We start from the raw sequence: 72,089 nt of genomic DNA, 5'->3' as shown, positions 1-72,089 counted from the left end.
CTCTGCGTTATGGGCCATTTGGGCAATACTTTTGCCCTTTTATAGTATAGAGCAAGTTTGAGAAATTGTATTTTTGGTTTTTAATGTGGTTTATTGGACACTTTGCCTCTCTCATGGATAGAAATGTAGGTTGCTCGGCATAGATTGTAATTTTTTCCTTTTATTCTCTCTCTTGAGCATCTCAGGTATTTAGAATTTTATCCATACAAAGCCAAACTCAGACAAAGCATGTATCATCTAATAATCTCTTCTTCTTTTTTAGAATACCCAACTCTTGCTTACTTTAAATTCAGTCCCAGCATATGAGTATTAGTGTCTAAAGTTTATTATAGTTTTGGGTGCTTTGGGTATAAGAGGTTTAACGTATAGCAAAACATATGATTAAGTGCTTATAAAATGGAACTTTGATGTTAGAATATTGATTTATAATTACTTTATTGTGCTACATTACTGCCAAAAAAATAATGATATTAAATTTTAGGTTCATTCATAATTCTTAATCTGAGGGCTTTTGCTTACTGTACATATGCTTTACTTGATTGCCTATATAATACTTTTCAAATTATAAAAATTCTATTGAGTTGATACAACAAGAGTTGATATAACATTCAGTACTTAGCTTTGAATTGAACATTTGAATTTTCCTCACAGTCGAACATTTTTGTGGTCTTGGTGAACATCTACAAGGCAAAAGTTTTTCTTTTTTTCTCCCACTGTAACCTTTAATGCATTTAGATTTCAATATAATGTAGTTTTTTCTGTTTCCATGTTCAATGACATTATCTTACATGCCCAGTATCAACCAATGTTTGATCATGTTCCTTATGTCCGTAGTTTTTTGTATGTTTCTACATAAGGGAATTCTCATTGTTACTTTTCAAATTTGTAGATTCAGTTACCACGTTGATGAATGACTCAAATTTAGAAATACTTCTTTGTAGGCAGCTTGGCAGGTGCGTGGGTTATAAGAGAAGATGAAATTGATTCGACAGCCTTTGACAACGCAATGAAGAGATATTAGGTCGTCGATTCTGTTACCTGTTTAAAGATTGCTTGCATGAACTTAAAATTTTGACATTTTTTTACAATATATAATTCTGATCATCACTTGCCATGTAAATATGTTACAAGAGCACAATAAACAAATATCTATATTACTACCCTGTATTAACTTTCAATTTGACAAATATATGCATTAATTAATAATGTACACCATAATTTCTCACTCATTATGATAGGAAATCAACACTAAACCATCAACAACATTAGCGGAGACTATCAAAGTGAAACAGCTGAAGTATCATGCACCAGACATTTGGTGCACACAGTACACATATGCATTTGAACAACCTCCCATCAGTGGGTTAACAGCTTTCAACATGTGCTCACATTTCATTCTAATAATACAAATCATGTATTTTTGAAAAGCTGTTTGGGCAGCAGTTGTAAGCAAGCTAGCCTGTATAACTAGGATATTCTTTCTTTCAAATACTTTGCCACATCTATGTTTGTGGAGATTTAGAAGTGAGACGTCCATTTTTGCCTACAATTTAGAAAACCCGCTGCAACGCGCGGGCACTCACTCTAGTTTACTATATATTAGACGTGCTATATGTCGGTAATGTTCACAAGGATCTTGTAGGAGAGCCCATATTTTCCGAATTATTAACGTGAATGCCACTGAGCAATTTATTGACGCAAATGCCTCCAGTTTAGTCTCCAGAATAAACAGAAGTGGTGGGCTTAATTAGAGGGTTATATGAGGGGTTGCACAACCCAGTAACAGGTGTTGCTCGACACCTAACCTCAAGACCCAGACACTTTGCTCTCTTCATTTGCTCTGCTTTGTGAGAATCTGTAATTCAGCACAGTGGCTTGGTGAGTAGTGCATGTCCTTCAATTTAGCTTTTAGTTTCTAGGTTCTTGAAATATTTTTTCCGAACTATTCTCTGCCTTTTGTTACGACCGTTTCTCTTCTTCTTCTTCTTCATTGTGAGTTGGTGATGGGTTTCCTTCCTGTAAGTTGTTTCTATGCTTTGGGAGTTTGAGTTATTGAGCTTGCGCCTGGAATGATGTGGGGAGCTCAAATTAGAATGATATGGGTTTCATGCTTTTTAATTTTGCTTCTGTTTATTGATTCGTTTTACTTCTTTCTACTCTAACAGGTTCAATTTGGTTTATCTTTTGGGATATTCAGGTATGCTTGAAGCCTTCTTCTGGCTCCATTTCAATTTCGGTTATCGTGCATGAACTTATTTCTGTATTTGGAGAATCGACTTCCATTGATTTGGTTGTTTCGCAATACCCACAGATCAACTTTTTGGTGCAAAGTTGTTGTTGATGTAAATTTCTTAATGTTTTTGTTTGATGGTTTCTTATCCTCATCATATGTTGTGCAAGTTAGAACAACCATGAGTTCAACAATCTACCCATGAATATATAGTAAAGTCATATGTCTAAAGCTCATGTACTGTAATATCTTGGTTTAATTCTGGTCTTACTTTGATTTTTTGTGTTGTCAATGTACGTTTTTGGTTAAATGGGTTCATGAATTGATATTCATTTTCACTGTCAAAGTATGATATAAATTTGCTTAGTTGTTCGGACAAATTAATGAAATGATAAAGATTAAATTGATAACCTTCATCAATGTGACAAATACAAGTGAGATAGATTACCATTTGGTTTTTCAATATTTTGATCTAATTTCATTATATATTTATTAATGATTCTTCAACAGTTTGTTCTTCGCGGAAGAATACATAATTATGTGCAACGAAGACAGAGGGAGATAAAAGAGTTACTAGCCAATCTGTGGATACAAGCCTGGAAGCAGGATAGATAATAGTTAAAAGTTGACCACTTAACCTTCATTGCAACTATTTTCTTTTGTAAATTGTGTTTAAAGAAAAAATGAATTGACCTTCAGTGCTCTTTGTTCCCTATAAAAAGAGAAAAAAACATAGCATATATGTACAATGCGAGCTGATTTACTTTGATTGCTACTTTGTGCAACTTCACCTCTATTTCAAGTCTCAAGTCAGTTAGCTATGGCAAAGAGGCAACAATTATGGGTATGGTTGTCAGATGTGTGCATGTATGGTTGTCCTGGATTCAAGTTTTGGTATTTTTATGTCCTTTTGCCTTGATTGTCACTATGGGTATGGTTGTCGGTCGTGCGTGGGTATGGTTATACTGGGTTCAAGTTTTGTTGTCTTTTTGCTTTTTTCAGCAATGTGTTAAATATTTCAGACTTTATGTAATTGTTTTCTTTCTCCCTTATGCTTGCTTTTGTTTTGTTAGGACTCCAAATACGGGATAACCAAAAGCGGCAATGGCTTATTAACAATGGATTCGCAAGTCTGAGACACGGCTTCTGCTGACATGCTATGTTGGCAGACTTGACATTCTTCAATCGACTGTTCAAGTTGGGAGTTATTTTTTTCTTTATAAATGGTCATGATCTGGTACTGAATTAGTTTCATACTGAGGTTATCTTTCATCTTTTAATGATTACGTAACTCAAATGTGGATAGGGTTTAAATTTTATCAAGTTCAAGTAGGATGATCACCACAATGTAAGGTGGAAAGAAAGCAAACACAAAGCAAAGAATTTTAAATGGGATATATCAATCACCAATTAATGGTCGATTGTTTTGATAAGTTGAATAAGTGAAATTGATTTTCTCTGTTATTTTTTCTTCCCCTTTTTCTCCGTTCTTTTATCTTAGCAGCTTTTTCTTTGGTATATTCTACTTGAGCCTTACACAGGCATTCCTGCAAAATGGTAATAGTATAAGTACTTCAGATCCTATTCTAATGTGTATGACACGTTGATAGTAATACCAAACGTAGTTACTTGAGTCGACTGTTTTTTTTTGTTTGGTGTTACAGGTAAATTACAAAGGTGTAAACCCCAAAATTGCCAACTTAGACATCCAAAAAAGACAGTCAGCGTATGCTTTCTCAATTTTCAAGTCATGATGGTGGCACTGGTTGACATGGTTGGCTTTTTGGGGTTAAGTTAATCTCAAATGCATCTGTGTGTGTTACATTATAGTGATAGATATTAGGTTATGTTAAATAGGTAGTGTTTATTGTGTTATTCTCTACTTTGAAACCTCCTGATATGTAATGTTTTAGTTTCGATAACAGGTCTAAGACTGTGAACAAGCTCTTACTGTATGAAGGTCAGTGAACTTTCATTTGTAATGACTTATGTAATGTGTGTATATATATATATATATATATAGTCTTGCACCTGTTTATAAATGACTATGAGCTCTTATAAAATTTATATGCAAGTGCTTCTGATGTAGTTTTGCCATTTTAGAGTTAGATATACAGAGAATGCATAGTCCAATTACTATGGCACTGAAGCAAAAGGAGGAAACCTACCAGCTCCAAGAATCAGGTCCAACAAAATCTTCGGTTTGAGGCCTTAAGGTTAAGTGTTTTTCCTTTTGTTGGTTTGTATTTGGGGATTGAGTTTGGTAATCTGCTAGATTTGGTCTCCCATATATGAATTGGGTTTGAGTTCCTATTGTAATCCTTCTGATTTGGAATAAATTTAGGTCAAGCAGGATCGGGTTTGTCTTCATGAAGGAAGGATGAGATTCTACGTTTCGGGTTATAGGTATGGCTATTGCTGAATCCTTTTTCTTTTCTTTTTAGAGGTGTTGTCTGTTGCATTTACAATGATGATCATATTGTTTTTTTTTTTATGAAATGATGATCATATTGTTTAATGTTTACTATTTGCTGCATGATTAAATGATGATCATATTTACGGTTTGGTTAACCACATCATCCTTGGCAAACAAAATGAAAAATGAGAATATGTAATATTATCATCATTATAAATGCAACATACACCACCTACAATAGATTTTGTAACATAAGTACTAAGCAATATGACAAACAGAGAAAAATCTTGATTGAAATGTAACATCAATTAAGATTTTTACATTTGGCTATAAAGATACAAATACAAAATTGAATCCTAAGATTGTTATTCATATAATTGTTTTCAGATCTCTACACACATCATTCTAATTATAGCTGGAAATGCTTTTCTTTCTTGACCAATAATTCATGCTTCCAGATACAAATTGGAGGTTTTGAGTTGTGGATCATACTGATTCAGTCACATTCACGGCAATAGGAAGGGGATCTGGTAGTTTGTTTGGAATATCATGTGAAAAATTGGTGAATGAAGGAGGACAAGAAAATAAGAATTCAGCTCCACCAGCAATTTCTTACACAGATCTTCTAGGTAGGACCAAGGTATTTCATGTGGGGTATTGCGTAAGGAATGATTATGTCAGAAACCCCCCAGAGTTGCCAACGCCAGAGAAACCTGCTTCCAAAAGAAGACTGAGGATGTCATAACCTAAATGGCTAAAATTCTGCCAATAAACTAAGAATGTATCATCCTTTAATTGACAAATAACTCAATTTGTGACTATAGTGGATTTTAACAGAACATGGAACCAAAGCTTTGATTCAGTGCAAGTTGGCATTCTACTGGATTCTCCCTATAACTTAATTTCTATTCATATCATCTCTTTGTATTTTTAATATTTCAGTTTCCAATTGACACCTCTATTTCATTGTGGCTTAACGAAATTGTACTTTATGCATGTTAATTTTTATCAACCATGTTATCAAAATAACTAAGTTTCTACAGTCGTATCAGTTCATAGTTAGCCAAAGAATAAAACTCAAACTTATTAGTTGTCTAAACCGTAGTCAAACATGTTAATAGTTTATTTGCATCTATGGATATCCAAAATTTACTTTGTACAATGCTCATGGTGTATTGCATTTTTCCAAGAGGCACTCTTATCATACCTTAAAATTTAGGGCTTGATTGTATGAGAGTTGTTACTTAGGTTTAACAACTTTTAACATAGCAATTATCTATTGATTATAGTGTGTTTAGTCTATTTTAATAGTCAATTTTAGGCTGTTATGGAGCTTCCTACATTCTTGCAAGGTAAAATTATGAATTTAGTGAGTAAATGCTACCAGAAGCGAGTTGCATCCCTCATGCCAACCTAAGGTTATTGTGAGCAACATGAATAGGCATATCCTTACATGATCAAGTTTCTCATTTTTGTTAACTTAGTTTTAAAATCCTATCGCAATATCAACACTCATGCTTATATTTTTCTATTTATGCAGGTATTTTATTATATAGTAGAAGTTGTCAAATGATTTTGAGCTTTGGAATGCAATTGTGTATAAGATTGCAGAGAAAGGACTAGGTAACATATGAAAGTTTGTATCTCACGCTTCTTTCATATCTTAAATGTAATAAACAATGGTATATGATGGATCAAACAACTTCCATTTCACGACTGAAAATGCTTCTTCACCTCTTCCCTACTCCAGTTCATCTCAAATTTACTCCATAATTTTCTTTTTTCATTCACAAAGCCGCAGTAAAGCGCGGCCCAACTGATTAGTTATCAATCAACATAGCAACAAAGGAACTGTTAAGAAACCTGAAAATCTTTGCCTTCAGTTTTCATTTTCCTGTAAGCTAGATAGGAGAAATGAGTTAACAATTGGAAGAGATACGTAAAAAGGACAATACAATGATCTACAAGACCTTTTCCTTTTTTGCGCTTCTTTCACTATATGTTTTTCTACCTTCCTCCTTCCTCTTCATATGGTTCTACATACATCAATACTTCCAAAATAAAAGGGAAAATGAATAATAATGTTGTATTTACTTGCATATACTTTTTTGTCTCTTTTTTTTGTGTAGGATGAAGTCTTGGTTTGAGAGAAAGAAGAACGCAAGGAGTAACACAGAAAGTAGGACTTGGGGTAGTAGTTATCAACAAACAAGGATGAAATCAAATGTTGAATCCATTTATTTTTTCATGACACGACCCGCCCCCAAAATAGTCTAATATCTAGGGCGAGTCGTGCGGGGACTACTATCAAAGGAGACATACTAAAATTTCGGCATAGTCTCCCTTGAAAGTAGCTAATCTTACTTGCACAAAGCGACACTTCTAATAATAATAACAAATCAAACTCAGCACCTGGAGTCATCTTCTCCCCCAGTCAAAATGGCTCCCACATCATTTAGAACAAATTCAAGCATCAACATATTAATTTAGATTAAACATCTTTATAAGAGGCTAGCCCCGCTAGACATAATAAAATAGATAATCAATAAGTACGGTTCCCAATCGTATAAAAATAAATCAACTGAAATCTATTTCGACATGTCTCACATGTCGCAAAATAACGAAATAAATAATTCAATTAATAATTATTTCCCGGAAATCCCATTTCCGGTACTGATGCAAAATAATATAGGGTTTCAGAAATCTCATTTCCGAATAAACCCAAGCCAGAAATATAAACATCTACTTACAAACAAATATAAGATCACCACACTTTGTGAATCACGCATGCACTCTCACTCTCTGAATGTATGTATATTTGTGGTCCACTAGTACTTCCATTCTCTTCTAGTGACCCAGTAGCATTTGTAATAATGTCGGTTCATCCCCTCTCATCTGGTATCATACTCATGTGAGACCACAAGTTCATCCCCTCTCTTCTAGTGTCCCACCACATCACCATCAGCTAGTTCATCCCCTCTCTTCTAGTTTTATAATCCTTTGAGACCACTAGTTCATCCACTTTCTTCTAGTGTCCCAATACATCACTATCAGCTAGTTCATCCCCTTTCCTAGCTTTATAATCCTTTGAGACCACTAGTTCATCCACTCTCTTCTAGTGTCTCAATACATCACTATCAGCTAGTTCATCCCCTCTCTCCTAGCTTTATAATCCTTTGAGACCACTAGTTCATCCACTCTCTTCTAGTGTCCCAATACATTCATATCAGCTAGTTCATCCTCTCTCTTCTAGCTTCTTGACAATAACAACTATTACTAATTGTCGATACATCTCCTTTCTTTCAGTTCCAACAAATGGACTAGCCTCGCTAGTCAAAATAGCATCTCAATATATAGCATCACAAACATCATATCATAATAATCTGGAAGTCTCATTTCTGAATATATATGTTGTGCCTATACCTCGTTGATTCTAATGGAATGACCGAATTGATAGGACTTACCTATACCTCGTTGATTCTAATTCAATGACCGAGTTGATAGGCCTTAATAGAGAACAAGAAAATAACCCACATAACGCTCCAGTCAATTAATATCACAACCCTACCAACGATAATCTAGGTCAACAACCTCATACAATAACCAAATTAAAAATTATGATGTCGATAAGTTCGTATCGACAAATGCTACTCAATTGAGCAACTCACAGCTCCAAAAAACATCGCACACGCCGCCACAATGGCTGCACGTGGGCCCCACGTGCCGCCTCCTTAAACCACTCCAAAACAACTCGACGCCAACATCAAAGTTGTAAATCACATGAAAGTACACATTTTTCATACCTACACCAAAGTCCAATTAGGTCGGGAAGTGGCCGGAAAACTCCCTTGATATTCGGAACAGTGCACCAAAATCAAAATCACGATGCAAGCCACAACGCAACCTAACTTCGATCGATTTGGACCCAAAGGGAAGGATGACACAGGTTTGTAACAGCCCGTGCTCCGGGTCGCCGAAAACGCTCGTTCGGGCCATCGATTTTCTGCCGATTCCTTGCGGCCCTTGCTGCTCTTCACACGGTGTTCGGTGAGGTGCAACACTGGTGCAAATCGACGAAGAACGGAGAGACGGTTCGAACGGGACCGGTGGCGCCCCAATCGGTTGCCGGACGGCAGAGATCGGCGGCGAAGAAGATTTCTGGGTTTTTTGGGTAACAGTACTCGACCCGAGAATTTTCTGATTCCCCCCCCTTTTTTTCTATAGTTCCTCTATTTATACTATTTTCCAAAAATGCCCAAATACTTTTTTTTGATTAGAAACTTTTTCGTATGAACTCTGATTTAGGCGTGACGTGCTTTCTCGAAAAACTTACGCATTGAAAAGTTAACATTTAGAGTCGATACACTTATTACGGCTCTCGATAAAAGGTAAAAGTAAAATCATGAGGAAGGGTAGAAGGTTTGGGGCGTATCATTTATGGAGTTTACTACTAGCCATCAATCTGTTTTGCCTTTCATTTAATTAACTGATGTAAGAATCTCATGTATGAGTTATTGATCTTTCTTTGTTACCAATACATAAGTTCTCCTATTTGTGTTGTGTTTCTATTTTGCTCGACTTTGAAGCAAAGTTCAGTGAGTTACTTATTTCTAAATAGTTCATAATTTTAAAAAATTGTGTCTTAAGAAATTTTGTACTGTCAATTGTGACTTGCTATAATGTTCAAATGCATAATTAGCAAATTATCGTCAACACATAACCTTTGTGATTGCAGTAGGAAAAAGATTTAACATCTTATTCTTTAATGTTTGGTTCTTGCTACATGCTAAAGAGATACCTGAATGACAAATAATCAATGTGTTTTACATACTTACCACAAACTTGTCTGCTAATCATTCCCTTTGGAGTCGAGCAATAACCATAATCAAGAGACTCACAATGGAGAGAGAAGCAGCGACGATCTAACGTCTTCTTCAAACATGTTCATGCTCTCGACCTTTGGATCTTATGCCTCTCTCAAGGTTGGAACACATCGTACACAAGTGATTGGGATTTCTCAATAAGCTCCATAACTTTTGCTTTTGTCATCTCAAGTGACAATTCAAGTAGCGAAGTCGAGTACATCAACTGGTATTATTGCCAAAAAAGATCAGAGGCTCTTGAAGCTTCTTGATCAACTTGTTAGTAATAGCATCCCAAATTCGCAATTCCAATAATTGCGAAAATGATTTCTCTTGCCATAACCATTTTATTACAATTAACAAGTTATAATGCAATTAACAAGTTAGAAAGCTAGATTAGCATCATTGACCATCAAGGCACCAGAGACAAACCTAGCTGTTAAGGACATACCAACTTTTCCATAGTAATTTTCTAAGCGAAGGAGATATATCAACATTTTTGGATACAATTAAGAGGCAAATAAACTAAATTGTTAAAGTAACCAAACATCAGTTATCATCCTAAGAATTTACGGTTTTCCACTTTTTGGAAAAAGTTTTATAAGTGATGTCATACCCTGGGACAATTTCTGGTCCTGAAATGCAATAGTAATCGTCGTAGTCCTAAATTAGTATCAATCGATATGAGATCATACACATCGACAACACAAACTTATGACTACAAGGCTATGGGAATAAATAAATCATAGTAAATTAGGATAAAAGAAAATGAAGCTCAATTTACTGAATAAATATGAATAAGCGGAAGGTAGCAAATAGTTCAAAGGTGCATAACATCGATATCAATAAAATATGACATCACAAGTGATTTGGGCCAACCAATAGGAAAGCAAATGAATACTACTAAACATAGCATGCAAATGACTCAAATATTGTACTAGGGACGGAGATCGAGAAATAAGGGAATCACACCGGGAGTTGGCTCCTCAATATCTGAAGTAGACCACGAGCGATGCAACGCCACTAGCACCTAGTACAAGTTCTCGCAAACCGGCTGTTAGGTGCCTGAAAAGTAGGGGTGAGCACTCGTCCTCGCTAACCCGAAGTGGGTAAGTCGACCCAACCGTAGTTAGGTTTGAAAACCATATATATACGTACGTATATATACATATATTGAGTGTTAACGTAAAAATGTAATAAGTGTCAAACTGAGACATTAACATGTCTCCCGACAAAGTAGGACAAATCAATAAATCAGCAGCTGTGAAATATGAGAAATCAGCTCAATGTATAAAATGCGTAGTCGGGGTACAAACATGACCGACTTCACGGTTCATCAAACAGATGAACTAAGAGCTAAACAGCTCTAAAATATGAACTACAGTGTCAGACAATTGATAGGAGCACAAAGTGTGACATTAATGTGATTGTGCCCTATTCTTATTCTTTGTTACTTCTTATTTAGTATGTTTTAGAGTCATTTTGTTAGAATAAGTGTCTAGGTAGAGCTTAACTTGGATATGAGTGAATTGATGATGAAATCATGCTAAGTGTTAAGAATACTTGTTGATATATGATTCCTTGTTCGAGTAGGATTCATCATTTCATATTTCTTTGTTTCTAACGTACTCATTCTTATTAGGAAAGACAAATCCATGTTGGAGAATGAAAGCAATCCTAGTTGTCAAGGAATAAGTAGAGGCCGTGCGGCATTGATGGTTTTCTATTGAAAGTTGGATTTTAAAACTAAGTTGGAGATGAATTTCCAAGGTGTATATGAAGATATTTTCGTGCATATAAATCATAATTATTAAAGATAATAAGATATGCACTTAAAAAGCCCAATCCATGCAAGAATCAGAAAACTGTCAAGATTCGTAGTCCAACTTTGACGGGCTCCTTTGGACAACGCAGATCGAATTAGAAGACGTATGAAAGTACCTAGGAGCTTTTAAACAATAAACACAGTTGTAGAATCAGAAGATTAATTCACAGTGTTTAAACCTCAATGAGGGAAAACACACTGTGATTGGTAATTGAATTAACTTGAAGGTACAAAGAACAATAAGTTTACTGTTCTATTACACAATCAGATGAACACACCAAGCAACAATGAAACACTGCTGCAGTTCACACTATCTAAATTCTATTTCACAATTAAGATGAGTGAACTATCTACTCTAACACAGTAGAATTTGATGAGCAACTCTATAACACAGTTGCAACCTTTATCAAGAGACAAGAACTCTTTATCACAGTTCTTGATTTTCTTTACAGGTATTTTTGTTGGACTTCTCAGCACTCTAGGCTATATTGTTCTTCACAAAAACACTCAAGCAACAATGTATGCAGGATGTGATTGTTTCAGAATTTTCTGTGATGTGTTCTCCAGCCGAGGAATTCTGCACACCGATTATCAAACTCAGATATATATACATGAACCAAATCAACCAGTTAACATATTACCAAGATTTAAGCCGGCAGAACAGGAGGCATGTTTTCAGAAAAAAGTATCAGCAAAACCAGAATACCTGGAAGCATGTTTTCTGAAAACATTCCACTGTCAAAATACCTCGAGCTCCCCCATAATTATAGGCTCAATGAATTTGATCAATTAAGAACATAGTTTAGTTTGAAAGACAGAAGGATCTCACAATTTTCAAGTTTTGCACTATTCCTGAGTTGACTAGGAAAGCCAATATCTTCATTCTCCCCCATTGGCATTCATATTCAACTTATTGAAGCATAATCTGCAAAACTCAACATATATGCATATAACCATGAATTCATTGAGTTGAAAAATAAAGGGATCAGTTTCCATCCTTTCCCTTCCCTAAACAACAAGACGAAATTTTTAAATGATCATACCAAGGTATTTTGTGCTTATGCACTTCCCCATTGAATATGACTGCCGATTACGTCAGCTTCTCATGGATCAGTAGCCGGAGCAGCGGTGGTTGTATGAACTGCAGGAGGAGTAGAGTCCACTGTCCCATTTGGAAGCAGCAGGCGAAGAAGAGCTTGAATAGTGATCATTTGCTCCTGCAATTGCACCTGAACTTGAATGAAGGTGTCAAGACGATCCAAGATAGATGTGACAGAGGTGCGCATATTTTCCTCCAGAAGCATGAGATACGTGCCAAATTCTTCCATGGTATTTTGCTCAGGAGGTACTTGAGGACGCCAGGGTTCTCCCTCAAATCGGCAAGGAGGAATCATACCTATATATCCTTCCATGTTTGGTGGAGGAGGAACACGAGGTTCCACTGGGGGGATCTGAATGCCAGGAGGAAAGATAGGGAGAGAATATGTTCCATGCTGAGAAGAGGAAGGAGAGGAGGACCGACGACGCTTAGAGCGGTTAGATGATTCACTGAGGGACAGGTGAGTATGTTCCATTTTTCTTACTCTCTTGAGACCTGCACAAACAGAATCAAGACCTAGAATGAAGTTAAGGTTAATGAGTAAGAGTGGAAGAGGTGGAGTCCTTTTTAAACTGAACGTTAGAGCAACTGAAGCGGCACGGTATCCTATGGTCCAAGAAGCGGAACCGTCAGGATTGATCCATTGAATCGTCATCTTTTGACCAAGCACAGACCTAATTGACAGGTGTAACAAGACTAGTTTGAAGAAAAATCCCTGTTTGAGTTAGAAGAACAAATGACTAATCAAAACTAAACCTGAGAATGACATTTTGATGTTGGGAATACTTTTGGAAAAACCACTAAGCCCTGAACAACAACCATTGTGCAATAATGTATATAACCATGAATTTAATTCTCTATAGGTTACTGGCAAAGCATATCAACAGGAGAAAGGAAGAGCAATTATTCACTGTACTACGACCGTTCAACTAAGCTTGTGATAAGGAATCTATCAACTGAAACAATAGATTAACACAAAGATTTCAACTGCATCAGACGAAAGAACATAAATTTTCCAATATGGAGAGTTAATCACAGCTGAGTAATTTAGGCGATTTGAGCAACAACACTCCCCCTTATATCATTCTGTAACACTCTTTTATGGTCTGATTTCACAACTTATGTAGCAAGCGGTAGGGAACACTCCCAAGTCAGATGACTTTAGGGTGCTAGATGTATCAAGGACATCATGAACCCCGAGACTCAAGTTGGAAATTTGTACCTGTCAACCTCCAATGGACCAAACCATTCCTGTTTCTATCCCACCACCCCGATTAGGTCTTAACCAAAGCAGTGGTTACTTTAGGAATAGCCTGGCCAGACTACGCAGTATATATATATATATATCTCTTTTTTTTCTTTTTTCTTTTTTGATTTTTCCTTGTATCCCCTGGAGTTTGATTTTTTTTTGATTCAGCTAGATTTCCACCACAAAAGTCATTTATTTGTACAACCGACTGATACACAAGATACAGGAGTGTTAAGCAGTTGCACAATCCAGAAACAGAAAAAAAACAAGCAAACTCTTAGAGGAAAAATGGTAGAGTGAAAAGAGCACAGTCCAACAACATGTCAAGCTAAGCTCCAGTAAGTCTATGTCACAGATGATTATTAGTTTAAGTCTTATTTGAATAAATGATGTAAGGACAAGTTCAAGGCTCGGTGCAAATGCCAAGAGCATTCCGCAAATATTCAAAACGAGCTGTATCAAGAGGTTTAGTTAAAATATCAGCAAGTTGTTTTTCTGTCTCAATAAAACACAACTCAAGGATGTCTTTTTCAATCAAGTCTCGAATGTAATGATACCTGAGATCAATGTGCTTGGTCCAAGAGTGTTGGACAGGATTTTTGGCAATGCTTATAGCACTGGTGTTATCACAGAAAATTGTAAGCTTTCCTTGTAACAGGCCATAGTCTTTGAGCATTTGTTTCATCCATACCATTTGTGTACAGCAGCTTCCAGTGGCAACATACTCAGACTCGGCTGTAGAGAGTGAAATACAATTTTGTTTTTTACTATGCCAAGCCACTAAGTTTGTTCCCAAGAAAAAACATCCTCCGGAAGTGCTTTTTCCATCTTTCATACTTCCTCCCCAATCTGCATCTGAGTAGCCTGCAATTTCTGCATTAGATTCATTAGTATAAAATATACCACAATGTGTTGTACCGGACACGTATCTGATAATTCTTTTTACAGCTTCTATGTGTGACTCTTTAGGATTAGTTTGGAACCTTGCGCATACTCCAACACTGAAGGAGATGTCTGGTCTGCTGGCAGTGAGATAGAGTAAGCTTCCTATCATACTTCGATAGAGAGTTAGATCTACCGATTTGCCTTCCTTGTCGTCATGTAGTTTTGCAGTTGTACTCATTGGATTGGTCACCACTTTCTTGCTTGACAAACCAAACTTCTTTACCAAATTTTCTGCATACTTTGTTTGTGAAATGAATATACCAGAATTCATCTGTTTGACTTGCAAACCAAGAAAAAATGTCAATTCCCCTAGATTGCTCAGCTCAAATTCACTAGTCATGACAGATGCAAAGTCTGTAACTAGTTTATTTGAAGTAGAGCTAAAAACAATATCATCTACATAAACCTGTGCTACAATAAAGTCATTTTTAAAATTTTAACAAACAAGGTTCTGTCAATAGATCTTCGAACATAACCTTGATTAATTAAATGACTAGAGAAACGGTCATACCATGCTCTTGGAGCCTGTTTGAGACCATAAAGGGCTATCTGTAACTTGTAGACATACTCCGGATGATGAGGATCAATAAAGCCTTTTGGTTGTTCTACAAAAACCTCCTTATCTATTACGCCATTCAGAAATGCTGTTTTGACATCCATTTGATAGAGTTTGAACTTCAGGTGACAAGCAATAGCTATTAATAATCTCACAGATTCCATTCGGGCAACAGGTGCATAAGTTTCTTCATAATCCAATCCTTCCTTCTGAGAGTAACCTTGTGCCACCAGTCTAGCTTTGTTTCTGAAAATAGTGCCATGTTCATCCGACTTGTTTCTAAATATCCATTTAGTTCCAACAACATTTGAGTCTTCAGGCCTTGGAACAAGTTCCCACACTTGATTTTTTGTGAATTGATTTAGCTCCTCTTGCATGGCTTGAGTCCAGTCCCTGTCTGTCAAGGCTTCTTTCACAGTTTTGGGTTCCACCCGGGAAACAAATCCACAACAATCTATAATATTTGTTTCTTTGTCATGAGTTTCAACAAAGCAGGTCAATGCTTTTTCTAGTTGATCACCTTGAGAGGTCTTGTTTCTGGTTTGAACTCCATCATTCATCTTTCCAATCACATTACTTGTATCATGATCTTTCTGAACTTGCTTAAATCCAGTCCTTTTTTGTGATACATGTCTGAGATTCTCATCTTCATCATCAGTTGATGTGTTCCTGTCATCATCCTTTTTCTCCATTGAGCAAGATGTACTTTCATCAACCTGACTACTAGGCATATCATCAATCGACACATTAATAGTGACAACAACCCTTTTTGTTATTTTATTGTATATCCTATAAGCTGAACTGTTCATATCATAACCAATAAAAATACCTGGATCAGTTCTGGAGACAAACTTATTTAGACTCTCACCTTCCCTGAGAATGTGACAAGGACTTCCAAACACATGAAAATGACCAACATTTGGCTTTTTCCCTTTCCAGATTTCATATGCAGTTTGATCACTGCCACTCCTGAGAAAAACTCTATTTGACACATAGCATGCAGTGTTCATAGCTTCTGCCCAGAATTTTTCACTGAGTCCAGCTGAGTGAAGCATCACTCTTCCCATGCCAAGTAAAGATCTGTTCTTCCTTTCAACTATGCCATTTTGTTGAGGGGTTCTCGGAGCTGAAAACTCATGAAAAATGCCATTCTCATGACAGAAGTTAGCAAAAGAAGTATTTTTAAATTCAGTACCATTATCTAATCTTATCCTTGCCAGTTTAAGATTTGAATGTTGCTTTTGCCTGGTCAGTTGTTTACTCAATCCAAGAAAGGACTCAAAGGCTTCATCTTTTGTGATAAGAAAATCTACCCAAGTAAACCTAGAGAAATCATCAACTATTACCAGAATATAAGACTTACCTGACATGCTTTGAGTTTGAGTTTGTCTCATTAGGTCCATATGCAACAGTTCCAGACAGTGAGTGGTAGCGGTTGAGTTAACCATTTTATGTGATGACTTGGTTTGTTTACCAGATTTGCAATCACCACACATCTTGTCTGTTCTTCCACTTAGTTTGGGCATTCCTCTCAGACACTGCTGATTTGACAATTTTTGAAGATCCTGATAGTTTACATGACCTAACCTTCTGTGCCAAAGTTCAAAAGTTTCATCAGTGGTAATGGTCTTAAGACATTTGTTAGAAAATAATACACATGAATCTGTTGAAGCATGATAACAATTATCAACAGATGTTTTACCACCTAAAACAACATTACCTTGATCATCAAGAACAATACATCTTTTCCTGTTAAACCAAACATCTTCAAACTCGTCAGTCAATTGACTTACACTTACCAGATTTGTTGCAAACCCTTCCACAAACAATACATTCTCAAGTTTTCCAAGATTGTGAGATTATACTGTACCTTTTCCAAGAATAGTGGCTTTTCTTGCATCTCCAAAAGTCACAGTTCCTGAAACTATATTTTCATTTAGAGTAGTGAAATGCTCTATGTTTCCACACATGTGTCTTGAGCAGCCACTGTCAATATACCAAACATCATTTCTTCTGGTATTTACAGCAGTAAGAGCCACAAGACAGGTAGCTTCGATCTGGTTCTCATCATAAGACATGCTAACAGACATGCACTGTTCATTGAAGTTTTCCTTCTTTTTCCAGATTCTATGATCACCAGCAATCTGTCTCTTAATTCTAGCATATTTCTCAACAAATTCATTAGTATCAGAAATATTAGTGCACTTGGTCTCAAGAATTTCCAGTCTTGTGTGGATTTTTTCAAGTATACTTTTTTCTTTTTGAGTCTGTTCAGTATGCATATCAGAGAATTTCATAAATTTGCCATTAGTTACTTCAAAAACATTAGAGAGTTCAGTTTTGAGGCCAATCAATTTGGTTTCTACATTTTTTAATCTTTCATGATAAGCATGTTCATTTTACTGAGAGGGGAGAAGATTCACTGACCCTACTTTAGTTCCTAAGATATCGTACTCATTGTCTCCTTTTGACTTAATAAATTTAATTCCTTTGTATCTAGAATCAATTTTTGTACCTTTAGGGTTTTCACCAGAGTAGCCAAGTCCAAAGTTGTTTTTGAAGTTTCTACCTATCCCAAGCATCTTGACCGCTACTTGTGAGCTATGATGAAATTGCTCGAACTTGTCATTTGTACAAGTGATTTGTTCCTGCAAAAAATCATTTTCATGGGTGAGATTTGAAATGATATTGTGTTGAGTTTTTACCTGTTCCAATAACTTTTCCAATTTGATCGAAGATGTCTTCCTGGCAGTTATCCATTCTTCTTCTGTGCCAACACATGACAGTTCCTCTATTCTTTTTTCAAGAGTCAATTTTTGATCATCCCAAAAGGTTTGTTTGTCACAAATTGACTGTTCTTTCTTTTCCAAGGATCTTTCTAGTGTTGAAACTTGAGTCTCCAACTGAACATTCCTGTTGTGAACTGATTCTGCAATGTCACACAATTTTGCATATTTTTCATCTATGTTAGAACTTTCATAATCACTTTCTACCTCACACAGTTCTTCAGTTTCTGAGTCACAGTCAGACCCTGCTGAATTAAAATTTAATGAAGCAATTAATGCCAGGTTCTTCTTTGAGGATCTAGATGAATAGTCTTCATAGTCACTTTCATCATCACTCCAAGATGCCTTTAAAGCTTTTCGATCTCCTGTACTATTTTTCCTGTTACCACAATCAACTAAGATATGACCAAGACCACCACATTCATAGCATTTAGGTTTAAAATTAGGATTTCTCCTAAAGCTAGACTTACTTTCTTTTGACTCATTTTTATTTTCAGTATATTTTAACCTTCTATTTTCAAAGTTTCCTTTTGAGGAACCAGAACTGGAATTGTTGTTCCTGTATTTAAGAATTTTTTTGAATTCTTTAGTAAGTAAACCTAACTCAGAAAGTTCATCACAGACTTTAAAGCAAGATTCCTAGACTTCCTTTCCTCTAGTTTGTCCTCCTCATTCAATTCAGCCTCATATATTTTCAAGCTTCCAATGAGTTCAGCCAAGGAGTATGTTTCAAGATCTTTCGCTTCAGAAATGGCAGCCTTCTTCATTGAAAATTTCTTGGGAAGTGACCTCAAGATTTTCATGACAATATCATATTGAGAGATTGTTTTCTTTGCATTGATACTCCTGATTGCACTGGTGATTGAGATGACCCTCTTGTAAAACTGATCAATGGTTTCTTCTTCCTTCATCTGCAGGTTTTCAAATTCATGCGACAATAACTGTAATTTGTGGAGTCTAACCTTTTTATTACCTTCATATGTGAGTTCGAGAGTCTCCCAGATCTCCTTTGAATTTGAACAATGCTTGATTAATGCCCTATCATCTTCAGTCAAAGCAATGAATAGAGCATTTTTGGCTTTGTTTTCTGCTTCACTGTAGGAGAGTTCTGAAGGAGTCCACTTGTCAAATTTTTTTAGTTTAGCCTCTTCTGATCCTTCTGGAGTTTTATCATCTGTAGGAGGAGACCATCCATGCAGGATGCATTGCCAAGCTTTAGAGTCTTGAGTACAAATGAAAGCTTGCATCATACCTTTCCAATCATCAAAATTATCTCCCTTTAGTAGTGGAGGCATGTTTATTGATGTTCGCTCCATTGTTCCCTGGATCTCACTAAGTATATCTAGTGGACCAGCTCTGATACCAAATGAAAGTACCTAGGAGCTTTTAAACAATAAACACAGTTGTAGAATCAGAAGATTAATTCACAGTGTTAAAACCTCAATGAGGGAAAACACACTGTGATTGGTAATTGAATTAACTTGAAGGTACAAAGAACAATAAGTTTACTGTTCTATTACACAATCAGATGAACACACCAAGCAACAATGAAACACTGTTGTAGTTCACACTATCTAAATTCTATTTCACAATTAATATGAGTGAACTATCTACTCTAACACAGTAAAATTTGATGAGCAACTCTATAACACAGTTGCAACCTTTATCAAGAGACAAGAACTCTTTATCACAGTTCTTGATTTTCTTTACAGGTATTTTTGTTGGACTTCTCAGCACTCTAGGCTATATTGTTCTTCACAAAAACACTCAAGCAAAAATGTATGCAGGATGTGATTGTTTCAGAATTTTCTGTGATGTGTTCTCCAGCCGAGGAATCCTGCACACCGATTATCAAACTCAGATATATATACATGAACCAAATCAACCAGTTAACATATTACCAAGATTTAAGCCGGCAAAACAGGAGGCATGTTTTCAGAAAAAAGTATCAGCAAAACCAGAATACCTGGAAGCATGTTTTCTGAAAACATTCCACTGTCAAAATACCTCGAGCTCCCCCATAATTATAGGCTCAATGAATTTGATCAATTAAGAACATAGTTTAGTTTGAAAGACAGAAGGATCTCACAATTTTCAAGTTTTGCACTATTCCTGAGTTGACTAGGAAAGCCAATATCTTCAACTTACCATATATGGATAGAAATATGTATGAGTCTAGTTTCTGTAGGATTTGAAATTGAATCGATATCGTATTCCTACATGGAGATATGACCGAATCATTACTCGGAGGTCCAGTGGGCTCGGCAGAATTATCTCAGCCATTGATTTGCTTTTGCTCCAAGGGCTATGAGGGAAAGTTGGGACCTTGTTTCTCCTATATATATAGACACGAATCTATATCAGAATCACCATAAATTCTTGCACCAAATAATGTCAAAGACGTCATGCAGCAAATAAATGAGAAGAGGTTAAAAAAATCAAACAAGACTGCAACAATTAAGATTCTTGCTGCCTCCCTAATTAAAAAGGAGAAATTCGTGCAAAAACAATTAGCATTAAAGGAGGAAGAAGATATGCAATTAATGTCTAATCCTTATTAGAATCAGAATTCCACCAGTGTAGTTTATCCAATTTTAACGGGCTCCCCTGAACAACTCATAAGGACTCAGACAATGTATGATATATGGATAAAAAGCTATGGAAGTATATTTTCAAATGAAATTGAAATCACCTCAATAGCTATTTTCTAGCTAAAGTTATGGTGACAGTAAGACACAAAGGTCAGCTCTGCCGAATTGAGAAAATCTAGGAAACCTAAACCAATTTGGTTTCAACTTTGTGGACTTTGTGGCCAGCCTCCTTTGGGTTTTTCCTCTATATATAGCATCTCATTTCCATAGAAAAGAATGATCAACCTTGCTCACAAGACTTGCCAAAGCTCTGCCTTAAACAATACTCATCATCCTCAAAGCCATGCAAGCCGTAAACACCATCTTCCTTTCATTCCATTCGATCCAAAGCGCTACGCCTAGGATTGGCATTCAAGTTGAAGCCGTGCTGCCTTATTTTGATACCGCTAAGGAGATTTGCAAAGTGTAACTCGTTACTTCTTCAATTATGTTTTCGGTTTGGATTCTTTGTGTGATGTTGTGTTTCTATTTTTGGCTAGTTCCAAATTTATGAAATACTCTTATGTAGTTTACGATTTTGCAAGATGTTATAAAGTAGTTCTGATTTTGTTTTCTATGACTTCTATGTAGATGCTGTTAGTTTATAATTCAATGATTTAATGATTCTCTTTCTTTTGCGTTAATTATATGTGATTCAAGGCGCTAAGTTAATTTTGCATAAGATTCCTAAGTGTTTTTGTTAACTTGTTAAAGTAAGTGACATGCTTGACTTGTTAGTAATCACTAGGAATTAACCATGCTATGTTTGTTATCTAAGATGCGCTAAGTAATTAGATAAGAGATTAATCAATAAATTGGTAAGATTGAGAATGACATGTTACTTTGTAATTTCTAAGTGCTAAGATAGGATTACCATGCCATGTTTTGAGTTAGGGATGCGCTAAGTAACCTAGTTCGACATTAGGTTGTTGTTTGTTCACTCAATACTTGTCTGTTAAGGCTCGGTGTTTGAATAGATGAGATTATGATTTCGAAGCTACTTGTGACGTTTTGTTTGGTGATGTTTGTGTGTTGGTTGGTTGATCACATGTATATATTAGTTTAGGTTGTATATTTTCTATTTGATCCGATCCTATATCAAATCTTTATATCTCTTATGAATTCATTGTTAAATGTTTGTGATTCTTTGCCCTGGATGGATCCCTGGTTTGTGAACTCTCTTGCTTTATACTACTAATGATGCTTACAGGGTTAATATTGATGTCGAGTAATCGAAACGATCAACAATTGGGACAATGAAAATCACTGTAGACTAGACATACCGTGCCAGACAATCAGGACAATGGAATTCAGAGTGACTTGATACATACGGTACCGGAAAATCGGGATAACGAGATCACCGACTTACAATAATGCATAATATAAAATAAATGGGTTAGTCTCCAGACTCAATGACCAAAACAAAATGCAGAATCATGCATGGATGCAACATAAAGACATATAGTATATACATTTTATATATAGAATACCACTAACTCCAAAGGTACCGGCTCACTCTCACGGACGGCTCACCCTACGTGATATACTTCAATCTGTTTCGCAGCTAAGCAAGTAATGAAAAGGGAGGTGGTGAGGTTTAAAGGGTTTCCGTTAATTTAACAAACATTAACTGGTTGACTAAGTTTACTATTAGAGTCAAATTCTTGGAATAATCAGTTGTTTACTATTTATGAGTGTGAGTTTCCAATTAACATAAATTTGTATTTTAAATTTAACACGCAAGGTGTTAATTAATCAGTGAGAGTTATTTTATTCTTCTGACTAGGTACCCTACCCGCTGGGTATTTTTGCCATCTATACATATGGCAGTGCCACGTGGTATTCCAGGTACACAGAATAATTATTTGCACTAATAATCATTTCTTTTGTGTATCAGTTTCGTTGCTTATTTCAGCGACTGGAATTTTCTACTTCCATCCCCCCTCCTTTTATATCAGAGAGAATATTTCTACTTGATAGAAAATTAATGTATAGTTATACTCAATAACGAGTCACGAGTGTTCTCCTCAATCAATAAGCAACTTGTTTTTGGCTAGAAACCGCGATCCACTTGATTCCTACCTACAAGGCCTTCAGATAGACAAATACGGATTATATGATTTGTCTGGTGGAACCGACTATTCCACTCTGATGCTAAAATCAGCAAGAGGATAATGATTTACTGTTAGGAGGGATAGAATAAGTTGATTTCTCTTACACGGTCACGAAGGCCACAATAGTGTATTTGTAATCAGCTTAAAGCATTTACACTTCGGCTCTCCTCGATGTGGGACTGACGCCCTTGTGATGTGTTGTACTTTAGCCCTCTTTTCCTCATTTGTTGTACCGCTTGGACCGATTCTTTTAGCCATACCACATGTTGTGCTGAGCTAGTGCAGTATCATGTTGCATTTGGGCCGCAGAGGGTGGGCCTAGATGGCCTAGTAGTGGTCTTATTTGTCACATCCCGGATTTGAAATGAATAGTATATTAGGATTTAAAAAGGATATTAGCGAACAAAGCGATTAGGTTTCGCTCAGACACACTAACGTGAACAAGTAAATAAAAGGATTTCGACAAGACAAATTCATTCACGAAATAAAATGAATACACTTTACATTTTCGCGAAAAGAAATGAATTTATAAAATAAGAATGCGGAAGGTAGCGTTAATGCCAACGACCCAAATTAAACAAGTAGACAACCCAATTTTTAAACAAAAGTAGCAAAAATAACTAAGGAAACAACATCGAGAAAACTTGACTCGAAAACATTGATACAAGACATGAAAGTGAGATGCATGAAGGCGAACACGAAAACTAACTCTCAAATGAGGCTCCTAGCTCCAGAAATAACAATTGGACCTGCAAAGGAACTAAAGTAGGGGTGAACGTCATCCTTGCTTGCCTAGTAAGGGCTAACCCGCCCATGAGGTGTGAAAATCGGGTAAGGATATAAAAATATAATTTTATAAAACATTGAGGGTAGGTTTTTTGCAAGATAAAATCACATTTAACTCAACTATGCAAGTTTGGGAAATATCATGCTAAAATAGTTTGTGGAGATCAAAATGTAGGGTAAGGCAAATTCAACTTCAAGTAATGCTCGACCGATCCTAGCGACTAAATAGTCGAGGCCAACTACACGTCTATTATAGCACAAAGTAGCGGGAGTGTCCATTTAAACAGAATGCCCTCAATAGTATAGAAAAGAATTGATCCAATAATAAATAGGACATTGCCCCTCTGGAGGTTCACAGTCATCGACACCATAGGATTACCTAGAGTACTAGACTCACGTCACTCTCAGGTCAATACACGCAAGGATTCATTACTTACCCTATCTTGAAATCGTGCCTACTCTCGGGTTTTCACAATATTTTATGTATAATAAACAATCAACCGAGAACTAGACTATACATTTATAATTGGCCCATAATCCACATAGGAGAGTTAGCTCCCCTACCTGGAATGACGTGCAGAATCCCAGCCGATATCCAAATCCAATGTATAGTTGTTGATGCTACTCCAAGTCTCTGAAAGATCCTTATAACACAAGGTTCTAAAACTCGCTACTCGGTAGTCGGTCGGCCGGCCGGTGAGTAGCGAGTAGAGGAGTACTCGGGGAGTACTCAGATTCTAATTTCTGGATTTTTTATTATTTTTAAAACATATAATCTAATATATAATGTCCAAAATAATAAAAATAGTCCATAAAATATTACAATATTTCAGAGATAATAATGTCTAAAAAATAAAACAACCATTAATCCATTACAATAACATAAGTAATAAAAGCAAACCAAATTTAATTTTTGCAAACAATCCCAAGGATATGTAACTATGCCTCAAATTCTTCTTCTCCATATCCATCTTGTACTCCCTCCGAATACGACTCAAAATCAAAACTCAAGTCATCTATTTCCTCTTCATCATCGGATATAAAATCATCCTCATCGAGTAAATGAATCAGGGTTGAAGGCAAACGACGTTATTTGTTTTTTTTTTTTCTGACCGAGTTGACCGATTTGACCGATTTGGACCCGAGGTGACCAAGTTGGACCGAGTACTCGGCCGATTTTCTTCCCGCCGAGTAGATGCACTGAGTAGGTCAAAATTGCCTCAGTAACCAGCCGAGTACCGAGTACTCGGCCGAGTTGACCGAGTTTTAGAACATTGTTATAACATCAACTCTGAGTTGATGAGGTGTAAATGAGTCAACATTAAAGTCGAATATCAAAAATAAGTTGACTTGATCATTTTCCTAGTTTGACCAAGAAAATCAAGGGTTGACTTTTTAGTTGACCAAGAATTATTTACGTTGACCAAGTTTGACAGATACTCAACTAATTCTCGAATTATTCAGAAATAGTCCAACTTTAATTATCGAACGATATAAAACATGTTTTAAACACACTCTTAATCGTTTCCATGACATTTATATATTACTAACACATTACTACTTAAATGAGTTCTCGATTTTCGAATCGGGTGAGGATTAGAACTATTCTAATAATCGTAACTAATCATTACATTGATTCGTCGCCATTTTAAACTAAACTGCTTTTTTACTAAGTTATCGTTGGTTAAAGTAAAACCGTTAAAATCATTTAGTAAATAGTAACTTAGGATAAAATTGTAAAAGTCAAATTCGAATAGTAAAACAGTAATTCAAAAAATAGTAAATCAATTAGGGGTATTTTAGTAATTTCATACTATGGTAAAACAATAATATGGCAAAAACAACATTTTCACCCTTATCTCTCTGATCAACCTCCTATCAACACAAAGCAACACACAACAGAGTTCTAAACTCCTTTAAAATCAAACAGGCAGCAAAACTATATCATAGAAGCTGATATATATGAGTTTGCTACCTTAGAGAAACCAAGAATGGAAATCGAATACCACTGCACTCCTCGGATTCAACTCGATCTGCTACCATTATCACAACAACACCACCAAGCTCGAGTTGCTACTATGTTGCTCTAGCTTCCCTCCTAAGCTCAACTCGTCGCCAAAGACACAAGATTGCGGAGATGCAAAACAGAGGAATAGGAAAGTTGGAGTTAAGGCACAATCTCAAGGAATCGAACTCAGAATCGAAGAGGACTAGGGATTACCAAATGCAGGTCTCTAAGGTTGATGCATATTTGAATCCTCATCGGAAAAAAAAGGGGGCTTACGGTGATGACATAGCAATGATCGAAGAACACAAAGGGGGAGACTTCGATTAGACTTCGCCGGAATTAATGGAGATTGGTGATATGCCTCCTTCTCCGATTTTCTAGAGAATGAAATGAAGTGCATGCTTTTCTGATATGGTTGAGTATAGGATGGAGAGAGGAAGCTGATGACATGATTGAATGTCGTCGGATCGCCGAGGCGGCGGCACTAGATAGAAGGGAGACGATGAAGGCGTTCGGTGTTGAGAAGGGAAAGAGAGACCTAGTGGTCTATGTGTTGTCGAGAACAGAAGAAGAGAAGGAAGATAAAAGAAAAATGACTTGGGTCCGGGTCTTGGGCTCGGGTCAAACAAAAGAATTGGGATTTTCCTCAAAGCCTAAAAACCAAAACTGAAACAAAAAATATTTTAAAACAAAATACAACTTTAGAAAATTCTTAAAAACAGAACCAAGCGTCGGAAAAATATTCCGAAGACATTTCCGAATTCGTGGCGACATGTAGTTTAATAACAATGTATTAAACTACATACTTGACATATAAGCTAAATGCCAATTAATTAATCTTAATGTGTCGGTAATCGAGATTATAAATCTTGGGTCTTACATTCTACCCTCTTAACAAGAATTTCGCCCATGAAATTCCAAGGGTTAGTTACTTAGTCAATAGTTCAACACTTAATGGTCTGGTCAAACCCAAATGTCTGCTGCCCAATCTTGTACGAAGGTAACTCTCTTGTACCCATCTGGCTGCAACAAATCACATGTCGTAGTTAATAGCAAAGAGTCCACGGTCGTATTACATAACTGTCATGCAACGGTCACAACTTCAAGTCTAGCGCGACCATGAAGTCCAAAAATCTTGACTTCAACTTCGACAAAGTGCAGTTGCTAAGATCCCTTCGTCGAGAAGCTGACTTATGCTTTCACACTTTATTTATCGACTTCAGTACTCTAAATCAAAGAAGTTGTGATTGAGCCTCCCATCATACTCTCCACTTCTTGGAGATTGAAGCATCTTGCCGATAGCTCAATATTCAACACTTGGTTGAACTCAGACTCGCGATGTTCAATCTTCACATAGGCTTACTTTATCCGGCTTACGCGTTATGTTGATCTTTTCCACATCATACTGATGTAGAAAGCAAGTTCCTGCTGTAGTTTTGCATGTGCTGAATAATCTCCTGAGAATTCTGCTCTCGTCACATAATGGTGTGATTGATCTGAAACTGAAGACCTGCATGTTGTGTTTGCTAGTTGTAGTTCATGTTCTCCATTCGTTGCTTCTACCAGTTGGTAGTGTGAAAGGACCAGAAGATTCCAAATGAGAAACGAACAAATGGCGTCGTCACGTAAAACGAGGCATTCTGTCAATCAGTCGCATTAAGCGTGTTGTGATAGAGATGCCAGAAATCAAACCGTCATCTCGGATGCTTGCTCTGTCATCATCCGAGATACTTGCTAGTAGTTCACGAAGCATGCAGAGTCAAACTTTTCCAAAGCAGAAAATAAACTTTCGAAATCTATAGAAGTTAAAATCATTTCTGAAATGTCTTCTCGATAGATAACGAAGTCCTGCAATAGAACGTCAATGAGGTATCTGTGAATATCCTTTTTGCCTCAACTTGTACCAACACCTTCTGGTATTGGTTAATCATTGCGTTCTTGATCTCGTGAGCATTGTTCACCGATGACAAAAGTCTTGTGTCCCTAGGGTTACAGAAATTCACACTTCTGCTATGAACGGCTATCACTATAGCCTTAGATCACAAGGGAAATGATCAATGTCCAAAATGCTGGAGCAGCGACTTAAAACATCTTTCAAGCGGTTGTTGGACTGAAAAGTCGACGATGGAGCGATAACTGGTACGATGTACATTTCGCTAGTGTTGTAGACTCTCCATCGGATTCAAATGTCCAACAAGCTATAAATCGAAAAAAAAAATTGAGATCCTTAATCTCTCAATCCTTAAGTTAGATGAGAAACTTTTCCCAATCGACACGGCTGTGGGGATTCGTTTGGCCAAATATTCCAATAAACACAATGGGTTCACTAATGTTAGCATGATGTATGATTATTTTTCCCAAACGACGGAAGGATGAGAAAATGAGCCACAAAAATTTGGCTGATCTTTGCAAAATAAACTTGGCAAAGTAAGACTTTGGTTTTCTTTGATTTCAAATAAATAACTTGAAAACTAAAATTATTTTCACAATTTACCCTCAATTTAAATAACACAAGGAGCTAGGGATTTTCACTAACTCGAGAAATACGGTTTTTGAGTCATGCTCGACTTAAAACAAATGTCATCACTCTCTAAAGTGCACAAGGCGAGGGAGTAACTATAAGGAGTAATGGCTTGGCAAATGACAATGCGAATAATCACAGTAAGTCTGACTTGAGTAAAATGAGCTCAAGTGAAGTCGAAGTAGAAGGATCTTTAACTTCAATGTGTAAGAATAAGATACGATAATTGTGTTCCGAGGACAGGTAACACAATGTGATGATTCAGAATACGAGGTCACTTCGCAATCTCAAAATAAAAATTTTACTTTGGGTTGTCGCGGAAATAAGACTCAATTTCGAACCTTGAGAAAATGAGAATTAATCTTGTGGAAACAGAATCTCCCGCGGAAAGTAAATTTTTAAAAACACCGAAGGGTGTTAGATGTTCGGAAGCTAAGGGCTTCGAACATAACTGTAACGTAACGATGTGATTTTTAACAAAGTCATTCAGACATGACTTCAGATGTAGGGATAGTTGGCTCGATTAAAGGTAAGGTAGAACGATTCCTAATCACTTCCGTACACTACTTCCTAATTCACTCAAGAAAAACTAGAAAGGGTTGAAGGATGAAAGTCTAAAAGAAGACGTGAATATGCGGAAATGAATTAGAAAATAGGGATGGAAGACAAAGGACACGAGCCAATGAAAAAAATTTTGGTATCCGAGGTTTAAAAACACTTTCAAAACAATGAGCCAAGGAAAGACTCCGCTCTGATACCAAGTTTATACTGTCACATCTCGGATTGGAACATGAACAGTATATTCGGATATAAAAGGATATTAGCAAGCGAACAGAGCGATTAGATTTCGCTCAGACACTCACTAACGTGAACAAGTAAATAAAAGGTTTTGAACAAGACAAATTCATTTATAAAATAAAAATGAATACACTTTACATTTCCGCGAAAAGAAATGAATTAATACAACAAGAATGCGGAAGGTAGCATTAATGCCACCAACCCAATTTTGAAACAAAAGTGGCAAGAATAACTAAGAAAACAATCTCAGTAAAACTTTACTCGAAAACATTGATACAAGACATGAGAGTGAGATGCATGAAGGTGAACACGAAAACTAACTCTCAAATAAGGCTTCTAGCTCTATAAATAACAATTGGACCTGCAAAGGAACTAAAGTAAAGGTGAGCGTCGTCCTCGCTTGCCCAGTAGGGCCAGCCCGCCCATGAGGTGTGAAAATCGGGTAAGGATATAAAATATAATTTTATAAAACATTGAGGGTAGGTTTTTGGATAGAGAAAATCACATTTAATTCAATTATGCAAGTTTAGGAAATATCATGCTAAAATAGTTTGTGGAGCTCCTCCAAAGGTACGGTAAGACAAATTCAACTTCAAACCATGCTCGATTGATCCTAGCAACTAAATAGTCGAGGCCAACTACACGTCTGTTATAGTACAAAGTAGCGAGAGTGTCCATTTAAACTGGAGGCCCTCAATAGTATATAAAAGAATAGATCCAATAATAAATAGGGCATTGCCCCTCCGGAGGTTCACGGTCATCGACACCGTAGAAATACCTAGAATGCTAGGCTCCCGTCACACTAAGGTTAATACACGCGTGGATTCACTACTTACCATATCTCGAAATCGTGCCTACTCTCGGGTTTTCACAACAATTTATGTATAATACACAATCAACTGAGAACTAGACTATGCATTTATAATTAGCCCAAAAACAACATAGGAGGGTTAACTCCCCTACCTGGAATGACGTGCAAAATCCCAGCTGATATCCAAATCCAATGTATAGTTGCTGCTGCTACTCCAAGTCTCCAAAAGATCCTCATAACATCAACTCATGGTATAAATGAGTTAACATCAAAGTCGAATATCAAAAATAAGTTGACTCAATCATTTTCCAAGTTTGACCAGGAAGTCAATGGTTGACTCTCTGTTGACCAAGTATTCCTGGGTTGACCAAGAATTATTTACGTTGACCTTGTTTGACCGATACTCGACTAATTCTCTAATTATTCGGAAATAGTTCAACTTTAATTATCGAACGATATAAAGCATGTTTTAAACACATTCTTAATCGTTTCGATTTCATTTACATACTACCGACACATTACTTCTTAAATGAGTTCTCGATTCTCGAATCGAGTGAGGATCAGAACTATTCTAGTAATCGTAATTAATTTTTATGTTGATTCGTCGCCATTTAAACTAAACTGCTTTTTCACAAAGTTATCGTATGTTAAAGTAAAACCGTTAAAATCATTTAGTAAATAGGAAAAAGTAACTTAGGATAAAATGTAAAAGGTAAAGTCAAACCGTAAAACAGTAATTCAGAAAAATTGTAAATTCGTTAGGGGTATTTTAGTAATTTCACAGTATGGTAAAATAGTAAAATGGTAAAAACCAACATTTTCACCCTTATCTCTCCGATCATATTTTCGGCCTCTCAAACAACCTCCGATCAACACACAACAAAGTTCTAAACTCCTTTAAAATCAAACAGGCGGCAAAACTACATCACAGAAGATGAAATAGATGAGTTTACTACCTTAGAGAAACCAAGAATGGAAATCGAATACCACTGCACTCCTCGGATTCAACTCGAGCTGCAACCATTATCACAACAACACCACCAAGCCCGAGTTGCTACTATGTTGCTCTAGCTTCCCTCCTAAGCTCACCTCGTCGCCGGAGACACAAGATTACGGCAGATGCAAAACAGAGGAATAGGAAATTTGGAGTTAAGGCACAATCTCAAGGAATCGAACTCAGAATCGAAGAGGACTAGGGATTACCAAATGCAGGTCTCTAAGGTTGCTGCATATCTAAATCCTCGTCAAAAAAAAGGGGCTTACGGTGATGACATAGCAGAGATCCAAGAACACAAAAGGGGAGACTTCGATTAGACTTAAATCAACCTAATCGAAGGTGAAATTGGGTTGGGTATGACAAGTATTGATTAAGCTTACCAAAATTAGGGCTAAGCACTTCGTCGGACCTCAAGCTTCGCCATAATTAATGGAGATTGTTGATTTGCCTCCTTCTTCGATTTCCTAGATAATGAAATCAAGTGCAAGCTTTTCTGATATGATTGAGTATAAGATGGAGAGAGGAATGTGATGACGTGATTGCATGTCGCCGGATCGCCGAGGCGGCGGCGCTAGAGGAAGGGAGACGATGAAGGCATTCGGTTTTGAGGGAGGGGAAAAGAGAGACCGAGTTGTCTGTGTTGTCGAAAACAAAAGAGGAGGAGGAGGAAAAAAGAAAAATGACTTGGGCCCGGGTCTTGAGCTCGGGTCAAACAAAAGAATTGGTCTTTTTCTCAAAGCCTAAAAACTAAAACTGAAACAGAAAAATACTTTAATGTTTCAGGATGAAATAATTGTGTATTATTGAATGATATGTGGGCTTATATATAGGCATTACAAAATCACAATCTCGTAGGATTCGGAGTCCTAATCTATTACGGAGATGCTAATCTATCTCCTAACAGGAAACCTATTAGGCTAAGACACACACAAGGGTAGAATAGTAATTTTACCGGAACATTTAAAACAAAATACAACTTTAGAAAATTATTAAAAACAGAACCGAGCGTCGGAAAAATATTTAGAGGACATTTCTGAGTTCGTGGCGACGTGTAGTTTAATAACGACGTATTAAACTACATACTTGACATATAAGCTAAATGTCATTTAACTAATCATAATATATCGGTAATCGAGATTAGAAATTTCGGGTCTTACATTATTGCTACTGCAATCAAGTCCCCCAAGTTCCCAGTCAAAACATTCTTGAGCGGGGACTTGAAATATTGAGGGTCCTCTGGTCTAGGCGTAGCCCCCGGTCACAATCCCCCAAGTTCATGCTCAAGGATGGAATTGACCTAACTAATAACTTGGAACCGTACGAACATTTTTTGATATATTCCTGTGGACTTACAGTGTTAATGAAGGTAGCAAGCCTTCTTAATATGGTCGGTCTGTTGCTTACTGAACTCGAGTGGCAAGGTATTAGGCTTGCTTTTCCTATCCTTATCAGGGATGTGCCACGGTCCAGTTCAAGACCCTTGTGGGATTACATGACTGGGTGATCAGCCCGAACTCATCATGTACCATACGGTGTGCTACCACGGGAGACTTTCAAACATGTTACCATTGGGTTTTAATGGTTTAAAGCACTGAGGCATTACCGACTTTGATACTGATGGAATTTTATCGACATGTATTTCTGATAGAATTTCCGCGGAGAAAAGTTGGATTGTAGCCAACCATTGCATGTGTTACACGTGGCTCACCTACCTCTGAACCCTCATTTATGAGGTTGTCAAATCGTCATGCATTTAAAGCGATGAACGTGGCAATGGGCACGTGGCGAAATCAAACAGTGTTATCCGACGATTAGGACAACGAGGTTAGGTTTTTGGGAGGAAACTGAAAAGTTTTTCCCTCTAGTCTATAAATAGCCCCCCTTACTCCTCCTTCTCTATTTACTTTCTGCAAAACTTATACTAGAGAAAACTTCCCCCACAATTCCTCTTGTCATTTTGCAGACCTTCTCCGACCTAAAACTCGGCTATCACTTACTAATCTGATTGCGCGGTGTTTTCCTGACCCTATGTTTGAGGTCGATGTAGCGAAGTTGGCGAGGTTGACAGCGAAGAGACTGAAGCCAAAGTCGACGAAGGTTTCAGATAAGTTGTTGCTTTTCTGTTATGCTCTTTGTCAGTTTGTGTAGTGTTTTGGGTCAGTGTTTGTATGAGTAGCTTGGTTTGAGAATTGTTTTCCTGTGTGGTTTTGAGAATAGCTATATTTTGGGTCTGTTTGGATTTCTGGGTAGAATTTTTGAAATGATGATGATAAACTGTAGGCTTAATTTATTGCTCTAAAATACAATGGGTGTGAATGTATAAACAATCGATAGCGACAGTTCCGCGAGTGACCCGATGAGTGATTCTGCCCAACGGTTAGATGAGTACCCGTCTCGATCACCGATTTGTCGTAGTCTAGCTGGCTCCAGAAATGAACCGCAAGCACCGTCTGGTAGCAACACTGACGAGAACATTAGTGAAGGAACTCTCGTCCATGCTATTAACTATGGCCCATCGGTTGAAATCCCTATATACAAACAGCCAGGCAACCTTCCGGGGATATGTAACGAATCGGTTAAAAGTATGACAGATAAAGAAATAGAAGCTTTTAAGGCCTAATGGGGTATTAACGAAAAGATCATACTCTGACCGTTGAGAAGAGGGGAGAGTGCTTGTAATCGGGAAGAAGGTTGGGTAGCTGCCCATAGCGACCAGTTCAAACATGGTTTATCTTATCCACTGCCTCAAGGTTTGCAGTATCTTTTAAGCATGTTATGCGTATCGCCTGGTCAATTGACTGCTAATCAATGGCGTTAACTGCTGACTCTTTGTGTTGTATTCAAGTTTTCGAACCTAGGGTTGCCGATGGTGAATGAACTCCAGGCGCTTTATAGCCTCCAATATTGCAAGAAACGCAGCTCTAGCGGTTGTATAACTTTTGCATTAAGCGACTATAAACCTTTCCTAACTAACTTGTCGTCCTGGACCATCAATAACTGGAGATTAAGGTGGTGATGGTTGGGGAAAAATGGCAAAGGAGATCATCGACTCATACCATTTCGGGACCTTTCCAACCAATCGGTGACCAATAATACACACTGGCACCACTAGAAAAAGAGAGAATAGCCAAAGTATTTGCCATTTGGTGGAGTGATCGAGAGATAAGTTCATACAATTTCGTGCGGTGGGCAGTGCTAGTATATTTCGAACTGGGGAAAGCACTTGGTATGAATGACTTATTTTCAGTAGATTTATGATGTCTCTGTACTTGTGGTATTTTATATTGATCTGTGTATTTGTCTCTGCAGCTAAACCGCCCAATATTCGCATACTGCCCGAACTGATAATCGATATGGTGGATCCAAGACTGTTGGCGAAGCTACTGGCCAAAGGAAAAACCGTGGCCAAGACGGACGTAAACTTGGAGGGCAAGAAAGCCACCGTGGTTGAAGAACCCAAGAATCTTGATATACCGGACGGTGGATATGGTGGGCAAGAAAGCCACCGTGGTTGAAGAACCCAAGAATCTTGATATACCGGACGGTGGATATGGTACCACACCCCAGCTAGCGGTCGCCAGTACTCAAGTGTCCTTTGAGAGTCAAGAGGTGGGTGACTTTGGGCAAAGAAGGAGACGCCAGAGAGGCGGCTCTAAGGACACTACCGTATCCTTCACTGGTAAGAGTGTGAGGGAAGATATCAAGCCCTCCCCCCCCCCCCCCTCGAAAAAGGCCAAGAGCCATGGCAAGGCTCCAGTTTCTGTAGCTGAGATGTCGGCTGACCTTGGGGCCCTAGTAGCTATGGTGCCGGTTGTAAAGAAGGCACTGATAGTGCAACTGCTTAGAGAATATGGGGTAGCAGATGAAAAGCTTGTCCGATTGATTCTTGCCGACTTGAAATATATCGACCTGGATGTGTTGCGGGCCAAAGTGGCGACTCCCCGGGAAAACCGACAAATGGCTCAGGAGGCCATTTTGAAGGTATAGCAATGTTGCCATAAATTTTCTTTAGCAATTTTGTATTAGTTTTTCCTAACGATGGTTGAACCGCATTCTTACTTCCGCACGTACCTTGTGGATGAGGTGGAGGATTCCCTGTTGTTAAAGCAGCAAGTTTCTGATTTAATCAACTTCAACAAGCTTCTGGAGTTGGAAAAAACGAAGCTTCAATTAGAGAAGGAAAAGCTGGAGAAGCAGGTCAGCAGTCTGAAGGAAAAGCTAGTTGTAGCGGCGGAGGCCCAGAGGCGAGTTGTAGAGTTGGAGGTTGCACTGGAAGAGAACCGGGCAGAAAGCAACTCCCTAGCGGATAAAGTGAAAGAGCTGGATGTCAACTGACCACGGTTCTAAAATTAACACAAGAGGACAAGAAAAAAGCCGCAGATGTCGTTGTCAAAGGGTTCAAAGAGTCAGCAGATTGGGGAGGACAGCTGAATCAGGCCAGGGATGAAGGTGTTGAAGAAGCCTACAACGAGTGGGCAAAAAAAAATGGTATCTTGATCTCTAGAAGATGCAGCAAGATCTGGATGAACTGAAAGAAAAAGATCTGGAGGATCAGCTGGCTCTGGGAAAAACAATTATGACCGCCGAGGACACCTTAGGAAGTGCCAGCGATGGAAAAGATGAGCATCACGAAGAGCCAGACCAGCAAGACCAAGAGTTCCAGTGACCATTCCAAATACTTCTCCTAACCGTGTTGTAGCTTTTTGTACACTTCTTTTTTGAACAGCTATGAACTAAGGCCTTTGAGCCTATTTTGTTAATATATACCGGAAGGTATATGTGTCTGGCAAATGCCATAGCTACCTTTATTTTGTTGCGAAATATGCCCAAGTGCTCATTTGCCTGATGATTTGTCTAACTGATGGGTTACCGTATCAATATCTTTTAACTCAAAACTTGTGTTTCTGTTTTTCAACTTAAATTTGTATAATCGTTTCCTGTTTTTATTTTACTAAACTCGAGTGTTACTGTCCGGATGCATGGCAATGATGCAGTAAATATTTGTGAAACAGAAAGGGATTGATGGATGGAATAATACTGGTATCATGAGGCTGAGAAGAGAGCTACAAAACCAAGTCTTTCAGTTGTGTTACAGTAGATACCAAGAGAGAATTACAAGAATTTCATGTGAATCTGAAGTCTATCTGATAATATTACCGAGGGTAATATCGCAAATGCTCAATATTCCATGGGTGTTTCAGAATTTCCCCCGCAAGGTCTTTTAGATAAAACGTTAATGGTCCAGCAACTTTGACCAATTGGTACGGTCCTTCCTAGGTTGGTTCTAGGGCTAGTGGTTTCTTTTAGATTTTCTTCATTACCCATGTAATAACCCTAAATTTCGAACAATTTTAAGTTTGATTTGAATTCTATAAAATTTGGAATTTTAATTAGAATGGATGAGATTGTTTACGACGTTATGAAACGAGTAACGGATACGTTATCGGAACGTTTAATTCAAAAAACGTTACATTTCCGAACGTTTATATCGACATTTAACCCGTTGCTCGGTTCCGAAAACTTTCTTCACGGAAGTTGTAGAGCTCGTTGATACGAGTTCGTGGATATGTGACGCGTTCGAAACGGACATCGTACGTAAAAGTTATTAACGACGGGAGTTGGTTTCCGATTTTGGGAGGGGGTATATAAGTAATTGGTTGCAACTAGGGTTCCCATATTTGGAAACCCTTTCACCCTCAACCCGCCGCTCTCTTCTCTCTCACTCTCTCGACTTCTCTTTCTCTCCCTCACTCGGTTCTCTCTCGCCCTCGCCGATCGCTCCCCCTCTTTCCCTCACCGATTGCTCTCTCCCTCTCCCTCTCACTGATCGCTCTCTCCCTCTCCCTCTCACTGTCACTTCCTCCCTCTCCCTCACACGGATTTGCTCGCTCGCTCATCCTCTCGGCTCGCCTGCGATTCGCCGCCCTCCGAGTACGGTGCTCCTCACCGACGACAGCTGTGACTTCACCACCACGATGCGACCACCCCACAAGCAAGGCGCAGTCCCGGCGACACCGTGAAGCTCGGCGTGGCTCTCGGGATCCAAACACGGTCGATCCGATCCAATCAACGAATCAAATCGTGTTTTAGGTATGGGTTGGTTAAATTCGATTTTGGATTTGTTGGTTGTGCATTTGTGTTTGTACTAGGAAGGTTTTGAGGTGGATTCGGAGGTGGATAGAATAGATGGTTACCGCCGCCTAGAGGCGGCGCGTGGGAGTGCGTGGGCGGGTTTAGGAGGGGTCTATGGTGGTGGGAGGGAAGAGGAGGAGGAGGAGGAGAGAATCACGGCGGCGGTGGCATCACACGCGCCTTGGTTGGCGCCGGCGCGTGGGCCCCACGCGCTGCCGGCCGGAGGTGGTGCGTGTGCCACACGCGCCGCCGTGTAAGGCGGTGTAATTAGTTTTGACTGAAAGGGTATTTTGGTAATTTACTGTGTAACGGTAAAAATGTAAATGTAAATTTTATTTACGTATGGTAAATGTAATTAAGTTTTACCTACGGTAAATGTAATTATAAATTACTTTCAGTAATTGTAAAAAGTAATTTTGTAAAAAGGGTAATTTAGTAAATTTTATTTACTGAATTTGTATTTACATTAAATCGTACGTTTACGTACAGAAATACGTATATAATATTTATACGTACAGAAATACGTATTAATATTTATACGTACAGAAATACGTATATAATATTTATACGTACAGAAATACGTATTAATATTTATACGTACAGAAATACGTATTAATATTTATACGTACAGAAATACGTATTTAATATTTATACGTACAGAAATACGTATTTAGTATTTATACGTACAGAAATACGTATATAATATTTATACGTACAGAAATACGTATTAATTGAGTATTGTACAGTAACCGTGAATAGTGAACAGTGAACAGTAACTTCGTATAAACCAAAATTGCTGAACAGTAACCGTATATTACTGTTTTGGCATTTAAAGGTTTACGAAACGATTCTAAATTCTTTTCTTATTCTTTTAAGGTGATCGTTAAATCGAGGAAAGGAATTAGCATCGCGAATTGTGGAATTACGCTCAAGTCAATAAGGTGAGTAAAATCTCACTGAATTACGAATCTACCCTCGTGGTGATTCAACATTTTTGCAAGTGTGTTTATTAAATGAATTACAACATGTATATAATTTAGTGAGCTACATATATACAGTATAATGGTAATAAGTACATATATATATATAGTTCATTAAATTACTTACTGTTATTAATTCATTGAAAATAGTCATTTCGGTGACAGAAAAAAATGGGGCATGTGTATGTGATTTCAATGGTACGATATGATGTGAGATTATCGTACGTAATTTTTCAGGTGTTTATGAAATATGACATGTATAGGATATAGTGGACTATGTATATATTGTATAAATGGTAAATAAATACGAATGTATATAGTTTGCTATATAATATACTGTTATGATTTTTATTGTGGATATATCGTGAAAGTTTTAAAACGTACAATATGATGTGTGATTATTGTACGTGATTTTATCACGAAAAATGTGAACTATTGTGATTTGTCTTCGGACGTGATGTGTGGTACAATATGATGTGAGATTATTGTACATGTGAGGCAAGTCGGAACCTAGCCTTTGGCCGGGCGAAAGTTACGATACAGTTAGAGCTCTAGTCTGTCTGCCATAGTACTGCATGAGGTAACGGGTGGTTATCTGATCATGGGTACTCAGCTTGTTTTGGATGTTGGGTGGCGGGTGGTTACCCAACATCAGCGGTATACTAAGTGAGGGGTAACGGATGTGTACCAGCGCTCATTAGTTACCATTTTGTGAAAGTATTAGAGTAACCAGATGGGTTGCTCGTTTTCTCATGATTTTCATTATATTGTGTTGATGTGGAGTTGTGTCTTTTATGAGACGAGAGTTATTTTAATATTTTACTCATACGAGCTGTAAAGCTTACCGGGTTTGTGTCTACAATCCCGGTGCACCAATTCGATGGTGTAGTGGATGACTCCGCAGGTGTAGATTAGCAGAAATTGACGGACCGCTCAGAGGACTTGAAGTGATTTACCTCCAGCTTGTGTGAAGATTTTGTGTGACTATTTTGTGAGAGATGGTGAGAATTATTACATTCCAACTTACGTAATGTAAATTATGAATTTGGGTTGTAATAATTGGTTTTTCTGAGTTGTATTGATAACTCAGTGATGATCCGCTGTGCACTTAAAAGATTTCGATTTTATTGAGATTATTCTGTGTTTAACGACTTTAGAATTTTGAGTTTTTAAGCTTGAAATTTTGGGGTCGTTACAACCCAATCACCCACCGTAAGCTTACGTGAAACAACACGTTTGTCATAATACCGAGCCATACGTTGTTTGTAAACCTGATTATGCAAGTGTCCGCGCTCCCTTGCTTCCTCTATCAAATCCATGTTAAGCTGCAAGCCTTGTTGGTTTGTGGTTGGGTCGAAGTTTTCCACCCTACCGCTCGCTATCTCAATTTCAATCGGCAAAACTGCTTCACTACCAAAGGTTAGGGAGAAGGGGGTTTCACCAGTGGCTTCAGTGGCAGTAGTTCTGATTCCCAAAGTACCGATGGTAATTTCTCAAGCTATAAGCCTTTCTTGTTGTCCAACTTCTTTTTAAAAGTGTCTTGATAATCTTGTTGATGGCTTCGACCTGGCTGTTGGTTGGGTGAGCAACCGAAGCGAATATCATTTTAGTACCGTATTGGGTGCAAAATTGGATCAAACTGTCATTGTGAACTGAGTTCTGTTGTCAGTGATGATGGTTTTTGGTACCCCAATTTTGCAGTAGATGTTCTTCCAACGGAAATTTTCGACCCGCTCAGTTGTGATATGGACCAAGGGTTCTGTCTCTATCCATTTTGTCTCGTAATCCACTGCCACTATGGCATGCTTAAACTGTCCCTTTGCGGTAAGGAAAGGGCCAACGAGAATTGGTAGAGCTACGGTCTGCCTTTGCAGCATGGTAGCATACATATGACATTTGTGGCATTTCTTGGTTATTTCTTTGGATAGTTGAGCCATGTTTGGCCAGAATTACCCAACGCACAGTGTTTTATGGAATAGAGATCTTGCTTTGGAATGATTACCGTTGATTCCATCATGAATGTTCGCATGATTAGACTTCCTTCTTTTGGAGTTACACACTTCAGGTAAGGAAGGCAATGACCGCACTTATAAAGCTTGCCATCTATGACAATGTACCTGGCACACCGCATTTTCAACTTCCGAGCTTCTTCTTGTCTGCTGGTGCAATTCTGTCAACCAGGTTCTTCTTGATGTCATCCATCCAATTGGGCGGTGACTCTTCAATAACAAATATTTCAGAGATGGTTTTACCGATACTTGGTTTCTCCAGAGTTTCTACTTCAATCTTTCCGGCCTCTTGTAATGTTGTGTCGGTAGCAAGTCGTGCCAGTGTGTCCGCATGTGAATTAGCCGCTCGGCAAATTTGTGTCAAGGTGTTGGACTCGAATCTATCCAATAAAGCCTTGGTCAGTCCTTAGTATTAAATCATTTGTTGTTCTTTGGACTCGAAACTGCCGTTGAGCTGGTTAACTACTAATTGGGAGTCACTGGAAATGTGCAGGAACTGTATCTCCATTTCCCTAGCCAACTGTAAACCTGCGATCAATGCTTCATATTGAGTGGCATTGTTGGAGGCCTGGAACATGAACCACAGTGCATACTCTTAGGTTGCACCGTCGGGGCTAACAAGAATGATGCATGCCCCACTTCTCTTATTTGTTACTGATCCATCAACAAACAACTTCCAGGTGGCTGGGTTGTTATCCATTGTAGGTATGGCTGATTTGCTTCTTGAAGGTTCACCCTCAGTGATCAAGGGACTTGCTGATTCCTACATTGGGATTAACTCTGAGATAAAATATGTCGTTGCATGTCCCTTTATTGTTGTTCTTGGCTTGTAAATGAAATCAAACTCACCAAGCTCAAAGGCCCATTTTACCAACCTGATAAACTGGTGCCTCCACATCGCCCTCTCTGCTGAACTTACCGTTGTTGCCGAGGCTATAATGTACAAATACAACATCTCACCAGGAACAGGCTTTGACAGTAATGGCACTACTGCCAGATAAGCCTTGATTGCTTGGAACGCCTGTTCATGTTCCCCCCTCCATTGAATCTTGTTGTACTGCTGAGTGCGTAGAAGTCTGAAAAACGTGGCACATTTGTCTGTTAGTCTGGAGATGAACCGTGATAGAGCAGCCAAACGACCTCAAAGACTGGACGTCGTTTCGCTCGGCAGGAGACGCCATGTCGAGGATGATCTTCACTTTCTTCGGGTTTGCTTCTATTCCTCGCTGGCTAATAATATGTCCGAGAAACATGCCCTCTGAGACCCCGAATATGCACTTTTCTTTGTTTAACCACATTCCATGTTTTAGCAGCAAAGCTATTTTTTCTCCCAAATCTTGCACATGCCCTTCAGCGGTTAAACTTTTGACCAGCATGTCGTTAACATACACCTCCACTCGCTTGCCTAAATGATCTGCCAAGATGGTATTTATCGCACGTTGGTAGGTCGCACCAGCATTTCGAAGGCCGAACGACATCCTTTGATAGCAATATAGTCCCCGGTCTATTGTGAAAGCAGTGTGTTCCAAATCTTTAGGGTTCATTCTGATTTGATTGTAGCCTGCAAAGGTGTCCATGAAACTCTGCATTTTGTAATTGCTTGTGGAGTCAACTAACTGGTTGATTCTTGGAAGTGGGAAACTATCCTTGGGACATGCCCTGTTGAGTTTTGTATAATCGACACACATGCGCCACTGCCCAGTTTTTTTCTTGGGCACCATGACAACATTTGCTAGCGACAAAGGGTATTGTACCTCCCTGAAGTGGATACTTAGAAGTTTTTGTACTTCCCCCTTTATAGCTTCATACTTCTCTACGATGAAAGACCTTCTGTTCTGGCGCACCGGTATGCTGCCCTTTTCAATGTTGAGTGTATGAGTGATCACGTTGGTTGAAATACCGGGCATATCCTCATAGGTCCATGTAAAGATTTCTTTGTGTTTCTTCATAAACCGAATCAATTCAAATCGTATTGTTGGCTCCATTTTCGTTCCAATAATGACCGCTCTGTTTGTTCTGCCTTTTGTAAACTTGGACTTCCTCGATCTCTTCCGCTGGGCCGTTCTTTGGAACAGATTTCACATCTGTTTCATCTTCTGACTTAGAATCCTCTTGAGGGTGAAAGATGTGGTTATGTCCCTGCAACGGTGAATACTTCTGACCGGGAAGTTCCTTTTTCCAGCATCTATGAGTAACTTTTTCTTCGCAGCTCTCTGATATTCTCGAATGGTGACAATTCCATTGGGGGAAGGCATCTTTATCATCAACATGTGACCTGCAATGAAGGTTTTCAAATACCAAAGACTGGGCCTTCCCAAAATACCGTTGTAAGAAGAAAGACAGTCTATAACAATGAAGTTCATGTGTGCTTTCTTCACACATTCTCTGGTACCGAACACAACTGGTAAATAGTCGAATCCCAGCGGTTAAACCGTTTCTCCTGTAAACTGATCAACGACTCATTATCTTGGCCTAGCTTATTCCTGCCCCACTTTAGACCGGCATAAGCATCTCTGAATAATACATTGAGTGAGTCCCCGGACCCAATCATCATCCGGGATACCATGTAATGGTTAATCTGGATTGTGATGAAGAAAGGGTCATCATGCGGTTGGAGTACATCACTACTTTTCTCCACTTCAAGAAAGGTGATCGACTCCCATCCCATCTTCTGTCCATGCCCGCTGCTGCTACCAAACGCATATACTTCTTTGTTACTGATTGTCCGGAGACATTGCTTCTTTGCCTTATTGGACAAATTGTTCCTATGGCCACCGCTATGTATAACGTTGATCGACCCGTACACCTCAATATTGTCCCAGTCACCTTGGTCAAACCGACCAATATTGGCGACCTCCCTCTTTCCACCGACATACTGTTGTAGCTTTCCTAACAGGGTCCTCAATAACGTTCTTTAATGCAACACAGTTGTTTGTATTGTGAGATGGCTCATCATGATAAGAACAGTACTTCCCGGTGTCTACCCTTGTAAGGTTGGACTTGGGGAACCTCATGACAGGCGGTTTCAGGGTCATATCCCTGTGACTCTCCCATATTTCCTCATCAGAAGAGGTGAGGACCGTAAAGACATCATAGCTTGGCCTGGAGAATGTTACCGATGTGCCATAGCTTTGCTGATTACTCTTCCCTTTATTTTGCCAGGATCATCCCTGTACCGCATGGCCTCCTTGACTGATCCCACAATCGATTATGCGGTTTCCCTAGTCCCTTGCTCTTTTGTGGGGTGCATACCCTTGATCACGTCCCTGGTTCCAAGTTTGGGATACTTTATGCCGATGCGGAGGTGACTGTTGTTGTACTTCTTCCACTTTTCTCTTTTCGGCTCTCGAGCCGTAAGTATCTTGATCCGCCTGGGCATGTCGTACGGCCAAGACCATCAAATTATCGTACCCTTGTGGCTCCTCTACCTTTACTACATATAGGAATTTCCCAAGGTGTAGCCCTTGCAACAACGCGATCTCAGTGGTCTTTCTGACTTGGGCTACGGTTGTTTGCCACCGGTTCACAAAAGCTCTCAACCCTTCATTATCTCCCTGCTTGCAGTCAAAGAGAACCACATATGATCTAGCCGCATCGGTCCTTATGATGACCGACTCACAAATTGATCTGCTAGATGTTCGAAAGAGAACCAGCCGGTAGATCATAAAACCAGTTCAGCGCCTCCCCTGAAAGAGTTTCTTGGAACACATTACAACTTACTGCATCACTGTATTATTTGGCACTGGTCTGCGATCAGAAGCTGTCGAGGTGCTAAAAGGGTCAACCATTCCCATTGTAACTCATCTTCAAAGATTTTGCTGTGTTGGCCCTTACCACCTCTGTTGCTAGTCTAGAGAAAGGACCCGTTCTCTCGTTGATCTTGAACTGACTGGCGGTTTGGCTAGCGTCCGATCGTTTTCTTCGATTTTTTCCTGTATCTCTGATATGGAGGCGGCCATTTCCCTCAAAGCTTTGGCCGTCGGGTCTTCAGGGGTATACTCTTGGTGTGTTTCCAAGTCGCCGATGTACCGGGGAGGTGGGGGTGGCCCACTTTCCCTCTTTGTAGCCGGGAATAATTCGGTGTTTACGTGAACCGATCTTCTCTCAACCGTTCGATTTATCACCGTCCTTGGTTGTCGTGCTGGGCCCGCTGTTGCGGTCGTAACTTCTGGCTGGGCAACCAATGCCTTCGTAAGGGCGGCATTTTGTGTCAATCGGCGCTCGAGGGCCGCTGATAAAGCCTCATTTTCGTGCTCAATCTCCCGATATCTTGCTGCTGCTTCTCGCTTATGTTGTTCTTTTTCTATCTTCATGCAGTTTATCTCTGCTCTAATCCTCTCCATATCTTCCACCGCTTCTTCTCTACTGAGGTCATCCAAAGATCCCTCTTGCAACTGCTCTCCATCTTCCCTCGATCTGGATGCTTCTAGAGTGAAGTCTAACGTTCTGGCGATGGAACCGATCTCTTTCCCCCGTATCCATGTTGTTCCTCTTCCGAGACATTGGTCATTTTTAAAACCGTGGCTTTTTGTACCATTTCCCACAAACGATGCCAATTGTTTCTGGCTAGAAATCGCATTCCACATGATTCCTACCTGCAAGGCCTTCAGATAGACAAACACATATTATAGGTTCTTTTCGGTGGAACCATACTATTCCACTCCGATGCTAAAGTTAGTAAGAGTGATGATTTACTGTTACGAGGGATAAAATAAGTTGATTTCTCTTACCCCGTCAGGAAGGCCTCAGTAGTGTATTTTTAATCAACTTAAAGCATTTACCTTTGGGCTCTCGTCGATGTGCGACTGAGGCCCTTCCGATATGTTGTACTTTAGCCCTCTTTTCCTCATTTGTTGTACCGCCTGGACCGATTCTTTGGCCCATACCACCTGTCGTGCTGAGCTAGTGCAATATCATGTTGCATTTGGCCTACAGAGGGTAGGCCCAGATGGCCTAGTAGCAGTCTTATTGCTACTGTCAACACAACTTGTTCTAAGGTAATTTACTAGGTGGTGGAAGTGGACAAGGTGATGGAGATACATGGTTTGTACATGGACAATCTTATGTACATAGGTGAAGGATTAGACTAGTTTACTTGTAAAAGTAATTTTGATCATGTTACCCAAAATCAGGATCATGGGTTTAAAGTAGGTGATCATAGTGTGCAACAACATAATATGTACGGAAGGAGGATCAAATGAGCTTTTGATGATCAAAATATTGCATTTGATGTTGCTTCAATTGCTTTAAGTTTCGATTCTATCAGTTTAAGCACAAAACACAGTGAGACATCAAATAAATCGCATAAAGGAAACTATCGATGTAGCTATCATGATGAATTGCAAGAACTTCAATTTATCCATACAATCTCCTTCTTGGAGGAATTGTTAACAACTCGAAAGAGTTATATAACTATTATGTTAACCACAAAAAAAAATTTGTACTAAAATATTTTGATACGAAACATCATTTCGTAAATCAATTTCGGTATAAGACTTTGGATATGTCCCTAGCATTTTCGAATTTTTATAGGATCCAACTCTTTTTCTCAAGGATAAGTTGTGAATTGCATAAAATCTGAACTCTCGGTCTAATCTAACGGTCATGATAAATTGAAAACTGCCAGATCACTCCTTCAATATTTTTTTTGGTCAAAACCCCCAGAGGTTTTTAAGTGAGGCGCAGAAAGACCGAGTGAGAGAGGGGGAGAGAGAGAGAGAGCAGTGTGAAAAAGGAAGAATGTCGGGTTTCAATTTCGGAACGTCGGGTTCCTCCGCTTCCCAATCCACTTCCCCCTTCGGATCTTCCGCCCCGGCTTTCTCCTTCGCCTCCTCCCCTTCCCCATTCGGATCCTCCGCGCCCGCCACCTCCTCCACCGGGTTCGGACCCGGATCTTCCTCCCCTTTCGCCTCCGCTCCTCCCTCCACTTCCTCCTCCCCTTTCAGCTTCTTATCCAACACCGCCTCCTCCCCCTCTTTCGCCACCCCTAACCCGAGCCCGTTTCCCTCATTCGGAGCTTCATCAACAACAACAACCGCCGCCGCCCCTTCCTTCGGGTTCAACCCCTCCCCCGCCGCTTCCGCCTCATCCTCTTCTCCGTTCGGCTCGTCGCTGTTCGGCGTATCCTCGTCGTCGCAGGCTTCGGGTTCTACCGCAAACTTATTCGGGTCAACCGCGTCCGCCACTACTAGCTCTCCTCTCTTCGCCTCCGCTCCTGCTTCTTCGCCGTCACCGTTGTTTGGGACCACTGCTCAGTTCGGCTCAACCTCCTATTCGGCTGCGTCACCGTTGTTTGGGACCACTGCTCCGTTCGGCTCAACCTCATCATCGGCGCCGCCGCCCTCTACCACCACTCAGAACTTGTTTGGAAGCTCTGCTCCGTCGTCTGCGGCGGCGACAACCACTCCCTCCTTTCTGAGCTTTTCCACCTCTGCCTCGTCTTCAGCCTCAACCACTCCCGCCTTCCCTAGCTTCCTGAGCTCTTCCTCCGCCGCCGCCGCATCAACCACTCCCACTCCGGCATTCCCATCTTTTTCGAGCTCTTCTTCGGCGGCAGCCTCAACCACTCCGGCTTTCGCCGGCTTTTCCACAGCCTCGTCTGGAGCTCCGGCCACTTCCTCTCCTGCTTTCTCTTCATTCCCACCGAAGCCCGCCGCAGCATCCACCGCCGATTCTACTGCCGCCCCTGCCGCAGCATCAAGCGGCGGCTTCAGCCTCTCATTCGGAGCACCGGCGGCTTCGTCATCGGCGTCTCAACCTTCTTTCGGATTCAACAATGCCGCCTCATCAGCTGCGCCGGCTACATCCTCAGCTTCTCAACCTCCTTCTTTCTTATTCAGCAATGCGGCCTCGTCAGCTGCGCCGGCTTCCACCTCATTGTCGTTTTCAAAGCCTTCAGTGCCATTGTTTTCGACCGCCACCACAACCACACCGGCGTCTTCAACTGCGGCAGCAAGTAGCACTACACAAGCTCCTTCGTTCTCGTTGCCGGCGTTCAATGTGACTCCAAGTGCTCCTCTGGCTGCCAGCGCTAATGCACAGCCGGCTTCAACTGCAGTGCCTGCTAGCTCGGCTGCTGCTTCATCAGCCACTACTACCAGTTCCTTTACGGGCTTTTCCTTAGCGCCTGCTTCTTCAGCCGCTGTTGCTTCTTCGTCCGGTGGTTCAATTTTCTCCAGCGTCTCTGTGCCTGCCTCGTCGTCACAAGCACAGCCAAGCACTACTGTGCCGGCATTTGGTTAGTTATCTCACCCTGATTATCTGTTTTGAGAAAATAAATGAACTACTGATTCAATATCATAATAGTAATGGTAGGCTGAATTTCAATCCTAGTGTATGTTGCGGTGTGCCTTTGACTTGGGCACACTTGTTTAGAGCAATCTGAATTCCTTTAAGTACTCAAGGCAAATAAAAAACACAATTGTATGACATTCATTTTGTATAATGTTTATGTGCATAAATCAAGTATCGTTTATTTATTAGAAAGATCTGATAGTGTGTGCATATAAATGTTCTTTGTACTTCAGCAACTGCAACTCCGGCGACAACTGGTACCATTACCCCTGCAGCTCAGACATCTAGTGCACTTGCTGTGGCATCTACTAGTGGGTCAGTGTCCCTTTTGTTGGTTCTGCCTTTATCTTATGGTTATACCTTGCATCTAAAGTTTCTTCTATAGTATTTTGCCCTATTGTTAACCACTTAGGCTTTCAACTTTCTTTTGCTTTAACATTAATCGTTATTAGTGTTCCACTTGTGTTTCATGTTGTGAAGATTTATCGTTAACAGAGGACTGAACACAACGAAAGTGATACTTGCAATGAAATATTATGTAAATTGCATTTCATTTAGTGGAAAGAACTTTTTACCCAAATCTCTACTGCTTAGGGATTAGGACTACTATATCTCATTTTAAGGTGGATGCACCACATAAAAATAAAGACGCACCTAAATATCCTGATTGTCTCACTTGTGCTATTCTGTCATATTTATCTCTTAGGACAACCTCAAATGTAAATGTAAGCACTACAGTATCTACGACAACACCAAAATTACCTTCAGAGATCACCGGGAAGACGGTTGAAGAGGTACTTCATGTTTCTTTTTATTTTTTGTAGTATTATTTGAATTGCTACTTTATGATTGAATAAGTGAATATCTCCAAATTTAGTTCAAACATGAATGAGTATTTTTAGACAATTTACCATTGAATTTTAATGTGAAATCACTGTGTAATGCTAGAAAAATAAGAGAACCTAATATATTAAAATAAACATGTAATCCCCCAGCGTGGTGATATGCATATGAATTTACAATACCTTCTAAAACTCTGAGAATCAATTGCTTCGTTCATGTAATAGTACGTTATACTTCTTTTTGGTGTTCATAAGGTTGGCATACCCAAAATGGTAAAAAGAAATGACGAAAAGTTATCTAGTTCATGAGACAAAAGAATTGGAAGGATATGAAACTGTTAAATTTACTGCAAAAGGATTTGAAGGACAACAGTCATAAGAACAAAATTCCTAGAGTATAAATGGACAGATCAATCTAGGCACAGAGGACCAAGTAGACACACTTCCTACCCCTTCATTATTCATGCATTTCCATTCTTTTTCTGTATGACATCGCTTCTGTACTCCCTGTATCATTATATCACATTTCTACTCTTCTTTATCAAGAAGTTATTTTTTTGCTATAATTGTAGATTATCAAGGAGTGGAATGCTGAGCTTCAAGAGCGTACTGTAAAGTTCCGAAAGCAGGCTAATGCAATAGCAGACTGGGACAGGAGGATTTTACAGAACCGTGATGTTCTTCTTAGGCTTGAGGTGATCTATTTCTTAATATATCTACATATGTTGGCTGTGAACTTGTTGCCGCTAGTTTTTTAGGTGCAAGTTCTGAATTTGTTTTGTTATGAGGAAGGGGTATTCCTGGTAACTTGGTAAGTACAATGGGATAATCAGTTTGCAAATTTGCATTAGCTGTGTTGAATGTCAAGTGAGACTCAGTTAACACTCTTGTTCAAAAGTTCTTTCCTCTAAGAATATTGTTTTAGTTTTTATGCTTTGAGCTACTTATGACTGATGGATATATGTATCAATCATTTAGATCGAAGTGGCGAACGTGGTGGATACCCAAGCTAAAGTGGAGCGGCAACTAGAGTTAATCGAGACTCATCAGCAAGAGGTACGCTAAGTTTATGTTTTAACAAGGTTATAATTGGTGTCAAATTTATCTATACTCAACACAGCTCCAATTGTCGTTTCTTTAATGCATAAAGATACTCTACAATTCTTGAGGCATTGTTTTCCTACGCCCAAGAGTTCTGTTACTTCCCCGTAGATTGCACTTCCAGGACCAATTAATTATGATAAGATCAATAAGCCCAAGTTGGTTATTATTGAGAAAGATCTTGTTTTACTTTTCATTAGTCCTTGACTCTCTTAAGCTGATACTCAAAATTTCATTTTGGAATTGGTCTTGAGCCTTCCAATTTGTTGGTTGACCATTGCAAATGTGTGCACAGTAAAACTTACTCCTGGGTTCTTTTTTTAGGTTGATAAGGCTTTAGAAAGCATGGAAAAAGAAGCTGAGCGCATATACAATGATGAGCGTGGATTGCTTCTTGATGATGAGGCTGCATCCACAAGAGATGCAATGTGAGTTTTAGCAGTGTAGTTTAGTTTGTAAATTTAAGTAGCGTGTTTTATGCTTTCATGTTTGGACCTATTTCACAGATTTAAATTGTGTTCTAGTAGCACACTCATCTGTTCATACACATAAGGATACACAACTGCATGAGTGAATGTGATTCAATTATGGTTTATTCTTATCTCTTCTGCACATTCACATGCAGACTCACTAAAGCACAAATAGAGATTTTCTGTTAATTATACGGTGGTCTGTATGCAGGTATGAGCAGGCTGAGTATATCGAGAGGGAGCTAGAGCAGGTGACAGAACAAATTAAATCAATTATTGAGACTGTTAATGCTAATCAGGTAAAGCTTTGAACTTTAGTGTTGAGCGGTTTCCAACATATGCCAACAATGATAATGGTGCTTATGACTTCTGTGTCATTTAGGGTGGAGAATTGGACATAAATGATGGAATGGCTCCACTAGATGTGGTTGTAAAAATCTTAAACAATCAGCTAAGCTCTTTGATGTGGATTGATGAAAAGGTTAGTATTTTGTTACATTAGTTCAAGTTACGGTTTGTTCTATTCACTGGTAACATGCAGCTAAGTGAAAGTGAGCCCCATGTCTGCAGAATCTCAAAAACCTGTGAACCATGATATTGTTGTTTACCTATTGAACAATTTATAGTGGTTTCCTTTTATAATTAGAAAGGTTTGGGGTGGGATAAAATGCTCTTAGTTTTCAGTAAAATCCCAGTTCAGTCCCCGGTTTTCTGGAATTTTGTAATCAGTATGTACGACTTTCATAGATAAATATAATCAAATGTCCTAGACCACTGGACTTCTCCTGTTCTGAGTGAGAAACAACAAAATGATTATTATAATCGAAATGGGTGGATGAACATGTTCTTCAAATAAAATCTGGCTCTTTCCTCAGTGGTTTAGATGTGCATTCCTATTAACTGATGCTAATCTCTGTCGATGTTTTCAGGCTGAAGAGTTCTCTTCGCGAATTCAGAGGCTTGCCAATCAAGGTCCTGCCGCAGATCGTGAATTGATGGGTCCAAGTTATTGGATGTCATGATATTTGAAATAAGAAAACCCTTTATTTTTCTTCTAAGTTCAGTTTGTAACCATATGAAAGAAGTAAATGCTGTGTAATGCCTCCCTGTTTTGGAATCAATGGGTGCACAGGTTAAACTTTGGCCGGGTGAAAATCAGAAGTTGAATCCAAATTTTTTTTTCTGGAGTTTACTACTAGCCATCAATGTGTTTGCCTTCCGTTTAATTGACTGATGTAAGAATCTCATGGTATGTGTTGTTGATCTTTCTTTTTACCATATGGTTTATTATCTTAAGAAATTGTCCTGGTTTGTTTTGTCAAATAGTGAGGTTGTGACGTCAAAGACACTGGGTTGATCAGTTATATTAGTAGTGGATGCTAACAAAGAGAGACAGTATATTCCAAGAAGTTTTATTCTGAGAGTATATATGTTGTGAACTACTCGCGAACTGCTTGTGAATTTGTTTGCGGTTGTTTGTGCCATACTAGTACGATGTGTGTATTTATAAGAATGAATAAGTATAATAAGAGGGCAAATATAATAAATCACCTTAGTCCAATTTTCAAGTAGGGGTTTTTGCCGGGAATCAGATATATCATAAATCTAAATATACACATATATATATACAGTTTTTATCTAGAGTGAAGCTTCACTCTGAAATTACATAGTGAAGTTCCAATTTTGGCACATTTTTCGGTCAATTTTTTTCACCATAAGCGATTCAATATTTAGATATATTATTCAAGATCATCTCTACAAATTTTCATCTAATTCGTTATTTAAATCTAAACCGTTAAGTTTTGTCATGTGTTTTTAAATCCAATGACTACAATAAAGTGTCAAAATTTGTGTAAAAACTAAAAACTAATGTCTCTTGAACCATACCCATATTCGTACACACAGTCTCTTCATTCATTCTTGAAGTATATAACCTTAAACATACAAAACTAGATAGGTGGTCCGCGCTTTGCTGCGGTTTTGTATTACTAAATCAAGTGTTGTACCTGATTACTTCAATTAGATTAATTGGAACTCTAAGAATCTGAATTAGACAAATCTGAGTTTGATTACTTAACATACAAATAGTTTTTACATGAAACTGGTTTTAGTTGTGCAGTAGAACTGTTTGTCTCTAGTACAACTGACCCAAAATAGAGGAGCCTAATCTAACAGTCTGAGTTAGATTACTTAATATACAATAGTTTTTACAGGAAACTGGTTTTGGTTGCAGTACAACAGTTTGTTTCCATCCAACTGATTTTGGTTGCAGTACAACTATTTGTTTCCATCCAAAAAATGGGACAGCATTTAAGTAACAAAAAAAATGCTGAATTCTAGGTTTTCCTCTTACTGCATCAGTGGTGAACTTGAATGGATGTGGAGTTTGGTTTGGGGTTTGTTCAAAAAGGATATTGCCCCAACCTTTTTTGCGCCAATTTATCCATTGCTTTTGTTTGCTGCTGTGATACAAAAGCGCAGCTACTGCTGTACCAACATAAAAGCTATAGATATATATAGAAAATGCTTTCAACCTAGTTCATTCTCTCTTATCTTTTTCAGTTTGTTTCTTCTCTGTAAGAGATGGGGTTGCCTCTTTGCCTTGCCTGTCATTTGAAATCAATAAGATTGTGGCAGAGTTAATAAGGCTGTGAATATCAGAGGTTATAAATATTGGAGGTGGCTAATAGTGAAGAAAGATCAAGCATACCTAAATTTTAGATGGAAGAAGATAATTATTTTTTCTTGTAGTAATGTTAAAGAGATCATAGGAGAAATTAAATAGAAATGTTTCAACTCTTATTTTAATGCTTCAAATGCAAAAATTAACACTAATTTAAGAATTTCAAGTCATGGATGTTTACGGTTACCTTTTGGTCTTCTTGTCTTTCTCTGGTGTATCAATTGATTTGCCTATGAGATTAGCTGCCCTTTTTTTCTCATACGTTTTTTGAGGTGTGGCTGATATTGGTTCATCATTGTCTGGGTTTGGTTGTATGCCCTTTACAGTGATTTCACGGTCGAGCTTAACTTGAAGATCAAACAGGTACTTGTTGCCTCTTTTGGCGGCTATTTCTTCCGGCAGATCATGATTACCCGCATAGTTTCTTTTTTCTAGCAATTCTGAACATGTGTAGCCAAAGAGTTGTTCTGCCTGTTGTCCCATTAGTGTTAGGGTGATTTGATCCTCCTTGTCATCTTCTATAGTTAGATAAACTCTATAACTGTTTATGTAACAAAAGTAATCAGTTCACATGATAATAGAGTTCTTCAATTCAGCCCTAACATGTGAAAGCCTAAATGATCATAAAAAATGTTATGGTTGGCTAAAATTTTGAAATTTTCAAAAATATCGTTTTTAACAAAATATGAAAAATACGCGAGGTAGTTATATGTTTTCATAAAGATGCCTCACCATGGGAAAGCTCTTTTTACAACGTTATGTTTCTGACATTCGTAGGTGCCATCATCTCCATGTTGCTTCAGCTGCTTGTTACAATTTGGTTCTGAGCAACTATTGTACCACCACCCGCTGTGAGTTGAGAATCTGATGATCGTTGCACAACACACAACTATTTGATCCTGTGGCAATTACATTAGTTTCAGTATGAAGTCTAATTTAATACCAGAATTCAAAAATTAGCTTATAAGAGAAGTGAAAATAATGTTCTCATGTCAGTTTTTGCTGAGCTAGGGCATAGAAGTATTTTCTTGGGTTTATTTTTCTCTTTTTTCAATTAGATAATATAATATGTTGTACCTTATAGGCTTCTGGGTCCAGTGTATATAGATCAAAAATTGTCTTCCATGTTTCATCTTTTTTCCTCTGCTTGTATGGTGCACTGATTATTGGTTTGTCTCCTGGTTTGTTAAACCTGTATTTGATATTGGTAATTGTGTTATGTTTGTATATAAATAATATATTTCAGTTAATTACAATACTTACTCTGTCTCATATTCTGCAGAATCTGGCAACTGTGGGTTATAGATGATGCATGTGTGATTTGTGCTTGTTGGTGTTATGTAATCTGTTGATAAAAAGTAAGGAAAACATAAATAAGTGTAATGTTGATGATTACGTAATGGTTTTAAATTAAAGCTGTGCCTATGGCTATTTTATCATAAGCAGTTAGATATAAGTGGTTGAATAATGAATACCTCGGAATTTTTTTAGATTCAAACTTGTGAATGCGACAAACACTGATGTTGTTGGGTCCTCAAGAACTTTCAAGTCAAAACTTCTTGCATGGTGTCCCCAAAGTGTGACTATTACGCGTTGTCTCCTACATTATCAAATGTGGATAGTTGAAGTTATTATAAAAGGACAATTAAAATTTTCAAAACTGGAATTTAATAAAGACATACCTAAGATTTTCAAGAGTAACCACACAAATGGATTCATGTTCATCTGTTGATGGTATATATCGCTTGCGTTCTGATTGAACATCTTTAATGCAGCCATAAATATCTTGCATTATAGAAGAAGCATATGTCCTCAACATGATTCACTCTATTAAGAAGGCAGCATATATTAGTTAAAAGTTGAACTTTTGTTTGATAACTTGCCTATGAGCACGATTTGTTCTTTCTTTTGTTTGTCTTTTTCTGCGTGTTCTTTGAAGCGATCTTCAACCTGCTCAAACTGTAAGAATTGGAATGCATATCTTGGAATTGAGCATGTGTCTTGTTTTAGTGGGATAGACTTCGTGGGTTGATTGAAAGTCAATTGTAGATCACGATCCACCACTTTGTATCCAAAGACATGTTTCTTGGTGAAGACATGATAAATGTCATACATGCAGCCTTCTTCCAGTTTGGTTGTGTACTCATAGTCATTCTCAGCAACAATAGCATGCATGGTGTCAGCCTACATGATGTATTGAAAAGAATTAATTCAAACAGAACAAAAGTTATAATCTTGTATTTTGGTAATTCTAATTATTTGTATGAAATATAGGTGTGGTAATATAGATCTTTAAGAGATAATAATGTTCTAAAGCTTACTCTTTCATCGATCAGAAGATAGTGTAATCCATCAAAGAATTCGCTTTTAAACTTTTTTGGCCTCCATGCTCTTGCAACACGAATTCTAATTCTGCCCACATATTGATTTGGGCGTATGTCATTCAGATATGTTATGCTCATCTCACTCATTGCCTGACTATTAGAAAAAGAGTTAATTATAGTGATATTAATGAAGTTGTCAATGCACATATACTAAATGAATTTTTGAAACAACAGTAACCTAATAGAAAAGGATATTAAAAAATCTTAGGTATTATGTAAAATTGAAAGAAAATAAGTACAAAGGATATTAGTTAATCTTACCAAATTAGTTTTTATATAATATTGATAAATCAACTATTCAAATTAAATCAAAGCAAATAAAATGGAAGAAGGCTGCATACAGAGAATTATTATTGACAATCATATCAGAGTTTCACGGAAGTTGCTGCTCAAATGTCAAGAGTTAATTGACTAAACAACATCATGAGCAGCTTGAAGGGCTTTGGTATCAATGTTGAAAGGGTACTGAATAAGTGAATATGACATGAAGACTGGAGACTCACAATTGCCGGTTTGTATTTAGTTTCTGCTTTAGAAAATGATAATTGGACCTTTACCTAATGGCCTTAAGAGACGTTGACGATTGAATAGAAAGTTAATCGAGCCATCATCGCGATGTCAATTTACTTGTTGTCTCAGGTACTCCATATGATCGACAACTTTGTGAGAATTATCGGTAGAAGAGGATTTGAAACAGTTTATCATGGTTACATTGGTGACACTCAAGTAACTGTGAAATGTTTTCACCATCTTTGGTTCAAGGATATCAAGAATTCCATTCAGAGGTACTACATGGTAATCTAGAATCATAGAATTCCTTGGGGATTCTTGATTGGCGCTGAGCTAACTATAGCGCAAAGTCGTATTTCTTTGGTTAATAAGATCCAAAAGGTTTATAGGTCCCAGGGGGTACAGATCCATAATAGGCATATATACTAAATTTTTTTTTTTTTTGAGATTTTGAGATCAATTATATATCTAAATTTTGAATATTAGTTTTTTTCTTTTGGTGGGTTAATCTTCTAATGAGAGTTCATCACAGAAACTTGAGAACTCTTGTTGGATATTGCAAAGATGGAATCAATGCAAGGCATAACTATGAATATATGGCTAATGGAGACTTACACAAACACCCTTCAGGTTTGGCTGATTTGCTTGAATATATTTTTCTTTTCATTTTGTCTTCCAGTTTTCAAATCAGGTTGGTTGCTGTCAAGAAAAAAGTTAAGACCACAACTAAATTTCTCAGCAACCAACTATAAATATTGCATGCAATACTCATCATGTGTTTATATCAACCTTAATTGCCACATATTTGATCTAGGTGGAAGGACCGACTTCAAATCGTAGTTGATGCTACACAGGGTTAGCAATTTGAGATTTTCATATTCCCATGACAGTTTTTCTTGTTTTGAATTTGTAAAATCTGATGTGGAAGCCTCAAAATGTAGGAGTGGAGTATCTATACTATGGTTTCAAACTTCCTATAATTCACAGAGATGTGAAATCTATAAATATCTTGTTTAATGAAAACTTTTATGCCAAACTATCTTATTTTGGCCTATCCAGAATTTCCTTGCTGAGGATGGGAAAAGGACGGAGTTTTGTATAGGATCTAATACTTGTCTCTTACTCGTGTTAGGTGGTCTTCTGGTGCATCCTAATTTTTTTCTCTTAGGAGGTCTTATATTGAACCATGTTTTGGTTAAGCAGTACAACTTTCACTGAAGATTATGTGTGATATGTTTGATTTAATAACAATTTATATACTGAACATATCATTACATGTCTGATGGTTCCATCTCTAATAACTTGTGGAACCTATTCAAGATATATATATATATATATATATATATATGGATTGGTAATATCAGTGTTTCCTATAAAGATAACTATAAGAAGATTTTCTGGTAGTGTTTTCTCTTTCTGAATTATTAACGTGCAAGAACTAAATTGGGCTGAATTAGATCAACTAAATAATTATCATTATTGAATTCTCATCACCTCATGTAACTTATTGAAACATATATGAGAGTTTAGTGAACAATGTCCAACTGCATAAGCGCTGAACATAAAAGACATAAACAAACTAAGAACAGAACAATACCTTTAAGTCAAGCAAACAACCTAGAACTGGAACTTCTACGACGCTCAGCAAAGCTCAGATGAGTTCTTAATCAGAACTAACAAACTACTGCAAAATAGTTAACAAATACAGAATGAGATTGAGGTACAGTTGTACTGCTATACATATGGTTTACTATACATAAAAACAAAGAAGAAAACAAATAACAAAGATTAAGGCATAAATGATCAAGAGCATATAAATAACAAATAACAAAGATTAGATCACTGATTCTAATGACCTAATGAAAACGAAAACCCAACTAATTAAATGAAAACCAAAACTGAATCTTAAATAGCTTATAAAGGAGATATGCGTTCAAAATTTGAATCATAAATAGCAAATGAAGAATAGAGACGGAGGTATAGAAATTTATTATATATTAAAATAAGACAATAGGGAGAAATTAGAATGGAGAGGTTCAGAAATATGAAATTAGGAAGGAATCCATGAAGCTTACCCAGTTCTTCTTTATGTGGGTGCCAAAACGCAGTAATGAGAATTGAAGACGAAGTTTTGTGTTGCAGTAACAGTTAACCCTTTATATTTTTATTTAAACTTCATAATGATGATTAGGGTGCCTAAAGAATTACAGGTCAATGCCATTTTTTGTTTGTAGCACGCTGTGAAACTTGATCTTATTTTATAATAATAATTGGTGTTTTATGATAAGAATGGAAGTATTGTAAGAGATATTTAGCCCACACTGACGGTAAAACTTGATTTTTTTATAAAAAAGATACTTTTGTGATAAGAATGGAAGTATTGTCAGAGATATTTAGCAGCACTCACCGTAAAACTTTATTTTTTTATAAGAAATATACTTTTGGATAAGAATGGAAGTATTGTCAGAGATATTTAGCAGCACTCACAGTAAAAATTTGATTTTTTTTATAAAAAAGATACTTTTGTGATAAGAATTGAAGTATTGTCAGAGATATTTTTGGATTGAATCGAGATAAGAGGGAAGTTTTGGTTTCCAATGAAAATTAGGTAGGTAGAGAAAATCGACAAACTGATTATAATAGAGGTAAAGATGAATTTTGCTTTCGTTTTGGTAACTGACCTTTCTAAATTACATGATAAAATAAATTTAGAAATTATCATTCTGATTTCTGACTTTTGACATTCGTTATTATTTATAAATTGGTTAATACATCCTTAAACACAATATTTTTAGTGTATTTATTTGGTACTTCTTCATCATTACGTATCAAAAATTTTAAGCAATGTTTTGATGTAACTCTAGATGCAGCAACGTAAAGTTGTCCGTGAGTAAAAACGGGTTCAGAAAGATACACGCCAACTTGATTAAGTGACTGACCTTGACTTTTGTTAATAGTCATCGCATAACATGGTTTAACTGGAAATTGTCGCCGTTTAAATTTAAATGGCCATTTATCTTCATTTTTAAATGAAATAATTCTTGGTATGAAAACTTTATGACCAATATTATTTCCTGTCAAAATATCGGCTTCAATTAATCTGTCAAATAATTTAGTTATTATTAATCTAGTGCCATTGCATAATCCGCAAATTTGATCTAAATTTCTCAACAACATTATCGGCATACCAATTTTTAAAATTAATTCATGAGTTGGTAATCCACTAAACTCTAATTGGTTTAAAAATTCCATTGGATATAAAAGATCAATGTTTTCATTACTGCCTTTGTCATGAGAAATTGAATCACAACTTAAATAAATTTTTTTATCACCTGGTAGTAAATCAACTGCATAATTATTTATTTCATTTACAGTTGTATTTCGTGGGGTTACAATAGCACGTTCTCTTAAATAGTCTGGATTGCTATAATTTACGCTAAAATTTGGATACGTTACTGAAAATATTGCTTCTATTGTATTTGAATTGCATTGAACTATTAATTCTTTAGGAATTTCTATCCATGATGTATCATCATCGCACGTGTTAAAATGTGATTCAAGTTGACCATTGCCGATTTGTAATATCCAATTGGCAAATGCATTAATTTCATGTTTCTGTGTTTCAGTTAATCCTCTCTTCATTAATCTCATGTTTTCAGTTAAATTAAATACTTTAAATATCTTCCATAATTTTGAATGATTTATTGATGCTTGGATAATATCTTCTTTACCTTTCCCAGAAACAATTGGTAATATCTGTCTAAAATCTCCTCCTAATAAGATTGGTTTTCCGCCAAATGGCATATTGGTATTTGGTGTCGTAGGATCTTTTAAAATATCACGTAAACATTCATCTAATGATTCAAAACAACGTTTATCACACATTGGTGCTTCATCCCAAATTATTAAGTCTGTTTTTTTAATAAGGTCAGCAAGATGAGTTCCTTTATTTATAAAACAATTTGTTAGTTTTTCTATTTCAATCGGAATTTTAAATCTTGAATGTGCAGTTCGTCCACTCGGAAGTAATAATGAAGCGATTCCAGAAGATGCAACAGCTAATACAATTTTTCCCTCAGATCTCAATTTAGAAATTATAGTGTGCCATAAAAATGTTTTTCCAGTGCCACCACTGCCATGAACAAAAACAGTTACTGGTTTTTTTTGTTCAACTGCTGTTATTATATAATCATAAACTTTTTTTTGTTGATCATTTAGTTGAGTGACGTAAATTGAGTGTTGTTTTTTTTGTAAATTAAGGTCATAGTTAAGTTCTTCTCTTAGTAATTTATTATCAAAATCGGAAACGTCATTTATATTTGGCATAGGCAATTTAAATTTTATTAATGAAGATGATAATAAATTAAATGATTTTTGTAATTCAAATAACATTTTATTTTTCAAAATTGACTCTGGTATAATTAAAGTTGGGTTCCTCATCTCTGTTCGAGTTTTATATAAAATGTCTTCACACATATTAGGCCAAAATATGTCGAGTAATCTTCGAGAATTTGCCACTTCACAGAATAAAAGAATTGTAACAAATAATTGTCTCATTTGTGGTCCGGTCGCAACAACAGAAGAAGTTACTAATGCATCAATCCACTCTTTATCATCACCTAATAAGCCTAATGCTTGACATGCTTCCTGAAATGATGGATATATAATATTATTCACTGTTCTTATATCCTGGTAACTACAACAACCTTTTTGACTATTTAGTAACATTCTTAGATAATATGTTTCACCTCGAGTAGGACTAACATAAGCCATTTTACCAATAGTTTCATAGCGTTGTCTAGGTTCCCACATTTGATCATTGGGTTTCCATACGAACTTAGTAGGAAATTCAGGATAAGTTAATTCTTTAGCATGTTTATATTGTTCATTTGCTAGAAACCAAGCAGTTAATGTAGTACGCAAAATCGATCTATAATTTATTAGTGTATTTATTGTTTCTGTCTCTTTAAAAATAATATTTTGTTCTGAAGGTAAATGAACTGTTAAATATTGAACTGCAGGATATCTTGAATGAATTGAAAATTTAAATAGTCTCCAAATAGATTCATGTGGTGTTAAATATCTACAATTTAGGTAATTTTGAATTTCATCATGTCTTTCTCCATATATCATAATTCGAGCTCTATCTGGACCTTTACTTATATATTTAAATAAGTATTTAATCATCATAGATTGTGAACATAGCTCGATATTGATATGAGCATTGTATCTTAATAAAAGTTCAGCATTATAAGGAACAACAAACTGATTTCCAATTTCTAGACCATTTTTTGTTGTAAAATTTGTAGGATCATTTCGACGTTTATATACAGGAGCATTAATTCCTTCAAATACAGTGTAATCACTGTATGGTTTAGGAAAAGATTTAGTACATTTTCTGTTACGTATGCATGGAGCTTTTAAATTTATAGGCTCACATGGTCCGTGAATCATAAATTGACTAACAATGTTAAAAAGAATTGGATTAATATTTTTATCTGGTAATTCGGCTGATATAATAGAGTCAATATCATTTGAAGTATAACATTTATAATTTTTTGTTAACCAAAATAAAATATGAGCATGAGGTAGTCCTCTTTTTTGAAATTCAATTGTATACACATGGGCTCTAGTTTGACCAAAAGGTTTTCCAGACTTAATATAATCAATCATGTCTTTTAATTTGACTTGAAAAATTCGTGAAACTACATCAGGTCTATCTTCTTGTTTATATCCAGGATGCCTCTCGAAGTATCTCAATATTTCAATCCATTTAGGATTGCAAGTAAATGTAATAAACAAATCAGGATTTCCATATTGACGGCAAATAGCCATAGCGTCATGGTAATTATTCATCATATCTCTTGGAGAACCAGTATGAGAACTTGGAAGAATAGTTCGTCCAATATCGCTACTATGTTCTATTCCAGATGAGACACCAACATAAATTTCATCACATTTAGCAGTCCGAAACTTATCTGAATTTTGTCTAATATAGTCTAAACGATTTTCATCGACGGTAGCATAAGCATCAACTAAGTATTGCTGGAATAATCTTCCACCTTTACTTAATGTATTCATAGCTCCATTTCTATCATGAAGATGATATGCAATGAAACTGCGCATTGACATTTTGTTTGGTTCTTCATTTTCTTTACCGACTACTGGTTGTAAGAATAAATTAATATGAAATCCGTTTTCACCGTATGGAAACAATAACGGATATTGTAATGACATATATTTTGGATGTATTTTTGAAATCCGACGCAAACGTCGATCTGTAGATTGAACAACTATATCTTTGTTTGAATTAAATTCGCCGATATCGCCAACAACTAAGCCCCCTATTTCATCATTTACAGGGCGTTCATATTGTTTGTTATTAGATGATTCAGGAGCAAGCATTGTCATGTTAAGTGAAGGCAAAGAATCAGTTTGAAACCTGTCTCTAATAGCACGATAGGTTTTAGTCAATTCACTTATTTGGTTAAACATTTGGATCAATGCATTAACAATATTTAGGTCAACTTTGGAAGTGTGTGAAGGGTCAACGGCATTTACACGATTTGAAACTTCATTTTTTGTGTCGTAAATATATAATTGGGCGTATTTTGGAGAATTGCCATCTAGTGGTAACATAGATCCCATTAAGTGATGAATTTGTCCAGAGATCTTGAAAACATATGGTGCAGATCCATCATTTATCTTGTAATCAATTTTTGCACCCATAGAAGTATAAGCAAACATTGAATTGTAAATTCGAATATTTTCCCGGAATCTTATACTTTCTCGACCATTCTTAGGATTCAAATATTGTTCAAGTAATACAGGAGTTGGCTTCAATTGTTGGACTTTAACCCGTCCTTTTTTACAACATTCTGGATAAACAACAGGTGCTCTTTTTGATTGTCGTTTGTTTGCTTCTCCCAACCAAAAATTAGCAGCACAATGTATACATTCATATCCATCATCACCATCATCATTGTATTCAATAACAACATCTGTAACAAAAGAAAAACAAAATTAGTCAATACAAACAACACATTCATGTTAAAAGACTCCTAATATATCAGAGATATAACCTCGTCTATTTTTCTGGTACCATGCCTGTCCCCTTGAAGTTACACCTACAGTTTCATCACTCGCTGCAACATAAATAGTAAGACTGAAAATTGCCATCACAACAAATTACAAACTGACATTAACCGTTTATCTTTATTGTCATTGTCTTAGATATCAAATATGAGTTCATGAACAACAAAAATATATAATTCTACTACAATAAAAGACTGATAAATGGCAAATGACTGGGAGAGCAATTTATCCAGAGCAAATATCTTTTATATATATATATATATATATATTGGTCTGGAAACATTAAGACACTATATAAGCACTGATTTCTCTTTGTATGTTTATAAGTTTAGTAAAAATAAAAGCAACACATCTGTTTTAATAAAAAAAATTGTCACAGGCCAACACAAATGAAAGCACCCGATTATCACATTTTATATGGAAGAATTATAATTAGTAAACAAATCAAGACATTATAAGTTTAGTAAAAAATAAAAGCAACACATTTGGTTTAAATCTGTTGACTAAAAAGATTTGTCATAGGCTAACACAAATTAAAGTACATGATCACCACATTTTATATGAAAGAATTATAATCTGCAAACAAATTAAGACTTTCAACTCTAATTAGCCATCAGAATCAAAACTAATTGTGTTTACAACAAAACTATCATACCTATTGAATTTTGATGAAGTTCTGAAATTTGATTAGCACTGGCTTCTTTATCAGTAGCATTCCTTGTATGAATATAATTTCTTTTCCCTTCATCTAAAGTACAAATTGACTTCCTTTTTCTAGTACTTCTTGTAGGTATCACATCTGTATTGCATAAAAGTCAGTGAACAAATATTAGATACAGCTATTTACCAATTTGATATTGTGAAACTTTAAAACCAAATTAGATAAACAAATTTAAACTATTTTAGATCAATTGAGTTTGTATAAGAGTAGAGATGTTGTATGAAAGCGTAAAGAATAGTTTCTAAAAGGCTAGTGTAAGTGAGCCAATGTTGTATGAATAGTTCATTATGTTAGATGAGACAAAGTTTTTGATCTAAGCAAAAGAACTAGTAAATTATATTTTTCATTATAAGATTGTCATTAATGAAAATTCACATAGCATGAACAACAAAATATAAATACCTGACAGAGTTGCATTTTCATTTCTCATATCACCTGCAGCTGCCACCGACATCCCTTCAATTTCTATTGGGTCAGCAGCCACACTCGCAAAAACATTTTGTTCAAAAAATTTCATCCTTTCCGACTTCCTTCCAGGTGTCATACTTGCTATAAAAACGCATTATCAAACAATCAAAAAGCTTAACAAAATAACTAAATAATAAACCGATATATTTATATATATATATATATATTCATTGTTATTTGGCAATTGTTCTACAACCCTAACTAACCCTGAAAAATACAACCTGCACAGACAGCCTATGAACACATAGACACTCTCTAAATCAAAGTTGAAAATATTGAGTTGTTTGCATCATTTGAGTAATTGTGTAGACTCAAATTAAACAACTCCATAATAGTTTGGTGTTATAGATGTCCTATATACAGTATGCTGAACCTATAACCCTGTTATATAATACACAGAAACCATGTAAATATAGAATAAGCACATTATGATCTTAATAAACAAATATGATGCTGCCATGCTATAATGAAAAAGACAGTAAGAGAGCAGTACCCAAAAATTACAATGAGGTTGGTTCCGTTTTTTCCAAATGAAAGTTCCAATTTCTATGCCACCACAACAAAAGATTCTGTTATACCCCCCCTGCATGTGTAAAAATATATATATTAGTGTGCTGACGATAAAAAATAGCAAAATGGATGAACAATGAAGACAGATAGAAAATAACAGAGAATCTAAGACATAAATTTATGAGATTGTATACCGTTTGGAACACAGATTCAAGTGTTTTAGGCACTGTATGCTGTGTGCATTTTAAAGTTTCACTATACATGCATACATATTTCAATAGTGGGGAAATTGTATTTACCGCTAGCGATCCTATTCTTAATATCTAAAACATCATGTTCACTCAAGGATGAAAAAATATCACCTAATTGATCATATGTAAAATACATTTGTTTTAATAGGTTATTCAAATTATATTGATAATATTCATCAATATTAGCATTTGGATCGTGGGGTATTGTACTGTAAGCCATTCCAATTGACTTTGAAACTTGATTATATGAAAAAAATTGAAGGCAAACAAAGCCCAGCTGAAATATCAGGTCAATTGATGAGCCAATATATGACCGAAAACAGGAAGAAAAATGAAAAACCCAAAAATTGATGGAACCAATCAAACAACAAAATTGATGTAATCAAAGTAGTTAGGAAGGGAAAAAAACCTGAATACGGGGATTAAAACATGATTGAAACCTGAAATTGATCTAAGGGGAACAATTGACTTTGAAACCTGATTATATGAAAAAAAATTGAAAGCAAACAAAGCCCGGCTGAAATATCAAGTCAATTGATGAGCCGATATATGACCGAAAATAGGAAGAAAAACGAAAACCCTAAAATTGTTGGAACCAATCAAACAACAAAATTGATGTAATCAAAGCAGTTAGGAAGTGAAAAAAACCTGAATACGGGGATTGAAACATGAAATTGATCTGAGGGGAACTCACCAAAGCGACGCAGGTCTCGTGACCGCAAAGTTTGCCGGAAGATTTGGGTTATAAGGAGAAAAGGAGAATATGAGGAGAAAGCAGAGACTTTGTTCTGGTTGTCGGGTTGTAGTTCATCAAGTTCTTTGTTCTGCTCTCTAGGCTAAGTAGCTTTTTAATGAATTGCTTTTTAACCAAAAAAATACATGGTCCATGGGAATAACGACAGCTGGCCAAGAAAAGGACAAAGTCCTTAAGAACAGTACCGCCTATAGCGTGCATAATATATAGTAAATATCGATTACATATATCAAATGTAGACAAACCTTGCACTGATGTTTTATTATTATTTTTTACATATGCAATAAACTATTATCATCATGCAACACCAACAATAAACTATAAATATTATCCACAATGCTAGTTAATAGAAATATCATCATTAAATGTTGCACTGTTTAATCATGTACATATGACAATAATGACTTTAATAATTAAATAGCGCGTGTTTCTACTTCAACCGCCAAATTCGCACCGCAGCTATCAGAAGCTCCATCAATAAGAGAACCATGATGATTTCGCACAACCACTCCAAGCCCAGCAAGGTTATATTCACCAATCCAAGCTGCGTCAAAGTTGATTTTGATATAGCATACTGGTGGTTTTTTCCTGTTAAAGATTGAGCATGTGTGAGTTAGTATCTCTGTATTTCTATCATCTGCATGGACTGTTATCGAACAAGAAAGTGACACTTCAAAGCACTCAGTGGGCTGTAGCTCATGGGAGCACTCATTAGTTGTAGTACCAGGTGAAAGGAACAACCATATCAGTTGCAATAGGGAGCTCAGAAATCTACTATTGTGGAGATGGTAGGGTTGTTGGGGATAATGACCATGTCATATCTGGATGGATTAGTCATGTTGTTGTAGAGTCTTCATTAATCGGTATTTCTATAACATTTGTGATGATTTGAGAATCCTATTTGCATTAGGAGTCCTTTTTAGACTAGGAAACGTATTATTTAGGAAAGTCTTACTTGAACTGAAACGCTTATTCCGTAACTTTCCTAATCTTACTTTCCTATTCTAGTAACTTATTTGGTCTTTATATATAAATTATCTTGTCTCTATTCTTGTCTTTTATTATTTTCAGATTTTAATAGATGAGATTGTGTAACTACAATGAAGGAAAAATAGAGGAAAAGTCAAGCAAATGAGGAAAATAAAGAAAGAATGAGACACCTAAAAAGGAGAAGAAGGAACTGATCAAAAGAAATTGCACTCACCAATGACAAAAATAAGTGAAAGAAAAAGAGAGAAAGAAAAAGGAAGAGATAAATGAGGGATTAAGTAAATAAAAAGAGATAATGCAAGAGAGAAAGAAGGAGACACCTAAAAAGGAGAAAAAGAAAGAATCTATCAAAGGAGATTGCACCCACCAATGAGAAAAATAAGTGAAAGAAAAAGAGAAAAAAAAAAGATAATGGAAGGATTAAGTAAATAAAAAGAGATAATGCAAGAGAGAAATAAAAAGACACCTAAAAAGGAGGGAAAAAAGGAATTTATCAAAAGAGATTGCACCCACCAATGACAAAAATAAGTGAAAGAAATTGAGGAGAAAATCCAAGCCATAATATTCAAGGAGGCAAAACTCTTCTATAAATAGCACATCATTCACAAAGAAAAATCATCACTTCTCCTTAGCATTCAAGAGCTAAAACTCTACCAAAACACCACCATAAACTTCCCTCACAAATCAGCCAAGCCATCCACCCCAAAACCATCATCATCTCCACTGAGTTTCACCTATTGCAGCCGTACCTCTAAGGTTCCTACAATGTGTGATTCTCGCAACTCATCTCTATGGCTTCGTTTATTTGTGTTAATCTATAATTCTTTGTCTATGAAGCTTGTAAGTTGTTGTTTATGTGAAAGTATTGGTTTTGTATTTGTTTTAGAATTTTCAAATTGTATTTGATATGTTTTTGAGACTATGCCGAATCTATGTTTTTATAAGTATTGAAGTTTGTATTTCTATTGTTGTGATCTACTCTTCTTTTACTTGCTCTTTTCAGATATGTGCATACGAATTTAGTTCTTAAATGCAGTCCCTAAGATTGTATTTCAGCGCTATCTTCATCATCCATATTGACACAAATCGAATCATGCCCTAAGTAGGTTCGGCTTGTGTTAATTAAAGTGGAAAATTCTGGAAATTTACATGTACCCCATGGTGAATGACGTCACTGTGAAGCATGTCTCCAATAAAGATCTAGTGCTTAAATGTAATCTTATTTGATTTCTATCCTAAGTGTTGTTAAACTTGATTGCATGCAATTTAGGTGAGGCCCTAAATCAACCTAAACGTCAATAGAAAATCTTGTAAGATTATATGTTCCCTTAAGGCTCTAATTGTATTAGTATCTAAAATATGTAATCAGATGAATTAGAATGCATGATAAAACCAAACTTGTAATTATGTGGTGCATTGGTCAATTTGGTTTAGTTTGGTAAAGAGAAGTCGATCATGTAAATAGTAATTTAGGTTTTATTTTAGTAGTTAATAATCAAACTCAAATCCCTCATTATTTGTTAACACTAAAAGTTTAGAGTTCCCTTCAATTTCCCAGACTGAACGATCCCTGCTTATTCTATACTAATGATGACATTTTACAAGGTTAATTGTGTGACGCTTGTGCGTCCCATCACCAAGTAACAAAACCCAATGGGACAAAATAAAACCTTAGTCGAAGGAGAAAAGAGCACAACGCACTTATTACATTTGAGATTGAAATATATGTGCTAGACTGCCTCTGATGTTTGCACCTCCTCATGATCTTTACATTAATCGTGGGAGCTTTGATAACTTATGCATATTTACTTTAAGCACATCTGGTGACAACGTAGATAATGTTCATCCTTACCATGTCATTTTCTCTTTTCTGTATAGGAACTAAATAAGCCTAAACTTTTAGGTATTGTTGTTGTGTGGGCGCAAAGCTATACAACGAATGAGAGGTCAAGTCTTGCATTTTGTGTTAATTACAATGATGCATCTTTGCACTTGTATAGGGAATCTCACTTCCCAACACTTACTCGTCATTTTCTATTTAGACAAAGACAGATCTATCTTTAAAGACTTTGATTGATCATAGGAGTTATAGAAGCCTCACTTTTAACCTTTAGAGTGCTTGAAGCCGATTGGTTATATGTCTTTCGAAAGATCTTTTTCATTCTCGACTTAGGATTTGCAATGGCGACATCTTTTTAGTTCATCAAAAGACAGTGCAAATCTATATTGAATACGCAATGATGTAATTCATCTGATCCCTATTCAAAATCAAGTATTTACTTCGTGCAAGTTTCAATTCCTTTTGTAGCGTAACGTGGTCTAGTACCATTTTTTGGGTGGATATAGTATGTTCTATGACTTTCATGTATATCTCTTAATTTCGATCCCACATATAGATATCTTGTTACAACATTCATAAGCTGCATTTATCAGTTTTTTTCGAAAAACTACTAAACTGATAAAGTAGTGGAGTGCAATGACATCCATTATGAGAATATCTCATTGTGGTCCATTACAAATAAATATCTCGTCGTAGTCGATTCCAGTACGTTAGTGAGAGACCTTGCACCATAAGGTGAGTCTATACTCTTAATTCTCATACGCATCCTACCAAAGATATATGATAGGGTTTACACTTGCGGTGTCGGCTTCAGCTGCCCAAATACCTATCTCTTTGTTAGTGAATTTTAGTTCATGCTGAATTGCTTCTTTCCATTAGGTCAAAATTACTACGTTGGTATTTCTCAACAAAGTATGGTTCGATATCAAGACTCAATATCCTACATCCTCATGTGGTTTGTATTTGTAGAGATCTCTGTATTTGCAAGGATTTGTTCTAACATCTGAGGCGTCCGCCAGTGATAACCAAAATCCAGGAATTCTCATGAGGTGGATTTGAGATTATGGATCAATGAATCTAATTTTTCCAAGCTCACTTTCTTCTTTTAATCGAATATATATTGAACACAAGGTGGTATCCACCTCTTCCTTAGAGAGCCACGGCCTATGACACCATTTGTGCCACTTTATGATGTCAACATGCCGCCATCTATGGCGGCAACGAAATGCTCAATTCCTTTCGGGTGGCGTCATGTCCTCTTCTTAGAACATTGAACCTTGCGAGCATGTTTGCAGCTAATATTTGTGATCTCATCACTTTGTGCAATTTTAGGGATCAAGATGAGACACAATACAGACAAACCACGACAATTCACTTGAACATTTTTTGTTCTTATCTCCCCCTAACGACAGGAAGACTGTCTCATCAAAGTGATATTCTGCATATCTAAAGGAAAAAGAGTTCACTTGTCAAGGTTGCAATATAGCAGACTATCTGGATACTCGTCTCCAATAAGAACACTTATATTAATCGGCTGCACCATTATGCGATGTGGCGTCGCAATTTGGCATGTAGGTTAATCTAGTTGAGCTCAAGGATTGTAGATCCGTGTCAATCCTGGCGAGCTCAAGTATTTCGATCATTCGATGTTATGGATTATAATTCTTGTGACAATGATTAATGTGATAGCCAAGAACTAGTGAATAATAAGTTGTGTATGAAAAAATTACATTATCCTAAACGGAAAGATTGGTGCGCATTACTATTGACCAATATCAAGACTAGTACTTTAGTCATTTTCCGTGAGACCAAGTGGGTTTGTAACTAGCATAAGTAACATTAGTTTTAGTAGTGAATGGTGTAATGACACGTGACCAACGTGTCGACACATCAGCCAACACCATAAACTATTTAAAGTGTCTGCAAGTTTGTTGAATTAATCCACATAATGTTTTTTTGTTGAATTCAATCTTTGAACATTGTGAGAATACATGTCCTTTGCATAGGATGATCTCAATCTAAATTTTTTTAAGAGATAAGCTTTGAATGATTAGCTTTACATACGTAATCACAATGGATATAAGAAGCATAATATGGTCTTAGTGCATATACTTATGCATCAAACATTTCACGGTTTCGTCTTAGGGAGTGACAAAATATGGGAATGAAATCGCATCTTCAATTCCTTCATAAAATTATATTTTAAAGATTTTCACAGTTCTTTGTTTCTTTTTCTCTTGCTTCTATTTATCCAAAATATGAGTGTCCTGGTGTAACTCCTCTAATATATAGACACACATATCACGACCTAGGTATCCCAGTAAATCGTGTCAAAGCCCAAATATGTCAAAATCTCGAAGGTCAATTTCTTTTGACGTTGTTGGATTCATTAAGAAATTTCTTATATACTTGCTAAATGGACTTATGAACTTCTCTAATACTCGGTTACATTTGCAGTCATTAGAGAAAGTGCAAAAGAAGTAAACTGTAATCTCACTTATTCTTTTCACATGGAAAGTCGTTGACATAAATATTTAAAACATATGAGGGTTCGATTGTCTCTTGTTGGCTTTTGTTACATAAAGTGTCAATGAAGTATATAGCTAAGACATGAAAATAGAATATAAACCCAAATTCTTTAGAGTAATTTGATAGAATCGTAAAACGATATCTCCATCTCATAATGCATGTACATTTTAAATCCTGAAGGATTATACATTAGCGATCATTATTGATATTATTATTTATATCCATGGATATATTACTATTATTCTTCAGTACTACCACTGTGGGGATCGCATGATGCATTTCTTTGCATACTACAACAATGACACCCTTTTCCGACCACGGTTTTCCAATTAAAGTCTTTTTTGGTCGGTAATAATGGTATTTTCGACCATATACACTTGTCTGTCGGAAAAACAATTTTTGGTCGGATTTTATTTCTGACCAGTAGCCGATCCGTCAGAAATTTGGTCAGAAAGAAATAAATACAACCAGTTTCTGTTTGGTCGGAAAGTTGTCGGAAAAAATGTAGTCATTTTCGATGATATTTTGTTTGGTCAAAATGTCGTCAGAAAAAAAAACATCTATGATTAGCCTTTGTTTAGTCGAGTAGTTGTCGAAAAACTGTGTGGTTATTTCTTATGTGAATAATTTTTTAAATTTAACGAAAGATTGTTACATGACATAATATAATCAATTAAAAAGGTTTTATTTCAATAAAACAAATAAAGAGCAAACTTTTGTGACAATCCTATAAGACATATTTGATAGTTTTTTAAAAGGGGTTTGGAACCCAGTCTCACTGGGAGGCTCATCCCCACGTTTGTTTTTCATTTATTATATTATTAAAATAAATATAAGGGGGAAGGTTATAGTAAAATGAGCGGAAAAGGGCGGTAGATTGCAACCCCTATAGTTAGGTGTTCGTATATATAATCGATATACTTTTGCTTCATACATCATAATCATTTCGTCCTTTTTTAATTTTTATAGTTCTTTGTGTTTTTCTACATTTTCATATCCACTCATATCAATTATGTATAAGAGTTTTAGACGTGATCGTCGAGTGCGCAAGCATGGACCTGCTCGTATTCACTCAACATCTCCACCGCTAGTTGAACACAAAAACAAATCTAGCAATTGTGACAAAAAAATAGTGTCATCTAGTACCTCACTGGTTGGATCAACATGTACTAATGTTGTTCAATCAAATACCCTTAAGTTGTCAGATGAGATGGTAAAATTGGGAGTTCGCAAAATGTCGTATTGGTTTTACCCAGGCAAAACCCCAAAGTATCGTATTGATCTAACTCGAGAGAAGTTTGATCTTGTTGCACACATCATGGAAATGACCAAAACTGAAAGCGACGTCTCCTCTGACGATGAGTAGTTGTAGAAGATGTTATTATGTTTGATACTCATCCGTTTTACTTATCAATTGTTTAGTTTTTCTTTTTATTTGTGTTAATAAGATTCAATTGAAACAAATTAAATTCAAATATCTCAGTTAGTTTTATATGTTCAAAATAACATTTTGACAGTCAATACTATCTTATATGACACTCATTCATAATTTTACAAGTAATAAAAATGAAAAGATACCGCATTGATAATAATTAAGCAAGCAACCTTATGGAACTGCCACCAGCTCTAAGAGTGTAATGCCCATCCTGATAAATATTAGACACCAAACATAATTAAATATCATAAAGGACAAAATAGTAAAACTATTGGCATATGGCTTCCAGATCTCTTGTTCAGTTGATGCCTCCTCTTCCAAATTCCAATCAAACAAAACTCCTATTCGGTCAGGAGACCAATTAAGCTAACGAAAAAAAAACTTCCTCCCAATTCATCCCGCAATGAATTCCGAAAAATTCAAATCCCCGCAAAACATCTTCCCGCGTCCTTTCCTAAA

At 37.0% G+C, this 72,089-nt stretch overlaps 2 protein-coding genes and 1 long non-coding RNA gene across 13 annotated transcripts; 2 read left to right on the top strand and 1 right to left on the bottom strand.

Annotated features, from left to right (window-relative positions):
* The first annotated feature begins 1,741 nt into the window (after window positions 1-1,741).
* LOC126796131 (uncharacterized) lies at window positions 1,742-5,732 on the top strand. Of its 3 annotated transcripts, XR_007672305.1 has the most exons (6): window positions 1,742-1,878; window positions 2,166-2,197; window positions 3,304-4,190; window positions 4,334-4,446; window positions 4,575-4,636; window positions 5,105-5,732. It is a non-coding gene; the product is annotated as an uncharacterized LOC126796131 (long non-coding RNA). The 3 variants fall into 3 exon arrangements; XR_007672306.1 differs by having other exon boundaries at window positions 3,304-4,446; window positions 4,584-4,636; XR_007672304.1 differs by having other exon boundaries at window positions 3,304-4,446.
* Window positions 5,733-45,451: 39,719 nt separating this feature from the next.
* Window positions 45,452-50,647, top strand: LOC126790847 (nuclear pore complex protein NUP62-like). Its single transcript, XM_050517234.1, has 9 exons — window positions 45,452-46,991; window positions 47,281-47,362; window positions 47,754-47,841; window positions 48,462-48,584; window positions 48,868-48,945; window positions 49,315-49,418; window positions 49,672-49,759; window positions 49,843-49,941; window positions 50,390-50,647. The coding sequence occupies exons 1-9, from the start codon at window positions 45,494-45,496 to the stop codon at window positions 50,480-50,482; spliced, it is 2,253 nt and encodes a 750-aa protein (XP_050373191.1). The 5' UTR covers window positions 45,452-45,493; the 3' UTR covers window positions 50,483-50,647.
* Window positions 50,648-51,796: 1,149 nt separating this feature from the next.
* Window positions 51,797-63,909, bottom strand: LOC126788028 (uncharacterized). Of its 9 annotated transcripts, XM_050514028.1 has the most exons (12): window positions 63,815-63,909; window positions 56,635-56,721; window positions 55,653-55,736; window positions 54,465-54,621; window positions 54,027-54,327; window positions 53,826-53,928; window positions 53,619-53,743; window positions 53,407-53,488; window positions 53,221-53,335; window positions 52,876-53,042; window positions 52,331-52,684; window positions 51,797-52,066 (listed from the first exon to the last, which is right to left on the bottom strand). In XM_050514028.1, the coding sequence occupies exons 4-12, from the start codon at window positions 54,612-54,614 to the stop codon at window positions 52,000-52,002; spliced, it is 1,464 nt and encodes a 487-aa protein (XP_050369985.1). In that variant the 5' UTR covers window positions 54,615-54,621; window positions 55,653-55,736; window positions 56,635-56,721; window positions 63,815-63,909; the 3' UTR covers window positions 51,797-51,999. The 9 variants fall into 9 exon arrangements, with proteins under 9 accessions (XP_050369985.1, XP_050369948.1, XP_050369954.1 ...); XM_050513991.1 differs by lacking the exon at window positions 55,653-55,736; XM_050513997.1 differs by lacking the exon at window positions 55,653-55,736 and having other exon boundaries at window positions 54,465-54,617.
* Between the last annotated feature and the right edge of the window lie 8,180 nt (window positions 63,910-72,089).

The sequence above is a fragment of the Argentina anserina genome, chromosome 1 (assembly GCF_933775445.1).
Source record: "Argentina anserina chromosome 1, drPotAnse1.1, whole genome shotgun sequence".
Taxonomy (NCBI): domain Eukaryota; kingdom Viridiplantae; phylum Streptophyta; class Magnoliopsida; order Rosales; family Rosaceae; genus Argentina; species Argentina anserina.
This window is presented reverse-complemented; position numbering and strand designations above follow the sequence as displayed.

What these genes read in the sequence shown, in the direction of transcription:
- LOC126788028 (XM_050513983.1), bottom strand. Translation starts at nt 63,276, where the DNA reads ATGAAAATGCAACTCTGTCAG. An exon ending in TGAAAATGCAACTCTGTCAG is followed by an intron (nt 54,618 to 63,255) that starts GTATTTATATTT and finishes TCTAATAGTCAG; the next exon opens with GCAATGAGTGAGATGAGCAT. An exon ending in TCTGCAGAATATGAGACAGA is followed by an intron (nt 53,336 to 53,406) that starts GTAAGTATTGTA and finishes TATCAAATACAG; the next exon opens with GTTTAACAAACCAGGAGACA.
- LOC126790847 (XM_050517234.1), top strand. Translation starts at nt 45,494, where the DNA reads ATGTCGGGTTTCAATTTCGGAACGTCGGGTTCCTCCGCTTCCCAATCC. An exon ending in CCGGGAAGACGGTTGAAGAG is followed by an intron (nt 47,842 to 48,461) that starts GTACTTCATGTT and finishes CTATAATTGTAG; the next exon opens with ATTATCAAGGAGTGGAATGC. An exon ending in TGATGTGGATTGATGAAAAG is followed by an intron (nt 49,942 to 50,389) that starts GTTAGTATTTTG and finishes CGATGTTTTCAG; the next exon opens with GCTGAAGAGTTCTCTTCGCG.